Source organism: Cotesia glomerata, linkage group LG6, assembly GCF_020080835.1.
Source record: "Cotesia glomerata isolate CgM1 linkage group LG6, MPM_Cglom_v2.3, whole genome shotgun sequence".
NCBI lineage: Eukaryota > Metazoa > Arthropoda > Insecta > Hymenoptera > Braconidae > Cotesia > Cotesia glomerata.
Window position 1 is genome coordinate 6,806,656 of NC_058163.1, and position 65,597 is coordinate 6,872,252.

The following is a 65,597-nucleotide window of genomic DNA, read 5'->3' on the forward strand; positions in this document are numbered from 1 at the left end:
TATATAGGCGTTTGTGACAAATATTTTTAATTATAATTTATTCTCAAATAAAAACTATAAAATAAATCGATCATTGTATTACCGAAGTTTACCGAGATATTCCAGTTTTAGCTTGTACAGGTAATCATTTTAAAGTCGAACAAAAATAATTTTTTTATGTACCATTTTAAAATTTTCTTTTAATTTAAAATAACTTTCAACCATTAAATGATGTAATTTCAATAAATATGAAATAACATAAATTATATTATTATTATCACAAAAGTTTCTTTATTTAATAGTTACTACTACATATTTATCTGTAAAATTTTATATAGCTTCATATTTAAAGTTAATAACGATATCTTTTGTTTAATTAAATAATATTTTTTATCTTTTAGAGAATATTCGTATTCATATTAATTATTTAAACCATTGCATAAAATAAGTTATGACACAAAATTTATAATCAAATATTTATAAAAAAATTATTTACTATACTTATATTACTCCAAAATTCACTCGCGATAACAAACTATTATTTTGCTTTAAGTTCTTAGAAATTCACTAGATGGCAGCATTTTCGCTTGCTTTATCCGTCATTTAACTAACCGTCATGTGACAGTTCTGTGACCGTCCGATGACCAAAAAAAATGTCAATGACGGGACCGCTCGCATTTCTAACGATGTTACTGTAGTAATATTGAAAAGTCGATATTTTTAATATTTCCTAAATAGCAAAGTAATAACTACAATCGGTGCAGTAGAATTTTTTCCATTACTCAATTTAAAAAGAAAGAATTAGTATATTACACCACAAGGGCAGAAAGTTGAGATTCCTGCACTGCGCACCGAGGCGAAGCTGAGGGCATCATGGCGCGCAGTTCAGGGCTCTCAAATTTCTGCCCATGTAGTGTATACTACTTTTTTTGCTAATCGGTCAAAAGTACGCAAAAAATTGCGTTGAAAAAAATTGATGCCTGTCCCCGACATTTGCGGCACAAGCGAAGAGAGTGCTGCTGGTCGGGGGCAGGGGGGGGCAGGCATCAAATACACCTGTCAATAAAGATACTGATTTATAATCTATCATATTACTACTTTCTTTTGAGAAAAGATCATAATTTAATTAAATAAATTTAAAATTATAAATATATTATAAATTAACTCTGATTTTAAAAATAAAAAAAAGTAGAAAAATGAAATAATAATCGTAAAATGCATATAAAAAAAAATTAAGAAAAAAATCTGTGTATTTTTTCAGATAATTATTTGTTTAATAATGAATTTATTTACTTGAAAATATCTATCAGAATAAAAAATATTTCTCGTTTATTTTTGTAATTTAAATATTTAATAAGTCTCATTTCATTAAAATAAATATTTATTTTCTTTAATTAACTAAGTTTCAACCTAAAATCATCGACACTGAGGCTTTCTGCCGTAAAATCGCAGCGGGAACCCCGTACTTTCGACCGGCGTAGTAAGAAAAATTATTTTAACCATATTTAATATGGTAATTCGCCATTACGTCAAATTTAGGAAAGGGGAAAGAATAGATAAAGACGAAGGAACGAATAGAATAGATAAAAAGTAAATATATTGACACTCTAGTCCTGGATTATGATTTGATAATTGTAATTTTTCCTATAATTTTTTTTCGGAGTTCGAATCTAACAATGTCGAATATTTTCGTTGATTCTACACGCAAAAATAAATTTTGTTGTTACAACATAAGATTTATTGTGGTGGCAATAAATGAATATGTTAGCATATGGATAACAAATCATGTGTTATAATAACAAGATCAAGGTTATATTAAGTAATTAAGTAATTCATATTATTAAATATATTAAGTAATTCATATATTATAACAATAAAACAACTTTGTTATGATCACACAATCTTTTAGTTAATTTAAAAAAATTTTTCAATTGAATGAACAAATCGACTTATGGAAATAAAAAAATTATTTTGCGTTCAAATAACTAATAATTTTGTTAGTATAACAAAAGCAGCTTGAGTGATTTAACAAATTTGATATGTTGGAACAAAAAATAGATTTGTTAAAATAAATTTTATAAGAATATTTGATAGTTATTTACTTTCACGGTCAACACTTGACGTTAGATCTTAAAAAATAAAACATTAACATTTTGCCTTTTTTTTTTTTTCAAACAATTTATTTTACGGTAAATATTTGAAATCAACCATTAAAATAGTCAATAATAAATCTTTTAGCCTGCAGAGTGAACTATATCCATGATTTTTTAATTGTTACAATAATAAAAAAACTGCAAATTAAAACCTTAATATGAAGAGGAGATTCTAAGCATTTTATTTTTGGCAGCAAAATAATTTTGCTAAGACAATAAAATCATATTGTTACGTTGACTAATTTTGTTAACAGAACTAATGAATTTGTTGCTAGAAGCGTGTTTATTTGTTACTACAACATATTTTAAGTTATCCTGTCTTTTGTTTTTTAGCAAAATCGTTTTCATTAGTGTTAGTACTGTATTTTTATAAAATTTCATCACGCTAAAATTCCAATTAAATATAAGATACATTAGCTACTTTAAACAGACAGTAGCATCATAATCGATTTTACCACCCGTCAATAAAATTCTTGCCTTAAAATATGCTTTGCGAACATAAAAAAAATGTAAATATGTATTCAGCCTTCATAAGCAGTCATAAAATCCACCACAAATTCATTCCTGCACATCAATGTTCTACCACACATAACTTCGTGCATTAACATGTAACATTTTCCATTACGAAGCTAAGTAAATTACAAAAATTAATTCAACACTCACGCAATACCTTGTTGAAATCGATATTTTCGCACTAAACTTCACTAGTTGTCAGTCTTCATCGCTCAGCGACAATAAAAACAACTAGCTTTTTACCGTCCTCTAAAAACAATTTAGGATGGCGCAAGGTTTCATCAATCGAAGTGCATTGACTAAAAGTTTATCAAATATGAGCATTGGATTTTTAGGGCTACTGTACTTCATCTTGTTCAAATCTATAGGATTGCTTCCATGGCACTTTAATTACATGAAGATATTTAAATGGAACCCTGCTCTTTACTATTACAATTACGGATTTTCCACATCACTTCTAGGAACCTATTGGAACGTACTCTACAGCCTTGGCTTAGCCTATGTTGATTACTGTTACATGGTTTATTTTCCGGAAATACTGCCGAAGAAGATTGGAGTAATGATAGTACGGGAACAGAAATTATTGCAGTGCGCTTCATTAGGAATAGTGGGCATCATCCTGGTCATCTATGGGTGTAGACAGAGCACATTGATAAACCCTTTGAATGAAGTGCAAGAAATTGATGATAGGCTGATGCAAATCACGGGTCGCAAAGTGAGAAACGGCTGCAGTGCCTATTGTGTGATGATTGCCAACTTGGTAGTTTGTGCCGGTGGGCTAGTAGCAAAGTACATTGAATTGGATGGCAAACCATTTTTCCAATTTTTCATGACAGTCTATCCGTGTGTCTTTTCAAACTTTTTAGTGCTGCAATATGTCATGTCGCTTGATGTTGTCATTAAGCGCTTCATACAGCTCCACTACGCGATTGTCAAGGTCGATAACGACGATATTAGTAACTTAAGGTCCCTAAAAAAAAGGGAACAGACGATCAACAACGCATCACGCCAACGGAAAATTTTGTTTGTCAGTAACATTCTAGAAGACCTAGATGATATACGTTTAGACGTACTCTGGTTCTTTTCACCACAACTGGGAATCGCTATTATCAATATGACTGGCATAGCTGTTATTGTCGGGTATGATATCAACCAGATATGGAAAGGAAATGCGACTCTCCAGCCAATGGAGCTTTTTATGTACGGACTGTGGTATGCTACGGTTATTCTCGTGTTTCTTGTATTGATAATCTATTATTCGATAGCTAAAATAGCGGTATTTAAATTTGATCTTGATGATATTATTTTTGGACAATAGATTAAAAGCGGATTTTTTTTTCAGGAAAAGTGGACGAGGTACAAATTATGGCTGATTACAGATTTGAGTCAGCTAGCATTAGCTGAAGGAGCTAAGGTAAATAGTATTTATTAATTGTGTTTGAAGTTAAAATTGATTATGTGTTCATTAGTAATTTTGTTTCTTCTATGAAATGGTATACTGTTGGGATTTTATTTTCTAAGATGGAAGAGCGTTTTACGAATCAAGCGCAAAAATTTTTAGAAGATGACGGGGACTTACAATCTTTAGATGTTACTTTTCTGTAATTTGTAAGTAATTTTTTTTTTTTTATTTTAAGATTGATACAGTAAATTAATGCTACTCGAGAGAAAATTTTCGAATATAGTCATATATGGCTTGAATGAAAAAATAATTTATAATCATTTTATACTTTCTATTAATTTGAACTTAAATTAACATGTCGTATCAAAAAAAAATTGATTTAGCAGTTTATTGAACTAGACAATTACGAAATTATTACTTTTTTTAACTTCCTGCTAAGAAAATCTAAGATTTTCAAAAATCGGGAAGTTATTGGTTTTACCACGTTTTGCGAAAAGCGAGTTTTCATCAGATCTCGACGTTTAAAGGTTACAGGAAGCTTCCCTGACTATCCTCGCAAGGATGTCACTATGTCTGTATGTGTGTGTTTTTTAACGCCCCTACCCACTAAACCCTAAACCCCTTTTTCTTCTTTCCTCTAATCCCTCATGGAAACCGCCGTCAGGCATTTGCTCTTTTTCATTCGGTGGAACGCAAGTCTTTAAGGACTTCTGTTGCAAACGTGTTGGTAGCGTTCCAGGCAGCTTCTGATGACAACATTGCTTCTACTAGTGAATCTGGTTGCATTCTCTGGTTCAGGATCCTCTCCAGTTCTTCACGCTGTGGATCGAAACGAGGACATACAAAGAAGACGTGCTCCGCGTCTTCAGCAGCTCCTGGGCAGGACGGGCACTCCGAAGAGTCATCGTGCTTAAAGCGGTGTAGATACTCTCGAAAACACCCATGTCCCGACAACATCTGCGTAAGAGAGTAATTGACCTCACCGTGATTCCGGTTAAGCCAAATGTCGATCCGAGGTATGAGACGGTGCGTCCACCTACCCTTCTCTGCAGCATCCCATTGTAGTTGCCATCGGCCTATGCTCTTCTGCCGTTCTTCAATTCTAAGTTCTTCAGGGATCAGTGCAGTTGACCTTTTTCGTTGGTAAAGGGCCCGTCTTTCCTCTGCTAGAACTCTAAGAGGTAGGGTTCCAGCAATGACGCACACTGCTTCTTCTGATATAGTGCGGAAGGCACTAGCTACTCGTAGGGCACTCAGTCGATATACTGGTCCAGCCTTTCTCCATGATTCTTGTGTCTTTAATGCGTCGGCCCAAATGGATATTCCGTAAGTGAGCACCGATATAACTACTGATGACAATAATAACTTCCTGCTCTGTTTTGGGCCTCCGACGTTCGGCATCAGTCGTGCGAGACTAGCCCTCACTACTGACGCTTTGGCACTGACATGTTCCACTTGCTGCTTGAAGTTGAGTCGGGCATCAAGCATCACTCCCAAATATCGGATATAAGGTTGTGATGTGATTTCTTGTTCGCCGATTTTTAGCTTAATGGTCTCTACCACTTTTCTGCTGGTAATAAGCACTGCCTCAGTCTTGTGTTGCGCCAGTTGCAGGTTCACTGCGTCCATCCACCGGTTAACGCGCTCAAAAGTGAGATCGAACATATGGTTTATCTCGTCAAGGTGTTTGGCAACAATCACTACGGCTACGTCATCTGCATATGCTACGAGTTTGACGTTTCTTGGCAGAGTTAGTCTTAATAGACCGTCATACATAATATTCCACAGGAGCGGGCCTAGGACTGAACCTTGTGGTACACCTCCAGTAATATCATACTCCCTCGGACCGTTCTTCGTGTCATACTTCAAGACCCTATTTTCAAAGTAGCTTGTTATGATCTTAAGAAGGTATTCTGGTACATTCTTCTCTTGGAGGGCCTGCATGATGCATTCCCAATTGGCGGAGTTGAATGCGTTTCTGATGTCTAGGGTCGCCACCAGGCAATACTCTTTCGTTCCACCCTTCCATCTGGTTCCTGCGATTGCTTCCTTGGCCGTATCAACAACCAGTTTGATTGCGTCCAGGGTTGATCATCCTTTCCGGAATCCATACTGATTGTCTGCCAGGAGTGGGTTGACTACTGCTTCAATTCTCTGGTGAATTATGCGTTCAAATATCTTACCCGCTGTATCTAGCATGCAAAGTGGGCGGTAAGATGACGGTTCATCCGGTGGTTTCTTCCCTTTAGGTAACAGTACCAATCGTTGCTGTTTCCACTTATGCGGGAAAGTCCCCTCCTTAAGGCATGAATTATTAACGTCTAGGAATAATGTTGGAGCTGCCTTTATGATAGTTTTCAAGGCTATATTAGGGATTCCGTCCAATCCCGGCGCTTTATTATTCCCTACACGGTTACAGGCCTCCAGCAGTTCTTCTTCAGTGACAGGTGGAGTGTCATCCAGTTCGCCTGGCGCCAACTGGTAATCGAAGTTGCGTTGCTGTGGGAATAGTGCATTTTCTGGAGAAGTTGAGGACACGTAGGTGATGGCATTTGTTGTTTTTTTAGGTGGGTCATAACCACCTTATAAGGCCTACCCCACACGTCTTTATCCACCTCGTTGATGAGCTCTTTCCAGCATTGTCTCTTACTATCCTTGATGGCTTTGTTCAATGATCGACGGGCTTTTTTGTATTCTGCGACCAGCTCCGCAGAGTTAGGTCGTCGATAGCCACGCTGGGATATTCTTCTTTTCTTTAGACACTCTTTCCGAAGAACACTGATGTGGTCGTTCCACCAGTGCACTGCCGGGCGTTGGCTTATGCTGTGTTTCCGGACCATACTGGCGTCACAGGCCTGGACAACTCTTTTCATCAGGTCCTTGGTCATTTCTTCTGCGGATCCAGTAGTAATCGGTTCACTATTAAGGGCTATTACCAATGTGCTTGTGTCAAAAGGCTTCACTTTCCATCCAATGGTATTGAATGACTTGATTGGTCTTCTTGTATTCCGGTCATGTGATATTTCCCAGAGAATTGCCTTGTGGTCACTGGCTGTGTAGATATCCATCACCTTCCAGTCGTATTTCCCACTGATGAGGCTGCTGCTGACGAAAGTGAGATCTACGATAGAGCTTGCTTCTCCTTTAGTATAGGTTGGCGTATCACCACTGTTAAGCTGGACTACATCTAGTGTAGAGAAAGCTTCTAGGAGTGCTTTTCCTCGCGCATTTGTCTGCTTGCTGCCCCAGTCTACTGCCCAGGAGTTGAAGTCACCGGCAATCGCGACCGGATAGTACTGCTTGGCGTCCTCGGTCAGTTTGTCCAAGAATTCAGTGAATTCAACAATGGATAGGCTAGGTGGTGCATAACAGCTGTAGAAACGGATGCCGTTAACTGTTGCTGCTACAAAGCCGGCATTATCATTGTTAACTACACTCTGGAAGGGATGCTTACCACAAGACCAGATGACAGCCTTGGTGGTGCTGTCAGATTCCCAAGGCTGGGTATTCAGGTATCTGTATGGCTCTGCTATCATTACTAAGTCTAACTCTAGTTCTCTTGCTGTTTGCATAAGCAGATCATGTGCAGCTTCGCAATGGTTTAGGTTTAGCTGCAATATCTTCATGTCTGTTTGTTTGTTATCTTCTGGAGAGCCTCTTTAAATACTGGGCACCTGGATGCGCCGGCATGATGCGCCGAGTTCTCCGCACTTTGATCCGCGCATAATACACATTTCGCTGGGTTTTTGCATTCAGCAATCTTGTGTCCCTCTTGTCCGCACCTAATACATAGCTTAGACCGATCCACATTGCTCTTGCACTGGGATCCAAGATGTCCAAAGTGCCAGCACTTGAAACATTGGATTGGTCTCCTCGTAGCTCTGATTCGGCAGTTGGCCCAGCCGATCCGGACTTTACCGCTTCCTGTCAATATCTTCCGCGCTGCAGCTGCTGGTAGTGTCACAACAGCTGTCTGAGTACCTCTGTAGGCCTTATGAATCTTAATTGTCCCTAGTGGTATCTCGCAGGTTTCTCCGATTTCCGTTTGCAAGGCAGCCTGAATATCCTCCTTGGTTGTGGTACCGTCAAGATCTCGGATTTCGACGTCTTCCTGTGGCCCTTTGCAGATTACCTTCGCGTCTTCTTGGAGGATGTCTGCGATGGTCTTCTGTAAGGCTTGGCCTCGGTCAGCGCTCTTCATCGAAAGCGTAATCAGCAAGCTCCCGGTCCTAGTTCTTTGGATCTTATCCACTGTAGTACGGACCTGTTCGTCAGGGACGTCCTGCTTTATTCGCTTCAGAATTTCAGCATACTTTGCCGTCTCTGCGGGGCGGATGATCAGTGCGTCCGGCCTGATCCGTTTGCGCGGTTCTTTCCGATTAGGCTCTGGCCTGGACTCCTTCGGCGGTTGCTTCTGGAGCTTTTCTACTCTTTGCTCTCTCTTGGACTTCCTTGACTGGACTTTTTGCCATTCATTCACCTCCTTTTTTCCGCCGTTCTGTGTTACCGCGTTTTTCGGGGGACTTGGTTTAAGGTCCTTCTTCTTCTTAGTACGGCTGGTCATTGAGTCTGGGGAATTTCGTTCTTTCCTTTTCCCGGGCCTGATATCAGTTCCAGTTTCCTCTCCGTCTTCGACAACTGACTCGACGTCACCCTTGCCACCTGTGTCCATCTCCTCGACAAACTTGTCGGCTTTTGCTGGTGAAACCGCTGTCACACTCGTTTTCATCACGATATTACCGTGTTGTTGTTGGATCTCCTGCCATTCTTGATCCAGTTTTTTGAACCTTCTCAGGGCACTGCAGATGTTCGTCGACTTCAACTTGATCTCCTTGTGGACATTTTGCTTGGTTTGGAGAAAGTCCTGCTGTCCACTGACTAGCTTCTCCAGATGTACCAGCGCATCTGTCCTCTTCATCTTTGCACTAAGTAGCAGTGCGTCTTGCTGGGCATGAGGCCCGTTTTCACTCTTGTTTGTTTCCTGTGCATTACTCATACTTTTTAATTTACCAGCGCATCGTACGGAGTGGAGCGGGTTGCCATAACTAGGAACGGGTGTACCCTCGGAGATAGTACTCCTACCCCAGTTCCCTGAGGCCTAGCCGACACTTAGCCAGTCCCGGAATACACGGACGGACTAGACTCGCTCGGAGCGGTGAAGATTCCGATCTCTAACACTCACTGCGTACTTCCTGATCAAGGCCCGAAGTGGCTGGCTCCTGATCCACTGCTGCAACTTACACCTCGGTAGAGCAAGCTCACATCAGCCGTGGCCTGCATCGTCGGAAACTACGATACAGGTTCCGGTCACTCCCAGTGGGTCACAGCAGAGAACGATCGTCTTGTTAGGTCAGTTAGTGTGACCAACCCATTAAAGGGGAGTTTTGTCCACGGGAGCGTATTTTGTTTGGTTATTTTGCTTGGCTCCTACCCGCTGTACCTCATCAACTAAGAGATTAAGTGTCATCCAAGGACAGCGAGCGTTCTCCCATCCGCTCGGGGAGACGCGCCCGGTAGCAGTATCTCTTCTGCCCCGAGTGTGTGTGTGTGTGTGTGTGTGTGTGTGTGTGTGTGTGTGTGTGTGTGTGTGTGTCTGTGTGTCTGTCTGTGTGTCTGTCTGTATGTAAACCTCTTATACCTTTAAACAGCTTGACCGATTTGATCGCAGTTGATGTCATTCGAAAGGGTTTCGTCAAACTTAGATTTCCTGTAAGTTGGAACCGATTCAGACCAGTAGATTTCGAGAAATCGCAAGAAAGTGAAAAAAAAAAAGTTGTTTTTTTTTTTCATTTTTAAAGTGAAACTTTTATTACATCGTCTCAAACTTTTTCGTCTGTGTGTTGCATCGCGTGACGGTCGGCCGCCGAGTAGGGATAAAGTGGAAGGCGCTCGTCAGAACAGCCAAGGCCGATATGGCGGCGCCTATAGTTCGTAGCAGCTGACCGTGTAGTGTATAGACTATTACTCATTTGTGCCAGTTCTCCACGCTATTTTGTTTGTTTTTTATTTAAAATATATTTATCTTATAAAATAGTTCATTACTAATTATATAACATATTGATAATATCTTTTTAATTAATATTTTTTCAAAAAAAATATTAATTACATGAATTAAAATGAACTAATTACATGAAGTAAAAGACTTTTAAATATTGTAGCACAAAACTAGATTTTGTTTTCAATAAAATTCCGAAAAATTATTAAAATGATCTATAAAATAAATTTAAATAAATCTGGATAGAATTACTAGATTTGATAAACAAAATGATTAAGCCTGTATTAAAAAATTATGAACTCAATAAAAAGATACCTAAATGTAATAGGTAAGGTTAGAGCCCCAGTAGCCGCTCATGTACCAGTACATGCTCACTCCATGTATTAGTATAACTATATTTGTGAATACATGGAGTGAGCGTGTACTGGTACATAAGCAGCTACTTAGGGCTTTTCCCTTACTACAATATTTATATTTTATTTTACGTATTTTAAATCATAAAATTGTTATTATTTTTAAAAAAATATTAATTAAAAAGAAATTATTACTAAGTTAAATAAAAAGTAAAATATTTAATTGACCATTTTTAGAATTGATTAATAATATGAATAATATATTTCATATTAAATGGTATTTCTATCGAATTTAAAAATAACAACGTTTCGATGGATACTTTTCGACTACCCTGTATATCCGAACAAAAACAGTTTCACTGTAAAAAAGTCGCGCCAAGTCCACGTTCATAAGACTATTAGGAAAAAAAATTTTTTTTTTTTCTTTACAAAAAGATACAAAATAAAAAAATTAAAAAATCCAAGTAACCGATATGATTGTTTATGATTTTCGGAAATTAAAAAAAATCTTATTGTAAATTTAAAAATTAAAAAAAAAATTTTAGAACGTACTTGGTGTGCGTCATTGTGTATTTCAATTTTTTTAAAGTCCTAGTAAATAGATTTTACGAATTTCATTAAAAGTAAAATATTTTGCAACCACGCACACCAAGTACATAAGTACATAACATAAGTACATAACCAAGTACCAATTGCATAATTTTCAGGGTGGAAAATCATGAAAAATGCTTTTGGTTTTATAATAAAACAATGGATAGAACAAAAGTTATGAGGGTTGAAAATCACAAAACTTTTATAAAAAAAAAACTATTCAATGGATTTCAACGAAACCAACGGCAATCGGAAGAGGAAAAAAAAGTAGAGAATACGTCTTTCGGGGTTTTTCCGAAAAATTAAGTTTAGGGGGTGAACATCCCTTAAGCATATCTACAGTGACCACCAAGAAAATATCGTTTTTTATATTAATTTTGATATGAATTCATCAATAATAATTTTTTCGTACATTTCTAGCATTTAGAAAATAATAATAATATTATATCTTAATATTTTACTTACTTGTTTACTTCGCATCCCAAACTTTATTTTGTGTATCGGGACATCAAATATTAAAAATGTCATTTAATGTGAATCTGCTTTGGAAAAAAAAAAAAAAAAAGAAAAAATGCTTATAATGATTTATTATAATCATAATAATCATTCATCGTTATCTCATACAAAAAAAGAGATAATTATATTTTTAGTATATATGAGTCAGTAATGTGAAAAACAACATAGTATAAATAAATGTATCATTTCGAGATTAGTTTAGTTACTGCGATGTACTTCATCTTTTATAATTCAATATTATAATCGTGTTTTTTTTTTTTTTTTTTTAATAAGTGAATAATTTAAAATTGTACGAAAATCTTTATTTTAGTACATAGAGCAAAATGAAAGTCAATCCTATAAATGTTATAAGACTACTCTTAACAACATTTCAAGTCATGAACATTCCAGAATCGCCAGTAAATGACGAAGAAATACAAATCAAAGAAAGTTTTGAAAATATTTTACTCAATGCTATGAACGAATACTCCGGAGTCGAAATGGTCGAAGAAAGTTCTTTGCATTTTCAAGAACCGTATAAAGATTGGACGATGGAAGTCGTGGAAGATGAAGATTGGGCAAATGCACTAGTTGATCAAGAAACACCTATCGACGAATGCACTAAGGATGTTGAAGATTTATCTTATGAATATAAATTGAAAGCCGTCGAGTACTGGCGTAGTGGCAAAAAAAGAAATTTAAGTTTAGACAGTGTTAGACAAAAATTTAGAAAGGTATAATCTGTGCGACAGTTACGAATATGGGCTCATACTTTAAATCAGGGAGGGACTTATAAGGAAAAATTAGCAAGAATTTGTGAATATACATTACAAAATTTCAAAGCAGCTATAGATGCAGGTTTAATTGTACATGATTGTGACATAAAAAGATGGGCCTTACAAGCTCAAAAAGAAATTGGTGCGGAAGATTTCCGTTTTAAAGCATCAACAAAGTGGATCGCGTCATTCAAAAGAGCACATCGCATCGTATCAAGAAAAATAAATAAGTTTATCACGTCCAAAACCATTGAAGATAGTAAATCATTAAAACAGCAAGCTGAGGAATTCGTCAATAATGTAAAACAAAAAATTAAAATTTATGAATTAGCAAACGTATATAATTCAGATCAAAGTGGTTTTCAGTTGGAAATGCATTCTGGTCGAACTTTAGCTGTTGAAGGAGAGAAGCAAGTAGAATGTCTTGTACAATCTGTTACTTCTACTACCCATAGTTACACAGTTCAACCAACTGTATCCGCTGATGGAAAGCTTTTATCCCCACTTTTTTTGGTTCTAAAAGAACCAAGTGGTAAATTTGGACCAATAGTTGAAACAACACTTTTTAGACCTCATAATGTATACATAGAAGCATCAAAATCAGGAAAACTTACATCAGGTACGAATTATTCTTTATTTTTTTTTTTCTGGTTTGCGCATAAGTTATTGTTGATACAAATAGTTCATATTTTTAAATTTTCAGATCATTTCAAAATTTGGTTGGAGAGGGTGTTTCTTCCAAATGTGGGCCCAAAATCTTTATTACTAATTGACTCATGGACTGGGCATTGTCCTCAAGTTGTACAAAGCGTTAAACCAACAAATAAAGATACTGAAGTAATGATCTTACCAAAAGGTACAACTGGGAAAATTCAACCGCTTGATGTTTTTGGATTCCGAGTATGGAAAAATTTTGTTCGATATTTTTCGGATCGTACAGTTTTGATGAATTTGGACATAAACTTGCATTTACGAAATAACATTATAAAATTACAATCACTTACACATATCCAATTGTCATCTCCTCGGTACATAAATTTATTCAAGTACTCGTGGTACAAAAGTGGCTACACAGAAGTAAAACCAGATGAGTTCGAAAATCCTGTGGATTTTGCATTTCACGGATCATGCAATTCTCATTGTGAGGTTCCTGGTTGTCAAAATATAGCAATTATCCGCTGTTCATGGTGCAAAAAGTCGTTGTGTTTTCAACATTTTTTTCATGAACATCACGATTGCAAAACATATATTGAATAGATCTGCATATGACAAAATGATGAATTTAAGTATTAAATTTCATAAACATCAGAAATATTAAATATTTTTATAAAAAATCATTTGTAAATTATTTTTAAATTTAATTTGATTATAGTAAAGCATATATTGTAAGCATTTTTTCTTTTTTTTTTTTTTTCCAAAACAGATTCACATTACATGACATTTATAATATTTGATGTCCCGATACACAAAATAAAGTTTGGGATGAGAAGTAAACAAGTAAGTAAAATATTAAGATATAATATTATTATTATTTTCTAAATGCTAGAAATGTACGAACAAATTATTATTGATGAATTCATATCGAAATTAATATAAAAAACGATATTTTCTTGGTGGTCACTGTAGATATGCTTAAGGGATGTTCACCCCCTAAACTTAATTTTTCGGAAAAACCCCGAAAGACGTATTCTCTACTTTTTTTTCCTCTTCCGATTGCCGTTGGTTTCATTGAAATCCATCGAATAGTTTTTTTTTTATAAAAGTTTTGTGATTTTCAACCCTCATAACTTTTGTTCTATCCATTGTTTTATTATAAAACCAAAAGCATTTTTCATGATTTTCCACCCTGAAAATTATGCAATTGGTCCCATTCGATTATTTAAACTGCAAGTATGCCAAACTTGAAAAACACCCCTTTGGAGGCTAAACTTTGAGGGGTAGTTTCACCCCCTAGAAATGTTTTTCCGCAGATAAAAAAAAATACGTGTCTCTTAGATTTCGACGGAGAATAACATATCTCAGTTTCATCAAAATCGGAGGGGGACACCGGAGAGAGTTTCCTTGTGAGTCGTGTGCAGAACAATAACCAATCTGGTTTTAATTTTTCCGTGTACGTTTTAAACGCTCGAGACGCTTGAGATACGTTTTAGATGCCTGAGACGCTTGAGATACGTTTTAAATTTTGACTCGAGTAGGTATGGAATTAGCGGGAAGTTGCAGGTATGGCCTTCAGGGTCAACCGTTTTCCTAATTTTTTCGACTGAGGAATGTAAAAATTTAATAGAATTTAATAGAAAACACATTTTTTTATACGCCTTTTTTATTTTGAAAGAAAAAATCTTAAAGCAAAAAAAAAAAGTTTATTTTCATTTTTCAACTTTCTTCCACTCTATTCTCTCTTAAAATGAATCAGTGGAATTTCGCTGGTGAATCAGTGAAATTTACTGATTGAGTGAACAAAATATCTGCCCGCTACTATTTCCACTGGTTAAATCAGTGAAATCCACTGATTCACCAGTGAAATTGTCATTCAATGGTTGGAATCAGTGAAACTCCACTGATTTATTTTAAGAGAGTTGTAAGAAAGATAGTTTTTGAATTTCTGGCTATGAAAATTAAAAATTTTCTGAAATAAACTTACAGGACGTCAAAAGGTCGGGATTTGATTTAAGCTTGATTTTTTTTTAATTTAAGTGAGTTTAATAATTTCTTTACTTTTTAAAAATTTTTAATTTTTATAGCAAGAAGTTAAAAACGTTCAATTTCTGAAGTGGAAAATTAGAAAATGAAAATAAATTTTTTATGCACACTCTTTCAACTTTAAGAATTTTTTTTTCTTAAAGCCAAAAAGGTGTACAGCAAAAAAAATTATATTTTTCTCATAGCATTTTTATTCTGCATAGCCAGAAGAGCGTATAATTAGTGATTTTTGTCTCTAACAGTGTGATGCGGCCGGATATAACTTATTTTCATATTAATTTATATCAGGCCATATCAGAAAATTTTTTCATGGATATTAATTAATCATAAATAGTAATTAATAATTTTTCTTTCAGTGTAAATTTTGACAAATTTTTGCTCAAATGTCATGGACGCTTCAAGTGTGGTGCATTGCTATTGATTAAAAGTTGAATTTTTCAAGAATTTGCACTGGAAAATTGTTTGAAGTCATCAATCGATCAACACTGGAGTTCACAAAATATTGTTGCCGGTTGCTGTTATGTACTTATATATTTGATTGTAATTTTATTGAACTTTTTTGAATTTCATGGGATTCGAAAAAAAAAAAACCTACATAATGTGTTACAAAATTGAATTTAAGTTTTTTAATTTTAGATCTTAATATAAATGGTAATTTTATAAATGTTATAAAATGAGTGAAATTATATAAAATTTAATAAATGTAGGCTAATTGTAGATAAGATCGGTTCCAATGTCGTTTGACTATAAAAAATTGGAAATTAAGATTTAGATGAGCGTCAACTTATATTTGTCACTTTGTTTTACTCGGCGCAGAATTTATTATGGTCTTTATAATCAATAATCATGATGATTGTAGAAACATTCAATGTCACAAAGATTTTCGCGATAAAAAAAGTTAATAAATATAAATTAATAATAGTGTAAGTAAGAAAAAAATTTATTTCATTGTAAAAAATAATAGTTTAAGAAAAACTAAAAAACACGCTTTTTATAGAAAACAAAACTAAAAAATAGAAAATAAATTTTAATAAATATATAAATTAATAATAGTGTAAATAAAAAAAAATGTATGTGATTGTAAAAAAGCGTAGGGTGCATGGTATAAATAGTTATAAATATTTTATTGACAGATATGAGAAGGATTATCATTTCGATAAAGTCTTAAAAAGCACCCCACGCGTTTTTTAAAATCAAATACATTTTTTTCTTATTTATATTATTATTAATTTATATTTATTTTCTATTTTTTAGTTTGGTTTTCTATAAAAAACGTGTTTTTTAGTTTTTTTAAACTATTATTTATTTTTTACTTTTTAGTTTGGTTCGTTTTGAATTAAAATTCTCTTTGGTATTCGAAAATTTGTTAATATTAGATAAATCGGCTAAAGATAATGGTTGGAAATTAAAATTAACATCAATTCCTGCCTTATCGATTATAGATGAAAATTATATAAATTAACAAAAATCTTGTTTTGCAAATTGAAAAATGGAATTATCTTACCAAATTAATGTATTGTGACATTGATATCCACAGATTCGGTAGAATCTGGCGCCAAGTTCCGTTCAAATCCGTTGTAAACGGAGCGCCAGACTACCGAGTATGTTTACCATAAGCAGAACGATATTTTCAGGTTGCAAAATTTTATTCATTCTACAGACTTTTTTTTTCTTCAATGATACTCTATAATAATACGTTATATGTTATATTATCAATATTAATTAATAATGGTCTTTGAAAATAATAAATTCTTTTTAAAATTAATTAAATTCACTGGCACAAACTATAGCGACCCAGATTTTTAGATCCTGACTTTTTTCTTATGGAGAAAGTGACATGTCACAGACTAAATAATTCGAGAATCCATGGTAATCCTTCTATAGATAGGAAACTACAGTTAGAAAAAAATATTTCACAGCTTGAACCTACACCCGCCAGGGTGCGCTGGAATTATTTCTACATAAACTGTAGCTTCAAGAGGATAGTTTGTTATAAAAAAAATTCAGCTAACGCGAGATTTAAGTTGATACCAATTGTCAATTTTTATTATAATTACAAAAAATACTAAAATCCGAACAAAAACAGTTTCACTGTAAAAAATCGCGCCAAGTCCACGTTCATAAGACTTTTAAGAAAAAAATTTTTTTCTTTACAAAAGATATAAAATCAAAATATTAAAAAATCCAAGTAACCGATATGATTGTATATAATTTTCGGAAATTAAAAAACATTTTGTTGTAAATTTAAAAATTAAAGAAATAATTTTGGAACGTACTTGGTATGCGTCATTGTGTATGTCAAATTTTTTTTCAGTCTTAGTAAATAGATTTTACGAATTTTATTAAAAGTAAAATATTTTGCAACCACGCACACTAAATACGTTCCAAAATTATTTCTTTAATTTTTAAATTTACAACAAAATGTTTTTTAATTTCCGAAAATTATATACAATCATATCGGTTACTTGGATTTTTTAATATTTTGATTTTATATCTTTTTGTAAAGAAAAAAAATTTTTTTTTCTTAAAAGTCTTATGAACGTGGACTTGGCGCGATTTTTTACAGTGAAACTGTTTTTGTTCGGATTGAACATACTTGCGTCAACTTGGTCTAATTTATTAATTACTGTCTTTAATAAAAAAAGTACTACACGAAAAAAAGTAAACTGTAATATTCACTCGGATTCCGGTTAATTTTTATAGTTTCAAACAGTAAAGCGGACATCAGGGTAGCCAAAATATAAATATTACAGAACTTAATGTAGAAAGTATAAAAGCCACAATTTATAATTTAATATCCAAAATAAGTGATTAGTAGCTGTCACTATAGTAAATAACGACTCTTTCATCTTTAAAAATTACAGTTTCAAACAGTAAAAATTGCCATTTAATATATAGTCGATATTATGAGGAGAAGGGGAACTCAGATGAAAGAGAAGGGGGTCTCACTCTGGGAGAATTTGACGTTTGAAACAGTAAAAATTATACTTTTAAAATATACATTTTATCAGTCCGAACAAGTCAATAATTACAGTTTGATTTTTAGCGTTGCGTTTAAAATTTACCGTTTTACTTTGTAAATATTGACGATGCTTGTATTAGAAATTTACTAACTTTATTTTATACTTTTTACATATCATAAGATCATTTTTAGGTACGAAATGATAAATATCAAAGTCTGAATTCTTAATTATTATACTTTAACATTTCAAACATTTACATAACGAATATTACTATTTGAAATAGTATTTTTTTCCATGTAAAGAGTAAATTGTAACGTTTAAATGGTAAATATTATATAGTAAATAGTAAAATCATGATTTTATTGTTTGAAATGGTAATTTTTAGCAGTTGATCATTACTTATTATAAATCGACTGTTATTTATTACAGTTTACTTTTTTCCGTGTATGAAAGTTGTTAATTACGTGTTCAATGCCGACTTTCATTAACTTTATCATTAATATTCATGATTTTTTCTTTATGAACGTCACATTGTGAACTGTATAGATAAAAATATAATGGCCTCATCTACACGGAAAGATTAAAACCCGACTGGTTCGTGTTCTGCACCAGACTTAGTCGTGTGCGGGTTACTTTGCACGGATTCTGGTACATCACCCGACTAAGTCTGGGGCAGAACACGACTCACTCTGGTGCGCACACGACTCAGTCGGTTGATGCACCAGAATCCGTGCAAAGTAACCGGCACACGACTGAGTCTGGTGCAGAACACGAACCAGTCGGGTTCTAATCTTTCCGTGTATGGCTTGCTCCCAAAACTCCCAAAGTATAAATATCGACAAAATTATATCTTTACTTCATTGTTTATCTGACGTGACTTATAATTATAATTAAAAAAAAAAATTTATTCTAATTCAAAGTAATCAAAAAGAAGTCGTTTTTGTTACTTGGTCTTCTTTATTTTGCTTACATCAGATGTTCAACTGCATCGAACATCATATGTTGTACGGAAAAGTTACAAGTAAGTCTTATTATTGAATAAGAAAAAGTAACGAGTGCTTAAATTTAATAAAATTGTGCATTTCTGATTTACTAAACTTTTAATTTCTTTAAGGAAAATTATCATCAACATGACAAGTGCTATGGTTACAAGGGAGCTAACTGTATTGATTCATCTGAGTGTCTCTCCACAGCCTACGGGTGCCGATCAGGAATTTGTCAAGAAGCGCGGAATGCTACACTCAAGGGTGTTGAGTGCTCTGCTAAATATGACAGTAAGTTTCATTTCTTTTTTTTTTTTTTTTTTTTTTTTTTTTAATCAAAGCAGCATCTAATTGATGATTTTTTGTTTCATCAGAGACAGTATGTTGGGTTCCGGGTACAATTAGTAACAGACGGTATGCACTTGAAGCTTACAAATTTCCTCTAGGTCCTGTTGAATACGTGTGTCGTGTTAATAAAAATGGTGTGACAGTACTAGGTAAAGTAGTGAAGGCATTGTTCCACTCAAATACTTGCAAGTATATTTGGAAAGGAGAAGCCTCTTCATCATCTGATTTTGAGGTATGTCGTTACATTTTAATTTGAAAAATAAATAAATAATAATGATATTGATTATACATTTTAATACATTAAAAGAAAAATAAACTTTGATCAAAAGAAAAATTCTTGAACCAAGAAAATAATTTTGAAGAGTTTCATTGTATTGAATCAAGTAAAATTTATTTAAACCAAGAAAAATTTTTTAGTTCAAGAAATTTTTTACTCAAATCAAGAAAATGAAGTTGTTCAATATTTTTTTCTTGATTCAAATAAATTTTTTTTCTGTGTAGTTTTGGTCATACTTATAAAGACAATTAATTCAAAAATTTTCTTTTTAAATAATAATATTAATTTTCTATAGCTCCTTGGTGACACTGGCAGTCGCTGGAAAAGTGACGGCTACAAAATGGACAAAGCTGTTTTTGGAGGTTTTTCTGAAGATGGAAAGCCTACTCTACTCTATTTGTCGAGCTTGGGTGAAAAAATACTTCCCAAAGTTTCACGGTAAACGATCCGGACGACTTTCTCCTCCAAGTTATAACAAGTGTAAGTTTGTTAACAAAGGAACGATTCACAAGCGCACTGATTTTGAAGTCTTAGTCAATGAATGATGCATTTAAAAGAACATTATTATTAATTCTCAATTATTGATATTTATTTATTTATAAAATATCTTTTTTGTATTTAACTATGTTTTACAATTTTTAAAGGAAATAAATAAATTATTCCTTCAACTTGCAAATATTTTATCTTGTAGTAAAAAATTTTATTAGTAAAATAAATTAAGAATATTTCTATTCTGACAAAAAAATTAACTTGATTCAAGAGAAACATTCTGGAACTAAGAATGTAATTTTTGATGATTTGATTATTTTGAATCAAGTGGAAAAATTCTTGATCTGGAAAGTTATTGGTCCAAATAAACTTTACTTAATTCAATCATTTTTCTGCTCGATTCAATATGATTAAACTTTTAAAATGATGTCCCCCACGGAAAAATTATGTATCCTTGAATATATGCTGGGAATATATCCTAGTATATATTCTGGAATATATGCTGAGTATAAGAAAATTCGCCGAAAAATATATCTTAGGATATATTCTAGAATATATCTTACCATATATCCTAGAATATATTGTAGGATATATTCTAGAATATATCCTACAATGTATCCTAGAATATATCCTAAGATATATTCTAAGATACAGTACCAACAGAAAATTTCTGGACAACCTTCTTGTTTACTTTTTAATTTAAATATGATATATAAACAAATTAACTTGATCTATGAAGAAAATGCTATTTTATTTTACAAAGAGTGTACGATCGTGTCATTGACTTTCTTCTTGATTTATTTTACTTTTAATAATCTTTTTAATGAATTTTCATCTTGTCCGAAAACTTTCTGTCGGTAGTGTATATGCATGTGTTACGTGCATTGATTATGAAACAGACTGTAGATTCAACGACAAACCAGACTATAGATCTCAAGAAAATTTTACGTACAACGGGACACATATGAGCGCAAATATATATCCATGGATATATCCGGGATATATACTGGGATATATACTAGCACATATATCCTAGCATATATTTTTTCGGCGAATTTTCGTAAACTCCAGCATATATTCTAGGATATATAATTTTTCCGTAGGGGACGTTATTAATTGAAAAATTTTTTTCATGAATTAACTTAATTTTTATATATCAGTGTGTCATGTCCGAATTATTATTATTATTATATCTCTATAAGTTTTTTATTATACCGTACACACGGAAAAAAGAAAAAGAAAAAAATTACATTATAAATAGTAATAAGCGTCGCTTCATATATATGAAAGACTAGAAAAATTGCAGTTCGAAATAACATTTTTATTAATTCAAATTTTGTACATTAATTTTCAGAGCTTTCAATGTAATATTTACATCCCGAGTCAAAATTAAAAAACTAATTTCAGCCTCCAAATTCTACTCGAGGGTAAGGAGGCTGAAATCAGTTTTTTAGATTAACTCAAGCTGTACAGCAAAACCTTAATTTCAGCCTAAACTTGGTATTTTTGTCCACTTTTACTAAGTTTAGGTTGAAATTAGTATTACAGAACCCTAAAATGACCCTCCAAAGTCTACAGTTCGATCGAGAAGAAGATCCTCATTGGTTTATATGAAATAGGTGAGAGGAAAGAAGGGAAGGAAGAAGGAATTTAAATAAAAATAGCTGCTGGGAGCGGGAAAAGTTTTAAATTTAAATTTTTTTATTTATTCATTATCCTCTTTAAATAGATGAAATATAAATAAGTGTGAAGTTAATTAAGTATCGAATTAACGCAAAAATATGGTCCCTGATTCCTTATTGATTGAAAAGTTAAGACGCGTGAAGCGCGAAATTTAAAATCCTAGTAATTTATAATTCTCATATAATTTATAAAATTCGCTATGTGAATTAACAAAAAAATTAGCATTAAAAAAAACATTTGATAAAAATGTTTTCTTTGTTTATTTTTTTTTGTTTTTTATAATTTTTCTTTTTTATTTTGATTTTTACTTTTTTTTTTGGAGTTTTTTAAAGGAGGTAGAGGGGGAGGGGATAAGGTATCACATCACATTTACATTCATTCATCTTAATTAAGTTTAACGCTTGCCTTATAAATAATTTTCTAAAAACGCCTATCGCTCTAACCGAGATTCGAACAGTACACCCAACGCACGCGAGACTACAACTTATCCGCAACGCCATACGAACGTTGGAGAAATTTTAATATCAGGAGTTTTATTAACCAAATGTATAGGGGTCATTCCATGTCAAATCGACCAATAGTTGGAATCGACCCCTTTCGATTTGGATGAATTTTGGTCAGAAGTTTTCTTTTATTATAAAACGAAGTTCTGCCAAAGGAAAAAAAATAAAAAAATTTTTTTCGAAAGATATGCAAATTCAAAATTTCGCGATTTTTCCAGTTTTTCAATTTTGTTTTTGCAATATCTCGAATGCTATTATAGATACAGGAATGGTCTTTCGTTTGTTTAAAAGGGGACACTTTGGGCTATTGAAAAAAAAATATTTTGGAAAAAAATTTAAAAAAATGCAAAATTTGTCAAATTTTGAATTTTTGAAAGTCGTCGAAAATGAAGACCGCCATTAAAATTTTGGCTCAATTTTTTTTGTATGATACCTTGTAATGATCTTAAAAGATCCTGAAATTTTTGGATAGGGGTTTTTTCAAAAATATGAATTTTAATCTCAAAAAAAAATTTTTGAATTTCAAAAAAAAATTTTTTTTTGTTTTTTGCAACTTCTATACAAGTTAAAGTTATGCAGATATATAATATTGTAATTTTGAGTATTTCGAAATCAAATGCACGACGTGAAAATATTAAATAATAAATTAATTTCAACTTTTATTCATTTTTTAGACATAATCTAAAAGTCAGGCTTTACGCATGATATAATTATTTATTTTCTCAACGCATGATATATTTTGTCCGTTTCTTCACTTCAATTACAGTTTTTAACCTCAAATAACTCAAACAGATATTAATTTTCTATAAAAATTAGAAATGATTTCATGAGAATATCAATTTTTTTTCGTTCTTTCGAATACTTATTTACTTACGAATTTCTGCACATTCATAGTTCTCAATCTTAAATTACAAATTATTCACATGTTAATAAGACGACAAGTGGCATCAACAACTTTAAATGAAGTAAAAAAAGGACAATTAACAAATTCTATCATGCGTTAAGGATGACTTATTTTAAGGATGCAAGATTATGTCTAAAAAATAAAAAAAAGTTGAAATTAATTTATTATTTAATATTTTCACGTCGTGCATTTTATTTCTAAATACTCAAAATTACAATATTATGTATCTGCATAACTTTAACTTGTACAGAAGTTGCAAAAAACAAAAAAAAAATTTTTTCTGAAATTCAAAAATTCATATTTTTGAAAAAAAAAAACCCCTATCCAAAAATTTCAAGATCTTTTAAGATCATTACAAGGTATCATACAAAAAAAATTGAGCCAAAATTTTAATGGCGGTCTTCATTTTTGACGATTTTCAAAAATTCAAAATTTGACAAATTTGGCATTTTTAAAAATTTTTTTCCAAAATATATTTTTTTAAATATTCTCAAGTGCCCCCTTTTAAACAAACGAAAGACTATTCCTGTATCTATAATAGCATTCGAGATATTGCAAAAACAAAATTGAAAAACTGGAAAAATCGCGAAATTTTGAATTTGCATATCTTTCGAAAAAAATTTTTTTATTTTTTTTCCTTTGGCAGAACTTCGTTTTATGATAAAAGAAAATTTCTGACCAAAATTCATCCAAATCGAAAGGGTTCAATTTCAACTATTGGTCGATTTGACATGGAATGACCCATAGATCTAAAAAACTGATTTCGGCCTCCTTGCCCTCGAGTAGAATTTGGAGGCTGAAATTAGTTTTTTAACTTTGACTCGGGTGAGCATTAGCTTCACAAATAAGGAGAAGAAAGAGTCCCACACATCATGCGATCATTTTTTAAGTACGAAATGATAAATATCGAAGTCTAAATTTTTAATTATCATCTTTTAACATTTCGACATTCATATAGCGAATATTACTGTTTGAAATAATATTTTCGCCACGTAAATAATAAATTCTAGCATTTAAATGATAAATATCATAAGGTGATCATTTAAATTACGATTTTACTGTTTAAAATAACAATTTTTTTCAGTAGATCATTACTTATTATAAATCGACTAAAGTAAAAGCCCCAATTATTGACAGGGGTCTAAATATTGACACCCTGAATTATTTTTAAATATATTTAATTATCTGTAATAAGAATAACTATCATATAAATTTTTTATTAATTAAAAAATTGAAAAAAAATTACTGTCAGTTCAAACCAGTTTACGAGCATCTATTTTCTTAACAACTTTGGTTAGAAAAGCATTTTATTTCAATAATGGGTGTCAATAACTAGTTGATAATTTTTAAGTTGTATCTCATATTGACAGCCAGTAGACAGCGTTATATGACGCTTTTTTTTACTTTGACCTAAAAAATTTACTTTAAGAGTTTGAACTTTTCTGATTCAATGAATTATTTTTAAATTAATTTTTACATTTTTAATAGTAATTAATCACTTTTATGGAAATTATTATTAATAAACTTTAATAGTATTGATTACTTAATAATGAGTTTCGATAAATAAAAATAAGCAGATAATTTGACACATACACAGTATAGGTGTCATTAATTGGGGCTTAGATATGTCAATAATTATTAGATCAATCAGTTTTTTAATCTGTCAATAATTGGTGTATCCGGATAATCTATTTAATTATTTAAAATTAATTAGTAAATATCACTGATTATCATTTTAAAAAAAGAAATTGATTAGTAAAAACATTACTTGAGACATTACCACAAATAAAATTCAACGATATTAACATTTTATGCTTAAAAAAATCAAATCATAACTTTGTGTCTTATAGTGTCAATAATTGGGGCTTTTACTTTATTATTTATTACAGTTTACTTTTTTCCGTGTTAAAAAAAATGAGTACTGTTTATTTGTGGTATTGAAATTACTATTACTTTTTTTAACTTTCTCTACTAATAAACTTTCGAGTTTGAAACAGTGTAATAAATTTATCATATGTGTGTTTATATTACCCTATGTCCATATACTTATTGCTACTAATATATAATATTTTAACCAAATTTTTGAACTTTAATTTTTCATATTCAAAGTTAAAGTGAAAACTTTGAAAATTTTACTGAGAGCATAAAGTAGAAAAATTCTAAGTCCAAAATTGGGCTTAGTTAATGTATTCAACTGTAAACTTACGAAATTTTATGTTCTATGAAATCGTAAAATTAACCTACTTATGCTCTTAGTAGGCTGAAGTACTGCAAAAAAGGTGTTCTAAGCGATCCTAGGTTTTGGAGGTTGAAAATATTATTCTACAACTTTAATTTTGGCATCCATACCCTATTTTCAGTACATTAAGGGTCAAAATAATATTTTACATTCAGCAGTAGGCACAACATTAAAAGAAAGTAGGCTTTTGAGGCTCGAATTAGTATTTTAATTTTGGCTCGGGATTTTACAATGTAATTCTTACAAAATCTGTAATAATTACAATCCGAAACTATAATTTTTTCAGTTTCTTATATGAAGCGCTACGTTACATTATAATGTAATTTTTATTTATTTATTCCAACGCCAATCGGCTTTATACATTAGATTTACATCAATTAAATTTAGTTTTAGGTAAAAAAAAAAAAAAAAATGAAAATAAAGAAAGAAATTATTAACATTTAATTAGAAATTAATTAAAATTAAATTTGAATTAAATTAAATTAAATCAATTTCATTTATTTTATAAGTTTAAATTATTAGCATTATAGAAAAATATCTCTAAGGGTAACTATTACCAGATAAAATGAAATTGCACTTTTTAAGAGGCTAGTGGTTATTAGAAGCAGTCGTTTAACTGATGATACAAACGATGTGATTGAAGTGTCAAATATTTCGAGGTTTGAGCAATTGTCATTTACTATAGATTAGCGATCCGATTCCTCGGGCTATTATGTATAGGGCATTCCACGCCAAATCGGCCACTTTTGACCCCGACCCCTTTTGATTTGGCTGAAAGTTTACCATTCTTTTCTACCCTATCAAAAACGTCTCTCATAATTTTTTCAAATTTTTTTTAGCCAACCAAAAAAAAAGTTATGAATTTTTCCAAAAAACCGTTTTTTTATTTTTAAATTGCCATAATTTTTTCAAAAATTGACTTATCGAAACGTTTTTTTTTTTTTAATTTTTGTTATTAAATGTTCTTTTTGAAAAAAAATAGAAAAAAAAATATTCAAACCTATCTTCATCGTTATTTTTTAGATTTTCCAAAAAAACTCCGAATTTCTCGATGATTACCATTTTTAATTTCTTTTTTCTTTCTTTCATATGAAACTTTGACATTTTCTATAGGTCTAGGTATATTATGATCTTTCAGCCATATTAAAGCAAATTTTAAGGGAGTTGGGAAAGAACAGATAGGGGAAAGGGGGGACCTACTCAGTGGGAATTTTTCCGTAATTGAAAAAATAATCAGACAGCCCAGACTGGGAATCGAACCCAGATCTCTCGGTTACGCGCCAAGGGCTCTACCATATAATTAATAGAAAAAAATATCGATGGTTCTTAACAAAAAATAGGTGTGCAGTTCTAAATAAATCGATACTTTTTTATTTTTAATAATTAACTTATTATTATCATTTATTAGTGAAATAATCAAAAATAATAAACATATAATAGTAAAAAATAATTGAAAGTTCATTGAGCATTATAAGTCGTGCACCTTTGAATTTTTCAAGCCTTTTTCTTTATTCATTTTTATCATTTTTAGGAGCTCAAAAACCTATCATATAGAGCGCAGTATGAGTTGTAGTATCATCTCTATTTTAATTTCGTTATGTAATATACTATCTGATATCTATATTTTTTGCATATTTATGTCAATTGGAATTCCCGTGAAACTAAATTTTGTCAACCATATTTACGAAAAAATATCATTAAATCTTACATTTACTAATAAAAAATTCTTATCATTTCAAGAACCTCATTAATTCGTTAGCATTTCCCAAAAAATAGTTTAATTATCATAAATTAATTAATTGATTATTCCTGATCTAAATACTGAAGGTTACACGATAATTATCGTGTCCGAAGTTTTTTTCGTTAAAAAAAACTCTTAAAGATGAAGTGAGAGCGACTACGTGGCCGAGCGGTTTAAGTCTTAAACTGCCCGTACAACAGTCGCTCAGGCGTAGGTTCGAGCCCTGGTAGTCGCAATTTTTCTACGATTTCCAAGGCTTGCTCCCTTGCCGATTGTACCTGAGCCAGGTTTCTGTGGTTTCCTTGGTCACTGTGCTAAGGGGCGGGGCACAGGCAAATGCGGGTACAGATTGTAAGTCGGCCACAGCCGCGGAAAAGAGGTAAAGATGTGTATTTAGACACATCAAAGACAATAAATAGTAGAAAGGGACTTAAAAATCCCACGTGTCTAGGCCAGAAGGCTGACGCGTAAGATTCAAAAAAAAAAAAAAAAAAAAGATGAGGTGAATTAATTTTAATAATTTTTCCGGATCTATTTTTTCCAAAATCTAATCAAGCAAAAAAAATTTAATCAGAGCAACTTATTAACAACAAGTGTAACATCACAAATAGATTATGTTGTGTGAATAATGACCGTGGTAACTGATGGTGATGGTCAATGCTGAACGAGTCAATTCCAGCTTTACAGAGGTCTACTGATTAGACCCTCTTTGTCGGCGACCAAGTCGATCTGTTAAAATAACAGATTAATTTACTGCCGTAACATCGTAACAAACTGTTTTGCTATTACAATTTGTCTAATTTTATTAACGAAACTAATAGATTTGTTGCTATAAGTACATACTTATTTGTTACAACATGTTTTCCAGTTATTCCATCTATTGTGTTATTTGTGCCTATATTATTAATAATTTAATTGTAAATAGAAAATTTTTATTTTCTCACTACAATGATTATAAGTCTAAGAAATTTCATAACTTCTTTATAAATTTTATATAATTCTATGAATTCTTATAAAATTTCGTAGAATCCAATTAAATTTTACAAAAATATTTTTTTCCAGGTTTTTTATAAAAAAAAAAAGAAAACTTATTCAACGATACTTATGTAAATACATACTTTCTTTATTCATATATGAGCTTCACGTAACCAACACATGAAAGCCAGCCCGTCCATCAATATTATACATTATGTATATTGTTTTCCCGGACAAACAGGCGTAAATAGCAAAAACCAATCAACAATCACGCAAAAAACACCACCAGACAATTTTGAAATCGATATACTTGCACTAGTCCGCTTTCAATGTCAGTATTCATTACCAACCAGCAATATAAACCAGTGGCTTTTGTTCTTCTCTCAATACGCGTAAAAAACTATCAAAATGCAGCTACGTGATTCGGCTAATCCTTCGGTTTCCACTCTGAGTTCTCGAGCGTTTGCATTTTTGTATTACGGTGTATTTAAAGTATTAGGACTGTCAACATGGTGGTGCGACTTGAACAAACTGATGGAATTGGAACTGGACGTGAACTTCTACAACCTGGAATACGAGATAACATTCAACCAAATGTACTACAACGTTATTTTAGGCGTTTACATGACTTACCTTAACTACAATTACTTCGTCTACGAAAGGGGGTACTTCCCAAAAAACATTGGTCTGATGGCAGACGGCGCGGTTAAATACTGCCAGGGTATAGCCCTCGAATCATACTGGATTGTGCTGATGATCTACATGTTCAAACAACATGTCCACGTGAATATCCTCAACAGAATGACAGGAATTGACACCAAATTGCTTGAAGTCTCGGGTCAAAAAGTAAAAAACGGCTTCATGATTTATTTTATATTTCTCTTCCACTTTTCCATGACCATTGCGTTGATAGTTCTGAAAGCAATTGATTTGAACGATAAGCCATACGAGCAATGGTTCGTTACTGTCATGCCGAGTATTTTCTACAGTTGGATGGTACTGCACTACATTCTATCGCTTGATTTCCTTCTCAGTCGAATTCGAATGACCAATAAGATAGCAAAAAATGCCAATTACGGTCACAAGTTGTGCTTCGGAACGGTCATCAAACTATCAGACCAGAATAAAACAATTAATGATGAAATTGAGAGTGTTACTGAAGTGTTTGATGAGTTAGCTGACATGGTAGCCGGCTTAGCTAAGTTCTATGAGCTACCACTGTTTCTTGCAGCTTTGAATGCTTTGGGAATTGCTACCTTCATTATCTATTATATTCATTCGTGGCATCAGGGAGACATAACTATTAAATCATCAGAGCTCATCATTAGTCAAATATGCCTCTCGACGATAATCATCGAGGTTCTTTTATTGGCATTTTACTATTTTACTGTCCAGAAAAAGGTAACTCATTTTTTTAATATAATTTTTTGAATCTATTAGTTTTGCACGCCTCATAGCGCGAAGCGCGTAAGTTTTGCTTTATACTTGACTCGTCAAGGTCAAGCAATTTTATGATCTTTAAATGTCTCTATCACAACCATTTTACACTTATACAATAATATAAGTAGATGTACACCGAGAAAACACTTAAATTAAACCATCTTTTACTTTCTAAAATCATTTCATGTAGCTATTTTGAAAAAAAAAAAACGTTTTGAAAAAAATTTACGTGGACGTCCGGATGTCACCCCATTTTGAATGTACCAACGATTACTCCCGAATAAATTGATATTTAAAGACCGGATCTTTTTTTATTAGTTTAAGAATGCGATGAACTGGGTCCGTATTTCATATCAGTAGCCTAGTTTAGGTATTTTTTTTTAAATTGAATTTTTATTAAAATTCACTACGATACAACCATATAAAGACAAACGAATTTTTCTTGTGAACTTTTCATAGTGAAAACTATGGCACCACTTAATCAAGCTAGATTTCTTTAGACTGTATGCACATATGATAAGAAAAAAGGGCGCTAATATTTAAAAAAAAAATAATCTGTAAGAAATTACTTAGGGGAGGGGAGGGGGGCAAAATGGGGTACTTAAGAAATCGTTATGATTTTAAGGACTTAAATACGCTGATTTTTCTCGTTTTCAGTCGTAATTGAAGGAAAATAATCAAATTTCAGGTTGCCGTAGAAAAAAAATTTTTTTTTTTGCGGGCAAAATGGGGTACCCCCTGAAAAAGTAAGAAAAAAAATTTCATCATCCGAAAATGAAATATCGTTAAAAAAATAACATTTTTTATCGATAAGTCTACAAAAGAACCCAGAGAGAGGAAAAAATCTCCTAAAAAAGAGACATTGTTAGTTGGAGCAATATACTCCTAACAAAAATTGAGGTAGCAAAAAAAATTTTAAAACTTTGTAGTAATTTTTGACGGGTTTCGCTTGATTAAAAATAATATCAAGATAAAAAAAAGAGTTCTCTTGAGAAAATTCTAGTTTTTGAATCTCCCGGTGAAAAATTTTTTAGACTCATAGTTCTCACGCAATTCAAAGTAACAGCACGAAAAAAAAGATTCGTAATTTTTTTGCACTCTCTTGGTTTAGAGATTCAGTAAAATTTTTTCAAGTTGAATAATCTTGTAGGCCTAAAGATTTTACTTTTTAAATTAAATATCTCACAAGCGCACTAAATCATTTAGAAGAAATTGGCGGCCTCTGACTCAGTTTTCTGAGCATTGATAGTTAAATTATGACATTAAAAATAATCCGAGAATAAATTCGATGTTATTTGAAAGAGACACTTTTTTAAAATAGTTAGTGTACGATTTCTCTTCAACACATCACCCGATTTTGATGCGGTTTGCAGCAATCAACGTCGTTTTTTAAATTAAAGAGCTGATTAGATTTTGGAATTGTTCGTTACATCTGTTTAAAATCTGTTAAAAGAAAAAAGTTATTTTAAATTTATGAGGAAGTCTAAGTTTCGCTGAACCTTATCAAATAACGCGAGTGTCGTTCAAATCAGTGGAGTCGCTCAAAAGTTATGAGAGGTTTACACTCACTCACACACACACACACACACACACACACACACACACACACACGCTGATAAAAATCCTCGTAGGAATATTAAGAGATACTTCCTAGGAAATTAAAAATGTAGAGATCAGATTAGAACTTGATTTTCGAAAACTGGCATGAAACCAATGATTTCCCGATTTTTATTTTTTTTTAAATCATTTATTTGTAAAGTGAGAACTTAAAAATTTAGAAAAAAAAATCTTAGATGTGAAAAAAAGTTTATTATGATGCTCAATGACGATAAAAATTACTGCACAGTAAAATTTTTCTGCCCTCCAGGCGGAAAGTGGCAACTTTCGGCCCGCTGCGCTAAACGAAATTGCCGCTTTCCGCCTCTGTCGGACAGAAAAATAGTATACAAACCTATGGCAGGAAAATAATAAATATCTCAGATCACATATGTCGACCTCGGCTTCGCCTCGGGCAACATATATGTGTTCTGAGACATTTCTCATTTTCTTGCCACAGGTGTGTAATATACTATTTCGTCAATGTGTAAAGTGTAAAAATTTTTGTGTAGAAAATTACACTCTAGAGTATGGAGAATTAACATCAGTTTGTGTAAAAACAGTCAGTAACACAAATATTTGTGTTAAATTTGACGAAAATTTTTTTACTGTGTAAAAAAAATTTTTTTTTGTTTTTTAATTAAAAAAATTTTTTTTTTCTCTGAAATCGTAGGAAATGACGTTAGAATATATTTTAGAAAGCTGAAAGAGCTTTTTGGAAAAAAAAAATTTTTTTACAAAATTTTGGGGGTACCCCATTTATCACCCCTATCCCATTTTGCCCCCCCCCTTCCCTAATTATAACTTTTTTTTTAATCAATTACACAATTCATTTTTTGTTAAAAAATGAATGAGCGTTATGAGGCGTGCACTTTTGAATTTTTCAAACTTTTTATTACTTCATTTAAATAAATATTTTTTTTCTCTAGATCTGAAAAAAAAATTTTTACACAGACGTTGTTTATCTGTGAAATAATATTTATTGTTTTTTTCCGTATTTGAATAAAAAAATAATTATTTTTCAGGTGAAACAAACAAGAAATAATCTGAATCTGCTGATGAGAAGATTCTATACTAAAACAAAAGTCGAAGTTACGGTAAACTATTTCAATTTTTTATTTAAATTTTGGTGCTAATCGGAGTAATTTGGAATCATGATGCTAGATTTTTACTAAGCTTGCTTTCCTCTTTTTTTTAGCAACTGGAGAACTTGGATGAGGATTCAGAATATCATCAAGTGAAAGTACATCGAGACGACTTATCGTTGTTATACAACGGTATTAACATGTGAGGTAAGTTATTGATTCATAAGAAAATTATTTGGATCAGTTATAAGTTAAATTTCAAAATAAGTGTTTTATCAGTGTAATTTTTTTACTTGAACAAAAACATTATTTGGAGAAAAAAAACTTTTTTTTTTTTTTCGGTGTAAAAGTATGCATTTAATCTTCTAAAACTCAAGTATTTTCCATTCAAACATGCCACAATAAATATAAATTTCACATTGCTTCGCTAAATTAATAAATTTAACATCTTCGTCGTATTTATTTTACAGATCAGCTTTCAACAGCGTCGTCGAAACAAATTTCAAACATCAAAACTAACACTCTAGCAATTCGCCAACTAGACGGCGCAAAAAGTACCATAAGAATACGTGTCGCTATTCTTAATATATGCTGTATAGCTATATAGTGTTTCCTTTCTTTTCTAGCGATGGATCGTCAATATGACGGCTGTCCAATTTTAAAATACAGTGACTACAAAATTTTTATAACTGATTTTTTTTAGTATTGGTGCATTTCTTATGACTTTTAGACCTTAATTTCAAGTATTTTTTCTTAAAAATGTTAATATTCAAGTATTTTCTATTCATAAATCAAATTTTTTATCAATTTGGCGCGCAAACTCGTTTTAATAAGAAAAAATCTTAAAATTATCAGTTACTGTGTTTTGAAATTGGGCAGCCGTCATTGATACGATTGTATGATTATTTTACTCGTAAAATTTAATTGAATTCAACTGTACAGATCATGACAAAACAGCTGCCTATTTTAACGAAACTGGGCATGTTTACGAGAGCTACTAGCTGAACTGATAAAAAAGTTAATTTTATTTAAGGAAAACAATCTTAAATTAAGGATAGCATTAAAAAAAATGATTTTCTTAAGTTAAGAAAATAAATTTTTCAGCTAATAAATTAGTCTTGAGCTAAGAATTTATTCTCTTATCTCAAGAAAATTATTTTCTTCAAAATGGTATTCTTGCGGTTCAAGATTGTTTCTCTTGAATCAAGTTAACTTTTTTTATCAGTGTGAATTTTCGAGTTAGACAAACGAAATTTTGAATCAGATAAACAGATTGTTATTTTGATGAAATGCCATTTGTGGTTACTTTGAAGAGTCTATGTTGTCAAGACAATATTTCTTCTCCAAGTAAGCTCAAATAATAGAATTAAAAGCCAATCCTTATTAAAAAAAAAAAAATTTCAATGATTTTACTTTTTAAACGCCTACTAAAGACATTATTTGAAATGATTTATACAATTTGACAGGATTAAAGATGATTTAAAAATTAATCATAAATCAAATCATTTTGTTTAATAAGGAAAAACTTTCCACTAAAAGTTAGCATTAGTTTACTATAAAGATTGTAATGTTCCTAGCGATTTTGTGATTACTAATGAATTTACTTACTCGAATATCTTGAATTTTACTGAAGTTATTAATACATTAATTTCTGAAATTTATAATGTTTGATATTAATTAATAGTTAGCATTTTGCAGTGAAATATAAATCAAAAATTTTTTTTCTTATATACTAACTGTTATATTATTAACCCTGTTAATGGCCCCTAGGCTGTTGGGTTTGTTTGTTTAAATAAAATAAAATAAATGTGTGATAATTACCGTCCGATAATATTGAAATCAGCATATATATAAAATGAAAATGGTCTTCGTTTGAGGCTCAATCACGCCTAAACCACTGATCGTATCGACATGAAACTGCGACCATTCGATGCGAAATTTTTCCTAGATGGTTTATGGCTATTTATTTTTCGAATTCCAACGTTCCTTCATTTTTTTATTGCTGTTTTACTTTTATGAACATTTATCCCGCTAATAAAAACAAAAGACAAGCATTTTCTCTTAATTCTTTTGTTTTCATGGATTTCAACGGAGTATATTAAACGGATTATGTTCTTTTACATTCAGCTAAGAATCTACTCACACACTCCCACGCACCCACCCACCTACTCCCCCTCATACCCAATGGAATAACTGATGAAAAACAAATTTTCTTATGAACTCCGCCGTCCATCTTACAGCATTAAATAAATATTTTTATTCTTAGCTTAGAAATTTTATCAATTTTTTTTTAATTACTTGAGAACGGCTGGACTGATTAGGCTATTTTTTTTTTTCGTTATCTTCAGAATTGTCAGGAGAAAGTTTTATAGGTAAGAAAATTTTTAAAAAATCCGCTAAAAAATTAAAAATTTCGGTGGTAATCGAAGGATTCCCATCTATAGAGTCACTCATCATGAAATATCGGGAACCATAAGACATAGAAACGTGAAACTTGGTAGGAATATTACTTTTGCTATGTAGAGGTCAGCTAAGACCGGATTTTAAGAAATTCATCCCCCAAAGAGGATTGCGGGGGCGTTAACAATGAACAATTCCTGTTTTTAAACTATAGCTCCTATAGACTTCAAATTTGGTAGAACTTTTCTGTCAGAGATGTAGAAATAGTTTATGAACGATTTTCACGATAGCTCTTCCCACAGGGGGTTGCGGAGGTGGGTATTAACAATTAAAATTTTTCATTTTCCAGCTAAAGCCCCTACAGGCTCCAAATTTTGTAGGAATTTTCTATAAGTGATGTAAAAATGATCTATGAACAAATTTTACGATATCCCACCCCAAAGACGATTGCGGGGGCGTTAACAATGAAAATTTTTAATTTCCGAGCTATAGCTCCTATAGACTCCAAATTTAGTGAAAGTCTTCTATATGTAATATAAAAATGATCTAAGAGCGGATTTTACAATGAATCACCTCCAATAAGGTTCGCGGGGGTGGGTGTTAACAATAAAAAATTTTAATTTCGAAATATAGCTTCTAAAAATTCTAAATATGGTAGGAATCTTTTATTATTCATGTAAATATTATCTCAAAATGGATTTCAATAAAGTCTACTTCCGACAAGAATTGCGGGGGTGGGTGTTAAAATCTAAAATTTTAATTTCCAACCTGTAACTTCTATAGACTCCAAATTTGGTGGGGATCTTCGTGTATGTGGGGATATTCGTGTATTCCTTTCAACAATCGTCTCTTCGGCAGCGGAGAAAAAGTCATTGAGAGGTTTCCAAAGCTTAACTTTACATGTAGCTATCCAATCAATGGACTAAGAATTATACATTCATTTTACTTTTGCAGATCACATAAACGATGAATTCTTTTATTGCGGGATCGCGGAAATATAACAGATTAAAATGAATGCATTTTCCAAGCACTTGAGATGTGGAAAAGAAATTTAGTTACTTATTCCAATAGAATTTATAAAAAAACATGAACAATTAATTTACTATAAAAATTGATGTCACCGAGAAAATTTTAGTTAACAGAAAATTCGTCGCACTTGAACCTAGACAAATTTCAACTTCACATATGAGACTTGCAATGACTTTAACTAAAACTTTCAATGCTCATTTCAAATTTTTTTCTTCGTGTCAATTATTATCAATTTTTGGAAGAAAGCCACAGAAATATTATAATGATTCCACATTAAAAGTTACAAGGCGCTCTCAGAGTTGCCTGCGCCTACCGCACGGTTTCCGAAGTGGCTGTATTGGTCATTGCGGGAGCTGCGCCCGGCGAAAACATGAAGGAGGCAAGAACGAGGATAAAAACTGAAACGCAGCAAAAGTGGCAGGACCGATGGACGTCGAGAGAGACAGGCAGATGGACAGCGCGACTGATCCCAAACATCAACGTCTGGCTTTCTCGGAAGCACGGGGACACGTACTTCTTTCTGATCCAGCTACTGACGGGACATGGGCAGTTCAATGCCTATCTATTCAAGATAGGTTTGCACAGCACACCAACGTGCAAATACTGTCCAGACAAAATTGACAACGCCGATCACACGTTTTTCGAGTGTGATCGATGGAAAGACGATAGAATCTGCACCGAAGAAACAATGGGCACCGCGCTCTCCCCTTAGAGCTTGGTTACCTGCATGATCAAAAAAGAAGAAAACTGGACAACTGTAGTAGCCTACGCGCAGCGTCTCTTGAAAGAAAAAACCGCAGAAAGGGATTAGAAACCAGTAATAACAAGAAGTAGGTGTCGTGAGGCACAACATGGACTGGATTGAAGTAATGCTAACGCGGTCCTGATCCAGTCTTCCCTGTAATATCTATAGAGAAACGAGAGAGGAGGATGTTTAGTCGGTATTGTTGCAAAATAATATTGTCTTCTGAGTCCGACATACCCGGGCACCAACACCTAGTCCTGGCAACAACACCAAGTCCTGGCATACGTAAACGTATTTTACCTCCTCTATAAAAAAAAATAAACACACACACACACACACACACACACACACACACACACACACACACACACACACACACACACACACACACATACAGACGCCATCGCAGCAATAGTCAGAGAAGCTTCCTAGGACCTCAAAACGTCGAGATCTGATGAAAACTCGATTTTCGAAAAACGGGGTAAGAACAAAAACTTTCCGATTTTTAAATATTTTCAATTTTCTTAGCGGGAAGTTAAAAATAATAATGAAACATAAAATTTTATTTATTTTCTATTTTAATTCGCCCAGCGAAGCGGGCAGGAAACGGCTAGTATATATATATATATATATATATATATATATATATATATATATATATATATATACTAGCTGTTACCCGCCCGCTTCGCTGGGCGCTTTATAGAATTGCATTTTTAGATCTAGACTTGAAATTTAATTAGAGTATTGTTTTGACTTGCACAGATTCCAAATGAGTATTGAAAGTTTTAGTTAATGTCATTGCAAGTCTCATAAGTAAAGTTGAAGTCTGTCTAGCTTCAAGTCCGAAGAATTTTTTTGTCATTTAAAATTTTCTCAGCGACATCAATTTTTCATAGAAAATAAACTTAACATGTTTTTTACATACCCAGTGTTTGGAAAATGCATTCATTTTAATCAGTAACATTCGGGGCAGAAGAGATACTGCTACCGGGCGCGTCTCCCCGAGCGGATGGGAGAACGCTCGCTGTCCTTGGATGACACTTAATCTCTTAGTTGATGAGGTACAGCGGGTAGGAGCCAAGCAAAATAACCAAACAAAATACGCTCCCGTGGACAAAACTCCCCTTTAATGGGTTGGTCGCACTAACTGACCTAACAAGACGATCGTTCTCTGCTGTGACCCACTGGGAGTGACCGGAACCTGTATCGTAGTTTCCGACGATGCAGGCCACGGCTGATGTGAGCTTGCTCTACCGAGGTGTAAGTTGCAGCAGTGGATCAGGAGCTAGCTAGAGAGCAACTCTCAAAACAGCCGCCGAAGGAGCCCAGGCCAGAGCCTAAGCAGAAAAAACCACGCAAATGGATCAGACCCGACGCATTGATCATCCGCCCGGCCGAGAAAACAAAGTATGCCGAGATTCTGCGTCGTATAAAGCAGGACGTCCCAGATGAGCAGGTTCGTTCAACTGTGGATAAGATCAACAAGACCAGAAGTGGGGACTTGTTGATCACGATTTCGAGGAAGAGCACTGACAAAGGCCAAGGTCTGCAAAAGACGATCGCGGACATCCTTAAGGAGGAGGCCAAAGTGATTTGCAAAGGGCCACAGGAGACCATCGAGATCCGAGATGTCGATGACGACACGACGAAAGAGCATATTCAGACCGCTCTAAAGAGGGAAGCTGGAGAAAGTTGTGAAATCCCACTAGAGGCAATCAAGATCCGTAAAGCCTTTAGGGGTACACAGACAGCCACAGTGTCACTACCAGCAGCTGCAGCACAAAAGTTACTGGAGGGAAACTGCAAAATAAGGATAGGCTGGTCTAATTGCCGAATGAGAGCAACGAAGAGACCCATACAATGCTTCAAATGCTGGCACTTTGGGCACTTCGGATCGCAGTGCAAAAGCGAAGTCGACCGGTCTAAACTCTGCATAAGGTGCGGAAAAGAAGGACACAAAATTGCTGATTGTAAAAATCCAGCTAAATGTGCACTGTGCTTTGAACGGCACGGCGTAGAAAAGGCGGCTCACCATGCAGGCACGAACAGATGCCCCATCTTCCAAGAAGCGCTCCAGAAGATAACGAAGCCAAGAACATGAAGATAGTGCAGCTCAACCTCAATCATTATGAGGCTGCGCATGACCTGCTCATGCAAACTGTGCGCGAATTAGAGGCAGATGTAGCACTTATAAGTGAGCCTTATAGACATCTGAGTAACCAACCCTGGGAATCTGACAGCACTAACAAAGCCGTCATCTGGTCCTGCGGTAAATGTCCTTTTCAGAGAACAGTCAACAATAAAGAAGCTGGCTTCGTAGCAGCATGGGTAGATGGCATCCGCTTCTACGGTTGCTATGCACCACCTAGTCTCTCTAATGACCATTTTGAAGACTTCCTTGATCGGCTAACTGAGGACGCAAGAAAACACTTTCCCGTGGCAATAGCTGGTGACTTCAATTCCTGGGCAACAGACTGGGGCAGCAAGTTCACTAATACACGTGGAAAAGCACTTCTCGAGGCAATGGCCACTCTGGACGTGATCCTTCTTAATACCGGTGACACGCCAACGTATACTAAGGGAGAGGCAAACTCAACTGTCGACCTTACATTTGTCAGCAGTTGCTTAGCTCGAAGAGGTTTTCCTTGGAAAGTATTGAACATCTATACAGCCAGCGACCATAGTGCGATACTATGGGAAATATCAACTGGCCAGAAACTAACAAGAGACAACAGGAGCGCTAGCGCGGTTGGGTGGAAAGTTAAGTCTCTCGACCCCACTGCTTTAGTAGTAGCCTTAGACTGCAATCCGATCATCGTAGAAACTGCTGAGGAGAAGACCAAGGACCTAATGAGAAGAGTCACCCAGGCTTGCGACGCTAGTATGTCTCGGAAACGTCGCATAAATTCAAGACCTTCAATGCACTGGTGGAACGATCACATTAGCATTCTACGCTCAAAGTGTCTTAAAAAAAGAAGAAAGTCTCAGCGTGGCTACAGACGATCTAACTCCGCAGAGCTGTTGGCAGAGTATAAAAAGGCCCGTCGAGAACTGAACAGAGCCATCAAAGAAAGCAAAAGACGTTGCTGGAAGGAACTGGTCGCAGAAGTCGAGAAAGATCCATGGGGCAGACCGTATAAGGTGGTTATGACCCACTTGAAATTCCAACCAATGCCATCACCTACGTGTCCACAACTCCTAGAGAAGATTGTTACTACGTTGTTTCCCCAACAGCTGGTATTCACCTGCAAGTTGGAGCAGCTCAATTCTGAAGACATCCCAACTATCACGTTGGACGAGTTGATAGAGGCAGGAAATCGAGTAGGGAATAATAAGGCGCCGGGATTGGACGGAATTCCTAATATTGCCCTGAAATCAATCCTTAGGGCAGCACCAACATTATTCCTGGACGTTTACGATACATGCCTGAAGGAAGGGACTTTTCCCCAGAAGTGGAAACAGCAACGGCTAGTGTTACTTCCGAAGGGGAAAAAGCCGCCGGAAGAACCGTCATCCTACCGACCACTCTGCATGTTAGACACGGCCGGCAAGATATTCGAGCGCATAATTCATCAGAGAATAGAGGCTTTAGTCGATCCACCCTAGCAGAGAACCAGTTTGGTTTCCGAAAAGGACGGTCAACTCTGGATGCTATCAAATTGGTTGTTGATATAGCCAAGGATGCAATCGCCGGAACGAGATGGAAAGGTGGAAAGAAGAAATACTGCTTGGTGGCTGCTTTGGACATCAAGAATGCCTTCAACTCCGCTAACTGGGACTGCGTTATGCGGGCTCTAGAAGAAAAAAACATACCAGGATACCTTCGCAGAATAGTAGCGAGCTACTTCACGAACAGGCTCCTGAAATATGACACGACGAATGGTACGGAAGTGTACGAAATCTCCGGAGGAGTGCCACAGGGATCAGTCTTAGGTCCTCTGCTATGGAACATCATGTATGATGGCCTCCTGAGAATAGCATTGCCTACGGGAGTCAAACTTGTAGCATATGCGGATGACGTAGCTGTCGTGATTGTCGCAAAGCACCTCGAAGAGATAGAAATGGCATTTGATATTACATTCAGACGAGTCAATTTGTGGATGGACATGATGAACTTGCAACTAGCCAAGCATAAAACCGAGGCAGTGCTCATCACCAGCAGAAAAACGGTAGAAACCATCAAGTTGAGAGTCGGAGAACAAGAAATCACATCACAACCATTTATCCGTTATCTGGGAGTGATGCTGGATGCACGACTCAACTTCAAACAGCAGGTGGAACATGTCAGTGCCAAAGCGTCAGTAGTGAGGGCTAGTCTCGCACGGCTGATGCCTAACATCGGAGGCCCAATGCAGAGCAGGAGGCTACTATTGTCATCAGTAGTCACATCAGTGCTCACTTACGGAATATCCATTTGGGCTGATGCACTGAAAACCCAAGAATCATGGAGAAAAGCTGGACCAATATACCGACTGAGTGCCCTACGAGTAGCTAGTGCCTTCCGCACTATATCAGAAGAAGCAGTGTGCGTCATTGCTGGAACCCTACCTCTTAGAGTTCTAGCAGAAGAAAGACGGGCCCTTTACCAACGAAAAAGGTCAACTGCACTGAGCCCGGAAGAACTTAGAATTGAAGAACGGCAGAAGAGCATAGGCCGATGGCAACTACAATGGGATGCTGCAGAGAAGGGTAGGTGGACGCACCGTCTCATACCTCGGATCGACATTTGGCTTAACCGGAATCACGGTGAGGTCAATTACTATCTTACGCAGATGTTGTCGGGACATGGGTGTTTTCGAGAGTATCTACACCGCTTTAAGCACGATGACTCTTCGGAGTGCCCGTCCTGCCCAGGAGCTGCTGAAGACGCGGAGCACGTCTTCTTTGTATGTCCTCGTTTCGATCCACAGCGTGAAGAACTGGAGAGGATCCTGAACCAGAGAATGCAACCAGATTCACTAGTAGAAGCAATGTTGTCATCAGAAGCTGCCTGAAACGCTACCAACACGTTTGCAACAGAAGTCCTTAAAGACTTGCGTTCCACCGAAAGAAAAAGAGCAAATAGCAGAAGATAGAAGGAAGATAGTTAACACCTTAGCCACCAGAAGGAAGAGCAGTAGCTAGATCCTCCCTTCACGAAGTAATGCCTGACGGCGGTTTCCATGAGGGATTAGAGGAAAGAAGGAAAAGGGGTTTAGAGTTTAGTGGGTAGGGGCGTTAGTGTCGAGTTAGTATGACGCTGCGTCGAGTCGCCACATATCCAGGCCAAACAGCTATGCCTAGAATCCGTAAAAAGGATTCCCCCCCCCTACAAAAAAAAAAAAAAAAAAAAAACACACACACACACACACACACACACACGGGAGGAATAACGCTAACGTCAACAAGGACCCTGCGCTATCTGGGGGTAATGATAGACGAGAAACTATCTTTCCGCGAACACCTCGATAGTGCATGCCAGAAAGCCAGCAAGACGGTGTCTAGCCTAGCAAGAATTATGACGAATACTATGGGACCAAGAACCAAAAAGAGGAGAGTCCTTCTGGAAGCAGTCCATTCGGTACTGCTTTATGGAGCGGAAATATGGGCAGATATATTAAAGCAGAAAACCTATCGGCGGAAAATGGCAGCAGTGCAGCGGCAAGGCGCTCTCAGAGTTGCCTGCGCCTACCGCACGGTTTCCGAAGTGGCTGTATTGGTCATTGCGGGAGCTGCGCCCATCGACCTATTAGCGTTCGAGAGAGCAAGACTCTACGACACTAAAATCGGTGGCGAAAACATGAAGGAGGCAAGAACGAGGATAAAAACTGAAACGCAGCAAAAGTGGCAGGACCGATGGACGTCGAGAGAGACAGGCAGATGGACAGCGCGACTGATCCCAAACATCAACGTCTGGCTTTCTCGGAAGCACGGGGACACGTACTTCTTTCTGATCCAGCTACTGACGGGACATGGGCAGTTCAATGCCTATCTATTCAAGATAGGTTTGCACAGCACACCAACGTGCAAATACTGTCCAGATAAAATTGACAACGCCGATCACACGTTTTTCGAGTGTGATCGATGGAAGGACGATAGAATCTGCACCGAAGAAACAATGGGCACCGCGCTCTCCCCTTAGAGCTTGGTAACCTGCATGATCAAAAAAGAAGAAAACTGGACAACTGTAGTAGCCTACGCGCAGCGTCTCTTGAAAGAAAAAACCACAGAAAGGGATTAGAAACCAGTAATAACAAGAAGTAGGTGTTGTGAGGCACAACATAGACTGGATTGAAGTAATGCTAACGCGGTCCTGATCCAGTCTTCCCTGTAATATCTATAGGGAAATGAGAGAGGAGGATGTTTAGTCGGTATTGTTGCAAAATAATATTGTCTTCTGAGTCCGACATACCCAGGCACCAACACCTAGTCCTGGCAACAACACCAAGTCCTGGCATACGTAAACGTATTTTACCTCCTCTATAAAAAAAAAAAAAAAACACACACACACACACACACACACACACACACACACACACACACACACACACACACACACACACCCATACAGACGCCATCGCGGCAATAGTCAGGGAAGCTTCCTAGGACCTCAAAACGTCGAGATCTGATGAAAACTCGATTTTCGAAAAATAGGGTAAAAACAAAAACTTTCCGATTTTTAAATATTTTCAATTTTCTTAGCGGGAAGTTAAAAATAATAATGAAACATAAAATTTTATTTATTTTCTATTTTAATTCGCCCAGCGAAGCGGGCAGGAAACGGCTAGTATATATATATATATATATATATATATATATATATATATATATATATATATATATATATATACTGTTACCCGCCCGCTTCGCTGGGCGCTTTATAGAATTGCATTTTTAGATCTAGACTTGAAATTTAATTAGAGTATTGTTTTGACTTGCACAGATTCCAAATGAGTATTGAAAGTTTTAGTTAATGTCATTGCAAGTCTCATAAGTAAAGTTGAAGTCTGTCTAGCTTCGAGTCCGAAGAATTTTTTTTGTCATTTAAAATTTTCTCAGCGACATCAATTTTTCATAGAAAATAAACTTAACATGTTTTTACATACCCAGTGTTTGGAAAATGCATTCATTTTAATCAGTAACATTCCCTCGATCCCGTAATAAGAACAATTTATAAGTTATGTAATCAGCAAAAATAACATGTATGTAAAATTCTAAGTTCGTTGACCGAATTACTACATATAATGTTAAGTTTTGGAAACCTTACAATGACTTTTTCCCGCTGGTAAAGAGACGTTTGTTGCAAGGAAATTTTTAGCAAATGTTATTGAAACTCAATAGACAGGGTCTAAATTTTATGTTTCAAAAAGTCCTAGTTGATAAACAACAACATTTTCAGTAGATTTCATAGATATCTAACTATTTTAATTCTTGAAACCAATTTTACCATAACCAAACATACGATCAGCATATAAATATAAATTTTCAACACTTAGTTCACCAGACATAATTAGCTTCTTTCTTTTAACTTTTTTTAAATGACGTGAAATCAATCAAATATTAAGGTTATGTAATAAAAACAAAAGAAAATCGTATTAAAAACAAATGATTGAAAAATGAGTCTTTTGTTTTTATTAGCGGGAAAAAATGTATATAAAAATTAATCGTAAAAAAAATGAGAAAGGGTTGATAAAATCCAAAAATAAGTAGCCTATAACCATATATGAAAAATTCTGCGTCGAAAGGTAGCAGTCCCATCCCGATAGCTTCAGTAGTTTTGACGTCAACTTTTATCAAAGGAACCCTATTTCGTTATATATGTATATTTTCCACCCACGCATTCGCCCACGCGTAGGTATATATGGAACTAAATTCTCAAAAAAGTAACGTAATAAAAATTATTTCCTTTTATGCCGATAAAAAAAACAAATAAATTGAAGAAAAATGCTCGTCTTTTGTTTTTATCGGCGGGAAAAAATGTTTATTAAAGTTAAATAAAAATAAAATGGTGAAGGATTGATGGAATTCGAAAAATAAGTAGCCTATAACCATCTACAATTCATTCCGCATCGAATGGTCCTAGTCCCATATCAATACGTTCAGTAGTTTTTGCGTGATTGACGGTCTACAAAACCCACTTTCATTATATATGTATAGATATATATATATATACTAGCCGTCCCCGCCCGCTTCGCTGGGCGAATTGTACATAATTGTAATTGTAATTAGTTTAATTTATAATTTTTTTTTTAATTTTTGATTTTTTTTCTCTAATTTTTTTTACATTTATTTTATTTATTTCAATTCTACAAAAAAATCAAATTAAATTAATTTAATTTATTATTATTTTTATTGATTTTTTTATTTTTATTAATTTTTTATTTTTTATTTTTCAATAATTCTTTATTTTTTATTGATTTTTTTTATTTTTTATTTATTTTTAATTTTTAATTTTTTATTAATTTTTTTTATTTTTTATTTATTTTTAATTTTTTATTTTTTATTAATTTTTTAAATTTTTTATTTATTTTTAATTTTTTATTTATTTTTATTTTTTAATTTTTTATTGATTTTTTATTTTTTTTTTTTATTTTTTTATTTATTTTTTATTTTTTATTTTTTATTTATTTTTTTCTGAAATTTTTTTAATTTTCTAAAAACATAATTCAGGGATAATTTTTATTGAAATCTAAGAATATCCACTTAAACCGTTGAGCATAAATAAATAAATTAATTATAATTTATCATCAAATTAGTCATCGACGTCCATTTCAGCCTCTACTCGTCTCTCCATTGTCCTGCTTCTTGAATTATAGAATAAATGCGTGGGATTGAAGCCGGCAAAACTAAACACGCGAAATTCAAATGGCGAGTAGTCCTGACTGACGTTGAAAGATCGTCCATACAGACAAACTCCTGACACCTTGACAACCTGTAAAAAAAAAATTAAATTATTAATTTATTATTTTAAATTTTTTATTTTTTTTTTTTAAATGGATAATTGTACGACAATATATTAATTGAAACGTACGTCACCATACATCAAGTCATTAACCTTTTTTTTTTAAATTTACCTAATTAATATCGATTGAATGTCGCAGGTCGTGATTGACGTCAACTACTATGATGACGTGAGAATGACCCACGTCATCATAGATGCCGAAAAAAAAGTGATCAGTATATAAAAATTCACGGTAGCCGAATATTTCGCGCACACATCCGATGAATCTGAAAAAAAAAAAAAAAATTAGTTCATTTTGATAATAAGAGAAAGAATTTAAATTTTAAATGATAAAAAAGACTTACTCATAAAATCGGCCTTGCCGGAAAAATGGTCTAGCGTTTACATTCATGTTTCTTCTTCCGTTGATACGAGATTAATGATACAAATGTTAGTTTATTTACTTATTTATTTATTCATATGTTTAAAAAAAAAAAACTCACTAACACTTGAAAGTTTTATACAATTTTTGTTTATTGACTAACTTTACATGTATATGTATAAGTAATCTAAATTTAAAATCTCGCGCAATTATTTTTATATTTACAAAATTTTTTAATGAATCCTAAGCAATAATTTTTTTTACATTTATTTTATTTATTTTTTTTTATCTCAATTCTATAAAAAAATTAAATTAAATTAATTAAATTTATTATTATTTTTATTTATTTTTTATTATTTATTGATTTTTTATTTATTATTGATTTTTTTTTTTTATTGATTTTTTCTTTTTTATTATTGATTTTTTATTTTTTATCGATTTTTTATTATTTATAGATTTTTTATTTATTATTGATTTTTTATTTTTTATTGATTTTTTCTTTTTTATTATTGATTTTTTATTTTTTATCGATTTTTTATTATTTATAGATTTTTTATTTATTATTGATTTTTTATTTTTTATCGATTTTTTATTTTCTATAGATTTTTTATTTTTTATTGATTTTTTATTTCTTATTGATTTTTTATTTATTCTTCTTTCTGAAATTTTTTTTACATTCATTTTAATTAAAAAAAAAAAAAAAAAAAAAAACAATTCAAGAACAATTTTTATTGGAATCAAAGAGTATCCACTTAAACAGAGAAACATAAATAAATTAATTAAATTAATCTATATTATTATAAGAGATTCCTATCTATATAGTCACTTATCACGATATCTCGGAAACCATCAGACTTAGAAAATTTAAATTTAGTACGAACATTACTTTAGCCATTTTGAATTTTTGATTTTCTTTTTTATTTTTTTATTTACTAATTATTTTTTAATTTTGAAACTAACAAATCACAATTTTCAAAATAAAAATAAATTTCAAACATAAAACAGGAATTGTATGTCCACTATTATTTTCTCAATTTTCTTGGACGGCCCATTTTCTTAATTGTCACATTTATTTCTTCGCTTCCTATGGATTCTTCTTCTTCACCTCGTGACTTTATATCCTCTTCTCCTCCACCTCGTGTCTTCATCTCCTCATCTCCTGCTTCTGTTTTCTGTTCAGCTTCTCCTAATTAAAATATAATAATTTTCATCTTAACAACCTTTTTCAAAAATAAAAAAATGCGACAAGTAAATGATTAAAAAAAATTAACTTTTTAATTTCCATTGTCTTTGTTTTTCCTCTTGTTTACTTAAACGAATCATTCTTTCATTATTTTTTCTCTCTAAATAATCTCTTATCTCTTTAAAATGGAACAAAGCGTTGAAAATTCCATCAATTAATGATTTCTACATAAATTATAAAAAATTATTGATTTTATATTAATGTCAAATAATTTTAAAAGAATAGTTTTTATTATCATATAATAATATATGCATTTTAAATTTACCTTTCTAATTTCTGCAAAACCATTTTTGTCTTTATTATCATCATATTCGTAGCAGCCAATCCCTTCGTGAAATCTTCCATCTCGTAAAGAAATTCTAACTACTGTAACGCATTCGGGAACACAGTTTTTTGATTTATTATCTGTAATGAAATGATTAATTTATTAGTAATAACAATTACAAAATTAAAATTTTATCCAAAAATTTAAAAAGATTATTTTTATTTTAATGTTCAAAAAAATATAACTTACCTATAGTTTGAGATTTGATCTCATGTGACCAATTCTCATTCCCAAGTACATAGTCAGCACACAAAATTAAACTTTCGATACTTTCTTTATTTGACATCTTTAGTCCTTTTTGAAGCTATTTGAAGCGTTTAATCAATCAAATACTTCGGTTGTATGAAAAAGTAGGTTAGGATCAACCGTTTTCCTAATTATTTTTTAAACAAATGACAGTCAATTCATTGACAGATAGATTTTACTTTTGTTTTTAAACAAAAGATAATCGATCAATGAAAAATTTACATAACCTATAAAATATGAATAACCAAAACAATATTATGAATCTTCTAAGAGAAATGTTTAATATTTTACCAAGTCGAGGATACTTTTATCAAAAAAACAACAGGTAAGATGTAAAATAATGAAACAATTAAAATATAGAGATTTAAAAATAATTTAATCTCTTGATACAGTTTTTATGGCTACGTATGCGAAACATATGGACATCAAAGATATGGGGAGAAAAATTATCATATTTTTACAGTAACCGGATGGGATTCTTTCAATTATCTTTTTGCAATCGAAAATGCATCGTTCACCGAATGTTTAAAAATCAATAAAAATCAAGTAGGTTAATTATTATTTTAAGTTCATACCATCATGCGTTAGATAATTTATTGATAGAAATTAATTGATAGTACTTTCCATATAGATTTTACACATTTCAAATGCAGCAGATTTTATTTGTCACTTTCCATCAATTAATGATGAAAATTTATCCACTTCTAAATTTCTTACAACGTTTAACCAAATTACTTTTTTCAATGAATTTGTAGTAGAAAAATTACCAATCCTTGCGACACAAAAGATGACTATCGAAGACGAATACGAATGAATAATAAATATACCAGATTATTAAATTTACAATTAAATATTATGTGTATTAATAAATCATGGTGGTTTTCTTCATAAAAAAAGAACTCAGAAATTTATTCATACTTTTAAAAATTATAAAATAGTCTTGAATTTTTTACAATTATAATAAGGTTAATACTTAGTTAGATTTATAAAAATGAATTGATAAAACCGTTTCCATAGACAATTCATATCACAATGTTTTGGATGCGTGGGTGGATGCTTAGGGGTGCGTAGGTGGATGCGTGCACTGATAAAAAAATTGGCTTGACTCAAGAGCCAAACTCTTGAACCAAGGATTCCATTTTGAAGAAAATGATTTTCTCGAGTCAAGAGAAAATGATAATAATAATAATAATAATAATAATAATAATAATAATAATAATAATAATAATAATAAAAGAATTTTTTATTCAATACAATGAATTTTAAATTACTTATAACGACTTATGACTTATAATGTAGAATAACAAAACGTATTTTGGTTATGTTGAATAGAATTATATTAATATTTCTTTGTATACTATATTTCTTGTTTTTTCTTCTTCTGCTAAAATAAATAAATTCTCTGCTTTTCCAATTCTTGAAAATGCAACATATAGTTGACCATGAGAAAAACATTTAGTTGACAAGTCCACACCTGATATTTTCAATGTTTGACCTTGAGACTTATTAATTGTCATTGCAAAACATACACGAACCGGAAATTGAATGCGTTTGAATTGAAATTCGTAATCAGTACAAATAATAGGAATACGAGGTATAAAAACAATATCGTTTGTCCCAGTAATAATTTTTGCTTCTATAACATTTTTCTTCAATGATATCACTTGTAGTCGAGTTCCATTACACAATTTAGGGGGATTCAGATTTCTCATAAGCATAATTGGTGCAGCAACTTTTAGTTTCAAATTATGATGTGGCATGCCAGCTGGATTCAGAGAATTTAAAAATTCTACAGGAAAATTAGTTACATCATCTTGCTCTACTACATTATCAACAGAGGTATAAATAATCTCTTCACCTTCATATAAATTTAAACATATATTATTTAATCTAGTCGCATGATCATTCATAGATGTAAAAATTGATCTTTCACTTAACCAAATCGTTGATTTTGTTTTTAAATTTTTTATGTCGGGATAAACATTATTTAATAAATCATCTAAATTATTTACTATAATTCCGACACCAGTAGGTATTTTAATTTGACCATTTTCTTCTTCAATTTCTTCATTACCAATTTTTAAAAGAAGTCTCGAAAATTCTTCAGCGTTCACATCACTATATAAGTGAGCTCTCATATTTTTTGACAATGATAATAAATTCAACTTTGGCCATAAAAAAGACGACTTTAAACATGCATTAACTTCATCAGCTCTGGTACCACGTTTGACAACAGGTAATGTCTGACGGAAATCACCCGCTAAAACCAATGTCATACCACCCATATCATGTTTATCATTCCTTATATCTATCATAGTTCGATTTACTGTCTCCAAAGCTCGTTTATGTGACATTGTACATTCATCCCATATGATAACAGAACATTCTTTAAAAACTTTCGCGGCTTCACTTTGTTTGCTTATATTGCAGATCGGAGAATCATCAATATTTAAGTTTAATGGTAATTTAAATAAAGAATGAGCAGTTCTTCCACCGGTTAATAAAGTAGCAGCAATTCCTGAACTTGCAACAGCCAATGCAATCTTTCCACTGCTCCGCACTTTGGCTAACAATAAATTTAATAGAAAAGTTTTTTCAGTTCCTCCAGGGGCATCTATGAAAAATAATTTACCTTGATTCTCATTTACGCTTTCTAAAATTTTTTCATAAACATTTCGTTGCTGATTAGTTAATTTAGGTTCATTTTCAGTAATAAAATTTGATAAACTTTCAATATTGTAATTAGTTTTTTTATGATAATTTCCCCGCAAATAGGTTCTGTTTGTTCTTACAGGAGATGTGAAGTTAAATTCATTTAATGTTTTTCCTGATATTGAAAATAATTGATCTTCAATTAGTATTAACGCTTCATTGTAAATTTCATTATTAAAATCAAGTTGATTGTTATCATTATGTCTTCTGAAACGATGTAATATATCTTCTGACATTGCATTTCTGTATTTCAACCATAATTGGATAGGCTCCGTAACATGGCAAAATCCTAAGATGATAACGAATAAATTTCTTAGATGAAAAGGCATTTTATATATAGTGGCTTCTTCTATTGCTTGATCCCAATGGTCATCATTTTCTAATAATCCGAGTGCTGCACAGGCAGCTTGAAAAGATTCATGAATTTGATTATTAACCGTTTTTAATGATTGGAAAGATGTAGGTCCACGTATTTTATGAAGTAACATTCTTAAACTATAACATTCAAAATTGTTAGGGTGTACTGTATAAACTCTACCCAAAGCATTACTTTTTTTAATTTCAGGATAATTAGGAACATTTTGACCTATTTTTCTACGTTTAAATACATGAAGACGCCAAGTGTAATAAGCAGGTACTTCACTATATAATAAAGTTTTAGCAAAGTCATCTTCAGAACATAATTTAAAAAACTCTGTCAACGTAGTTTTTGGAGGCGATACCGCAAAATGTTGTATATTTGTGTTATTATTGAAATAAACTCTTTGACCGTTTTCCAGATGAACTGCTAAATGAACGACTGTTGGGTCTCTCTCATGAATCGGAAAACCTAATATCCTCCAAACAGCTTCTGAGGAACTAATGTATCGACCCGATTGAAAAATTTCGATTTCGTTATTTTCATCGTTAACCGAATAAGTGGCTTGGTCACTTCCTTTGTTCATGTATTTACAGATATATTTAACAGATTTCGCAGAATTACAATACTCGACGTTAACGTGAGCTTTACATAATCTTGATAGTAAAGGGTTATCCGGTACTATCCATCGATTATCCACCTCAAATTCACCTAATTAAGTAGGTATCTTTACAGTAAAACCACCATCAGATGGACTTCTTCGTCTATATTTTGGATAATTATCATCACCGGTTTGAGTTTCCTGAAGTAATTGCTTAGGAAAATTTTTTGTACATTTTCCATCACTCATACATTGACACCGAGGATTTATTTGTCCACATGGACCATGTATCATATTATTCTTAACAACTTCAAATAAAATTGGATCTGTTTTTGGATTAGGGATTTCTGCACTAATGACAGTATCTATCTGTTCTGGTTTAATTTTATCTTTCAGCCATAGTAGAATATGAATGTGGGGAAGACCACTCAACAGTATACATATAGGCTAATGTTTCTCCAAATATACGTTCTTTCGTTATTAAATTAATTAATTTTTTTACTTTTATCCGGAATACCCTAGCTATTATATCATGACGATCTTGAGATTTTTGTCCTGTAATAAGTTCACTTACTATTTCACTCCATTTTGGATTGCAGGTAAAAGTTATAAATAGATCTGGTTTCCCAAATGATCTAATATAGACCATACCATCTTGAGTGCGTTCGTGCATATAACGATATCCTCCCGTGAATGATGATGGAAGTATTACCAACTTCCCAATTTCATTAATGTTTTCGTCTTTTCTTAAAGCATCTTGCAAATGAATATAATTTTCAGCGCGTAATTTCGATTGATTATTTCGTATAAAAGATAGTCTTTCTGATTCAATTTTAGCATACATATCGACTAAAAATTGATTAAACAATGATCTGAAGTGATGTAAATGATTATGGTTATTATGCCTAAGCACAATTCTATAAGCGTAGAAAGACATAGCTGATACGTTTTTATTTCCATATGGCTGCCCAGAAATAGGATTTATTTGAGGAATATTTATCGAATATCCATCTTCTCCGTAACAAAAAATTAAAGGATATTGTAAACAATCATAGGACCGATGTATTTCCTTTATACGTTGAATTTTATTGTTACGAAGATTAAGAACAATGTCTCTTGTATTAAATTCTTGTCCAACAATCAAAACAGCAACTTCACTTGAAGTGGGTTCATTATATCTTCGTATATGCTGATCAACAGGTTTTTTATCTGATCGTATGATAATTTTTAAATTAACACAATCGCGCGGAACATGTTCCATAGCTGATTTGAAATCTTTTATATAAACATTATTTCGATGAAGCATGGATTGAGGCTCGGTGATCAAATCCTTGTCAATATTATTCTCAAATATATTACATCTAGATTGAGCTTGAAAATTCAAATCTTCAATGAAATAAATTTGTAAAAATTTTTCTTGGTTTTCGTCAACAGGATAGATACTACCAATGGTATGATAAACTTGTCCTTGAACTTTGAATGTCGGTAAATATACATCATTGAAAACTTTAGATGTTCTGAAAGATGTCATTTGAAAAGCAGCATTATATTTTCTGATATTTTCAAGAAAATGTTTTGACTTGCTGTGTACTCCTTTTATTAAATTATAGAGTGGTTGGGGAGATTGAAGAATCGGTGGTAAAGAAACTTTTCCTTCGGAACAACAAATTGAATGACATTCATCCTTCCACCGTAGTGCAGAACAATATGCGCAAATAAACGACATTTTTCCAATTTTAAATACTGGATCATCATCATACTTAATTCTTATATCATAGTTAAATGCACTATATTCTTTTTGCTTTCCCCATGGAGACATATTGTATAGTCCAGTAGTATTATTAACGTTATCATTATTATTATTATTATTATTACGAATGTCACTTGTATCAATATTAGCATCGTTAGGATTGATACCATTGATTTCGATATTGTCTTGATTATGGAGATTATTTTCTACTATTGTCTCATCAACGGATCCTCGCAATCGTATTAGCCTCATTCTTTTTGCAATAGTTGTAGATCGGCCTAGTTGCAACTTTTTTTTTGGCATGATGGGATTCTGTGAATGCATATAAAAAATTTTTAATAAATTAAAAAATCCATGAAGTCACCAATAACAAATATATTTTATTAAAATAAAATATATAATCAACGTGAATATATTAATTATACTAACTTTTATAAGTTGGAGGCCCTCTTCTTCATTCAACTAACTAACAAATACTAAACGTATCATAACCAATAAATACTAAACAAAACACAATCGATTAAATGACACACAGAATCTTTTTTGTTTTGAAACAAAAGATAGCGTAAATAAATGACATCTTTACATAACCTTTGAAAGATGAATAATTTTTAAACAAAAGATAGTAGCATAAATGAATGCCATATTTACATAACCTAGAAATGAATTAACAAAACCGTTGCTATAGACAACGGTCTAATAATTCATGTCACAACCTTGTGGATGCGTGGGTAGATGCGTGGGAGTGCGTAGGTGGATGCGTGGGTGGATGTGTGGGAGTGCGTGGGTGAATGCGTGGGAGGGTGTGTGGAAACGCATTTATAAGCATTGAAGTGAAGTTAGACATTTTGCCGGTCCTTGTGCGCTCGAATATGAAGAAGAAGTGATGTTCATTTGTTTTCGTAGCAGAAACAAATGACTATCCACATAAATTTGAAAAAAAATGGTAAAGGGTTGATGGAATTCAAAAAATGAATAGCCTAAAACCTTCTACAATTCATTCCGCGTCGAATGGTCATAGTCTCATGCCGATCGGTCCAGTAGTTTTCAAGTTTATCGATAACAAAGAAAAAAAAAGTTGCTTATATATATATATAGATATAATATCTCAAAATTTTTAGGATTCAGTTCAAATAAGCACAAAAAATGATTTTAAATTGACATTTATATTTCTTAATATTTCCTAGATATGGATGTTTTCTAATTTTTACGATAATATAAGGTAAAGACACCAATTAGTGACACGGGTCCAACTATTGACACCCTATTTTACTTAAAATCTTATTTTATTATCTACAATATTAATAACAATCATTTATTTTTTTATACAATCACTATAATTTAAGAATTAAAAAAATAATAGTTGAAAAAAATATCCACAGATTCGGTAGAATCTAGCGCCAAGTTCCGTTCAAATCCGTTGTAAACGGAGCGCGAGACTACCGACTGTGTTTACTGTAAGCAGAACGGTATTTTGAGGTTGCAAAATTTTATTTAATTCTACAGTGCTTTTTGTTCTTAATTTTATATTATAACAGTAATTCATGCTTTATTTTACTGATATTAATTAATTATATTCAATTATAAGAATTAATCTACATGAAATTATTAAATTTTATCAGCACAAACTATAGCAAGCTCAAAAATTTCGATCCTGACTTTTTTTCTATGTAAAAAGTGACATGCCACAGACTAAATAATTCGAGAATTCATGGTAATTTTCCAATAGATGGGAAACTACAGTTAAAAAAATACATTTCACAGCTTGCATATACGTCCGCTAGACTTGTTTAAATTTATTCTTCTCCATTTTTTTAAATATCTGTCATTTCACTTGTTTGTTTTATGATTTGTCTAATTTCATAGACATCTTATTTTTAAATTTTATAATTTTATGCTTATCTTTTTTAAAATAATTCCAATTTTTTTGGTAACTAAATTTTTACATTACTACCTTTATTATTATCGAAATTTTAAATTATCTTTATTTAGACAAATAATTTTTTTATTATTTCTAATATAATATTTATATAAATTTTTTACTTAGTGATTTCGTCATTTAGAGTTGGCCAAATTTTGATGTTTGTATTTTCCGTAAAATTCTTGACCGGTACGAATCATTGAAAGGCATTGTATATTCATTAATTAAAATAATAAAGTTGACTATAGTATTCTGAAACAACTCATCAGCGTAAAATATGTTAACTATTTTGGTTAGGTAAGAACTCAAACTAAGAGCTGATTTTTAATTATTTTTTAAACTAATAAAATTAAAAATTCTTTTTTAATAAATAATTTAAGTATGAAAAATTAACAATATTTACATTCAACTGAATGGTTATAAATTAGAAAATAATTGGTGTAATAATTAGTACACATAATTTATGTGCACAATTTAGGCTGCATTCCATATTGACAGGTGAGTTTATATTACGGCGCTGTAATCTAAAGTCAAGGGCCCAGTTTCTGACACTCTAAGAGTGGCGGCAGGGGTTATAATACAATAATAAACATAATATTTAATTGGAGTAAATAATTTTTACATCATAAAAAAATTCAGAATTTCTTAAAAGATCATGAACGCGAAAGAATGATATGGAACCAGTTTATGTTGTTGTTTATGTTTTTATTTTTTTTTTTCACGGTTGGAATCATAATTAATTACGTACGTAATTAATTAATTTTAATTAAAAAAAAAATGTAATGACCTATTGAATAGAATGTATTTTTTTTATTTAAAATAACGTTAGAAGTGTCAGTAACTGGATCAGTGTCAATAATTGGTGCAACAGCATGTCACTATTAGTTGGATCTATCGATATATCAGCCTATTAATAATTGATGTAACTGGATAATTAACTTTGTCTATCAAAATAAATTAATAAACTTGAAAAACTATTATTAAAAAGCATTATTTGGTTTTTCTAAAGATTAATTAATATAGTGTAAAATAAAAAAATTGGACAATCTTAATTTAAAATATGTTAGAAAAAATTAAATCTTAACCATGTCTCTCATAGTGTCATTAATAAGTGCTTTTACCTTATAACGATGTTTCCATAGTAGTTTTAAATAATTTTTTTTTCTCGTGGATAAACTTCAAAACGAAAATAACAATAATTGAATAAAGATGTATAAGTCGACATAGATTATATATATTCTATGGGCTAACCTATGCCCATTTAAAACTGGAGAACTCGTCGTCCATAGAAGATATTTTTAAAACAGTATTACTAATTTATAAATTAAAATTAATTATTTGATGTATTAATAAGAAACTTAAAATAAATTAAAGTTAGACTAAAAAAAAAGAAAAAAAAAAAACAGTGTAATTTTAACAAATTTTTATTAAGTTGTTCAACATAATTTTCATCTAAATAACAAGAGATATTCCTTACAAAAATGTCTGGAAGTATGCTCCAAAATACATCATCAAAAAATAAATTAACATTTCTTAACCTATCCTGTCTAATTAAAACTTGTTTCAAACGGTAATCGATTATGTTCGCATATAAAGGGAATTTTTCACGATAGTTTACAATATTCTCTTCTTTTACACATTTGAATTTTAAAGCTGCACTTTGTGCGCTAGTATTCAACAAATCATGAAAAAAAAACTCGGGTATGCGCAATTCTGAACTTCTTCATTAATTCAACTTCCTTTGAACAAGAATCTAAAACTTTATCAAACTCTTGATGATTAATTACTTCCAAATTGCGTTCACTCAAATGTAAACCAGCGGCTTTCATCTTCACTAAATGCTCCTTGATAGTTGGAATTAATCGGTAATTTGTATGTCTTCCCAAGTCCACCACAGTCTTGTAACTTGAATCCACAATATTGAGATCAACACCAGCACTCAGAAGACATTCGACGACTTCTTGACTAGCCAACGGAATCGCTCCATGGAGTACGGATTGATTCCTGTTTGCCGTTATAGCCTGTACATTAGCGTTTCTGCTCAACAAGACCTTGACTGTTTCAAGTTGATTCTGCTTCGCTGCCATATACAGAGGAGTCACTTTATCACCAAAGTAATTGCACGATAAATTAACATCTGCATCGAACTTTAGCAGAACTTTCTTGCTGATGGTCTTGGATAGCTTTTATTAACGGTGTGTAGCACCTGTCGCAGGATTTATTGACATCAGCTCCATTATTCAGCAGGAAATCAATCATCTCCAAATTTTCCGGGTGATTGTTGATGGCAATGTTCAGGGTTAAACAATTTCCGTGGCATCTTCCTTGATAATCAGCGTTCACGTTCACTCCTGTTTGTATCAACAACTTGACCGCATGAAATTGATTTTCAGAGACAGCTCTTTGGAGTGGTGTAAAACAATTCTCTTCTTCTGCTCCAATCTTGTTGACATCCACGCAGCTCCGGCGTGGATGTATTCTTTCAGGATATTAATGTTTCCCAGGTGAGCAGCAACGTGAAGAACTTGGTCCTTTAAGCTGCTGTGGGTTTTTATCAGTTTAGACACTAACTTTTTATCAGAGTTGTAAATGGCCTTGCGAAACATAGATTGTTCGTAGCTGTTTGCATTCAGGAACTCCAATAAGTCGATTGAAAGAGCCATGGCTAAGTCTTGCACTATTTGAAAATAGAGATGTAAAAAGAATTATACAAAGTACGAATTAATACACAGGACTGTTTACTTTTAGTTATGAATTTAACTCTGTAAAGGCTTGAGCGACTTTGAATGTTGTCAGGCGAAAGTGCTCAATATATATTCTCACCCCTACTCTTAGTGCAGTTGGGGACTTCTATGATTTTTCAGGCATGCCGGTGAAAGATAGAGATTGGCTGGAAGTAAGAGGGGGAAGAATGATCGCAGGCTTACTTATACCCGCCTTTACCCTGAAAACATTATAATGAATAAAGCTTATTTAAACTTATTAAATATGAAAATTAAAAATTGAAAAAATTCAGGTGCCTGCAGAATAGATCAATGAACAATATAATTTTGATAACATAATATTTGATGATAATTATAATTAAAAAAAAAAATCGTTTCTTCAAAAAAATTTTTTATTGCTTGAAAACGCATTTGTTAAATAACAATTTTTTTTACCACTTGTTATGAGAATTATGAAACCATTTTTTTTTTTAAATCATTATTTATCTTGGGTCTTTGATATTAAAAAAAAATTCGATTATTATTTAAATTTTCATTGTTTATTTAATAAACAGTTTGTAATAAGTTATAAGCAAATAAATTATTTTTTTGTATTTTTTTTCTTTTTCTACTTAAAAAAACAAAAATAACCATGTATTATTAAAAAAAAATTCATTTTTCTTTTTTATTGAACTTTCAATTTTCTTTTCTCTTTCATTTCACCACTCTGACCTGATTTTTTATGTTAAACTTTATTATAACTTTTCAACTAATGGAGATACAAGGAAAAGATTGCAGACTTATTTATTCTTTATTAATTAAACAACAAACTAAGCCAAAATTTGAAGCTCTCACTCAATTATTTATTTAATTTATACCATTTGTTTATAAAAATAATCTTTCAGAAAATTTTTTTAACTTCCCGCTAAGAAAATTGAAAATTTTCAAAAATCGGGAAGTTATTGGTTTCACCCCGTTTTTCGAAAATCGAGTTTTTACTCCAAGTGGATCGGGTAAGTTGGCTTGAAAAATTAATAAATCTTCTTTAACAAATAATAATATTATTATTTTTATTATTTTTTTTGTTTGTAACAAAAAATGGAGCGATCATACCAGGGGTGCTTGTTTTTCAAGAAAATTGCGGTTGTGACGTCAAAAAAATTATTTTAAATATGAGTACATGAAGAGAAAAGAATAGAACTTATTCCTATGTTCGAATGGTAACCATTACCATGATACATAGTAACGGAAATTTTTGTGAGAACCCTGTGTAAATTTGCTAATAAAAATCTTAGAAATTGTGATAAAAATATGAACAATCACTCATTCGATGCGGAATTAAATTCTGAAAATAATGTTGTTGTTTTTTTTATTTTTTTGATGAAAATTTCAATTTGTTATTAACAAAAAACATAAACAAAATAAAAAATCTAAGTTTTTCGTAAATAACTCAATAACTATTGGTGATCCCGAGTAAAAACATAAAATAGCCGCAACAGCGCCGTACGGAGTCTAAGTGCCCGCAACAGCGCCGCATCACAGCCGCAACAAATCTGTGATAAAAAAATTAGGAAAACGGTTGACCCTGAAGGCCATCCCTGCAACTTCCCGCTAATTCCATACTTAGGCGCTTAAAATTGCACCAATGACGTTTTTGAGCTCTTCGAGCTCAAAAATACAATTTATGGGTTATTTTGAGCTCTCCGAGCTCAAAGAGATTGCTTTCTTATGCTTTAAAGCTCTTCGAGCTCAAAAGTCTGATAGAGATTTGATGACACTATTTTTTGAATTTTTAAACCGCAATAACTTTTGAATGAATAAACCGATTTTTACGCGGTTAGAAACATTCGACGCAGTTTTTTAAGCCTCACAAAGAATCTCAAATTTTGAATTGATCGCGCTAGGAATTTTGGAGTTATTCCGAAAAAACACTTTTTTCGGTTTTCTTTCGTTCACGATATCTCTCGAATGAATCAACCGATTTTGACCGGACTGGTGGCGATCGACGTTGTTTTTTGAGGTTAAGAGCTGATTAGTTTTCAGAATTGAACCTTTAAGCCGTTTAAAAGTTATTCCAAAAAAACCACATTTGAAAAAAAGTTATTTTTCAGTTTTTTTAAGATTTCTCAAAATCTATTGATCTGAATCGGTCCAAATAGTTTTCAAAATCTAAGTTTAGTCAAGCCCTTTCGAATGGCACCAACCGCGATGAAATCGGTCAAGCTGTTCAAAAGTTATAAGCGGTTCACATACTTTCACACACACACACACACACACACACACACACACACACACACACACACACACACACACACACACACACACACACACACACACACACACACACACACACACACACACACACACACACACACACACACACACACACACACACACACACACACACACACACACACACACACACACACACACACACACACACACACACACACACACACACACACACACACACACACACACACACACACACACACACACACACACACACACACACACACACACACACACATACATACAGACACCGTGACAACCTCGCGGGGATAGTCAGGGAAGCTTCCTGTGACCTTCAAACGTCGAGATCTGATGAAAACTCGATTTTTGCAAAACGGGGTGAAAACAATAACTTCCCGATTTTTGAAAATCTTCGATTTTCTTAGCGGGAAGTTAAAAAAACAAAAGAAAAAAATATAGAAATTTTCAATAAAATAAAAAAAAAAAATTTCGTAGTTGCAAAACCATACATTAATTATTACTTCTGCTCAGTGCTTTGTAAGCAACTAAGTACTTAAATAATATTAAATTTTATTTTCATAATTCAAAGTTGTTAAAATACAAATAGTATCAATGCGAAAATATTTTCTACTTTAGCAAGAAATTTTTTGCTTTTAATAATATTCAAAACTTTTTTTTGTAACAATTGATGTATAGTTTATTATTTACAATATTTTTTTTTTTTTTTTTATTAATTTAATTGGAAAATTTGAAATTATAAAGCACTGAGCATAAACATACGTTTCAAGACATATATTCCTTAGATAATTTCAAATTTTCGAATTAAATTAAAAAAAAAAAAAAAAAATTAGGAAAACGGTTGACCCTAAAGGCCATCCCTGCAACTTCCCGCTAATTCCGTTAATACCTGGCCGCTTTTTTGAGCTCTTCGAGCTCAAAAGTACAATCTGTGTGTTGTTTTAAGCTCTCCGAGCTCAAAAAGATACCTTTTCTATGCTTTTGAGCTCTTTGAGCTCAAAAGTCTGATAGAAGTTTCATGGAACACTATTTTTTGAATGTTCATACCGCAATAACTTTTGAATGAATGAACCGATTTTTACGCGGTTGGCGGCATTCTACGTAGTTTTTTAAGCCTTATAAATAATTTCTAAGTTTCAATTGGTCAAACTAGAAATTTCGGAGTAACTCTGAAAAAAAACTTTTTTCGGTTTTCTTTCGTTCACGATATCTCTCGAACGAATCAACCGATTTTGACCAGCTTGGTGGCAATCGACGTGGTTTTATGATGTTAAGAGCTGATTAGTTTTTGGAATCGATCGGTAGAGCTGTTTGAAAGTTATTCCAAAAAATGTCGAAGTTATGTTGAAAAAATCCTTATTTCCAAATATTTCGTCGAGGATATCTCTCGAACTAATCAACCGATTTCCACGTTTTTGGCGGCAATCGACGCTGTTTTTTAACCTCTGGAATTATTCTATATCATCAAAAACGATCCGAGAAGAAATGACGAAGTTATGTGAAAAAAACAGTTTTTTCGGTTTTTTTCGGTTTTATTTCGTTCACGCTATCTCTCGAACGAATCAACCGATTTTGACCGGATTAGCGCCGATCGGCGTGGTTTTTTGACGTTAAGAGCTGATTAGTTTTTGAAATTGATCGATCGACCCGTTTAAAAGATATTCCAAAAAAACCACTTTCAAAAATGATTTTTTTCTAATTTTTTTTGAGATTTTTCAAAATTTCTCAAAATCTATCGGTCCGAATCGGTTCAAATTCTCAGGAAATCTAGGTTTGGCGAAGCCCTTTCGAATGGCACCAACCGCGATGAAATCGGTCAAGCTGTTCAAAAGTTATAAGCGGTTCACATACTTTCACATACTTTCACACACACACACACACACACACACACACACACACACACACACACACACACACACACACACACACACACACACACACACACACACACACACACACACACACACACACACACACACACATACATACAGACATAGTGACAACCTCGCGGGGATAGTCAGGGAAGCTTCCTGTGACCTTCAAACGTCGAGATCTGATGAAAACTCGATTTTTGCAAAACGGGGTGAAAACAATAACTTCCCGATTTTTGAAAATCTGAGATTTTTAGCGGGAAGTTAATAAAAAAATTATAATTGCAACACAGCTTCACTGTAATAAATATTTCTAAAATACTTCTTCAATCCCGCAACATCACCGCAACCCGGCTACACTGTCCCGAGTAAAAATTAAATTATTATTTTCTACTAAAAAATAATAAATTTCGATCGACCGCCGCAACACCGCTGCACCACCACTGCAACACCGCCGTAACACCGCCGCAACACAGCTGCACTACCTTCGTTTGGTGGTATACATTAAGGTGTTTCAAAAAAAAAAAAAAAAATTTTATTTTTTAATGGTGTTGAAAAGTTGAAAGTACATTTAAAAACAAAAATTTTGGCGCCTATTAGAGCCCTTAATATTAATATTAAGGTTTGCCTCAATTCATTTGTAATTTTTCTATTTAAATAACACGAGAAAACTTTTTTTTTATTTTTGAATTTTAATTAATTCGGAATGACTTGTTTACGCAATATCCCAGAGAGAGGCCTTATAGAAAATTTCACGCTCTACAAAAAACGTTTGAAGGTCAAAGTTACTCAGATCAACCGTTTCAAAGATATTTGCAATCAAAAATAACACCAATCAAAAATTTCAAATATTTTCCAATAAAATTGCAAAAAAAAATCATACTTTATATTGATATTGTTTTTTTTTCGTAAAATCAATTGAATTCTGTTAATTTGAGATTTTAATTTTTTTTTTGCTTATTTACTCCATACGTAACTCACAAAAAGTACAAATACATAAATATAAAGATTAAAATTATCAAACAAATGATTTTTGGGTCTCTTTTATAACAAATTTATTTTATTTTCTACCAAATACTAATTAATTCTATTAAACAATCAATTCTTTATAACAAAAAACAATATTTAACAACAATTCATAAAATTTTTTCTAACTTTAAAATATTACAATTTTATAAAATTATTTTTATTGCAATTAGGATATCGTTTTCTGTGTTCTGTCACTACTTGCAATAAATACTGAAGCTGATCTTGATTTTTCATTAAGCATCGATTATACTGCTCTATCAATGCCACGCCGCGTTCTGCTACATCATTTACAACTTGGTTTCTCAAAATACTCCAAGTTTCTTTTGTAATTTAGATTCTGAGGCCACAAAGTTACATCCTCATCAATGAAATCATACGACAAATCAAACGATTTGAACAGATTTATCGATCTCATAGATACAAATTAACTAAGATCTTTATTTAATAATGACTCTAAATTTTTCTTATCGATTATAAAACGACTCGTTGTAGTTTCATTGGTTTCACAGTTTTTTAAAGCATGAACTATTCTTCTTTTTGTTTCAACTGAAACAGTTTCGTCAAAGAGAGATAAAACAGATAACTCGTTATTTAAATACCACAAGTGATCGGCTAATTTTTCTGAGCATGCCCGTGAAATAGTATTATTAAATTTTTTATATGAAATTAATTCTTTAATTAAAGTTAAATCATTATTAGGTGCTGCTATAGCGCACGGCGCAGTATACCAAGCTTTTAAATAGAATATTATGATAAATAAACTAAGTTCTCGTAATCCAGCTATTTCTGATTTAGTAAGATGAAATTCATTTCTAAATAAAAAAATTTTTAAACTATATATTGCTTTAGCCATCCACCTTGCATGATGGACGGCTCCAGGACGCTTAAATGTAATATTTGTGGTAGTAGCACTCAAAAATATCGATGATAATTGCAGAAGTTCACGGTAATCGTCACAACAATGATCCATCTACAAAAAAAGTTCAAAGTCAAAATAAAATTAATTAAATTGCAACCTCAAAGTAAAGAACATTAATTATTATCAACTGATGTGAAGTAAAAGTTACAAAATATTTTACAAATGCAATTGTAATCGTTAATGATGATTAAGAGTGTAATAATCATGTGAAATTGATTTCCAATATTTTTATTTACAACGGGGTTAATTATTAAGTGTAAAATGGATGATTATACGGAACTTCATAAATTTTCATGTTTCACTTTAACATCAGTTGATAATTCTTTAGCGCTGGATTAAAAAATTTTACTTCTATTTGATTATTAACGAATTTCAAAATTTCATCTTTGATTGGTGTTATAACTTCCAAAATACTACAGCGTATTTGACGCTGTAGTATCAGAACACAATGCTTTGATGTTATCAGTATTAATATTCCATTGTTTTACTGTTGTAATAATAGCTGAAGCTTGATTTTGTCCAGTTCCAGATTCTAGTTTGGGGACTCCTAACAGTTGAAATTTACCTGATGATGATAAAATAATAGGAAGCCAGTCAACTTGTTCTATACCTATAATATCTGACAACAGTTTTCCATCAAAATGTAGCACATAATTATCAATTTCCAAATTAGTTTTCAGATTTAACGTCGCTTCTTTGCGAAATTTTTCCCGTGCTCGGTGAATAGTCAAATGACTGAAGTTTACGCTTGCACAATCAATATTTAGGCTAGATAATAAAGCAGCAAAAATGTAAGTCGCCGACCTACTACTCAAATTAGCTCTATCCAAAGCCGCAGCAAGTTCTGGTGTCATTAGATCAATTTTTGGAACTTGTTGTTTTGGAATTTCATCTTCATAATCAGAGATTATGAGAGATTATACGAGAAGTATTACTTTTCAAAGATTTCTGGGATAACTTAGATGTTTGACTTGATATTTCATGATTAACAACATTATCAGTCTCAACTGTACAAGAATAGTCAACATTGTCATTACCGAACTCTCCGACATCAAATGTACCACTATCATTATTGTTATTATAATTGATATCAATGTTCTCTTCATTATTGTTATCACTATTACTGTAGTTATTATTTTCATCGCTTACATCAACATCCATATCTTTGTTACATCCCGGTTACCTCACGGGTTTGTAAGTAACCAGTAGAACAACTAGAGCTGGAGATAAAGATGTTACGACCTCCAGAGTCGTAAGTAGAGGTTCTCGAATTAACTCCGAAATAACTAACTTCGGTGAATTTAATTAACAAATGAATTTATTTAACTATTTAAAATACACTTTGAATTTATATGATTTGACAACTGCCGTAAAGTACGTAATGGTATTTCGTAATTGGAATTAATAGTCTTACGACGAGTGTTAACTATGAAGAGTCTTAAGTTCGTAACTTTAAGATCAAGAAGAGCCTTAGAAGAAGAGAGCCTCGAACTACCCGTGCACCCTGCTTATATCTCCTCGTCCAAGGGTTGCGTATCGGGCCCCGAATGTCCTGTTGTCCTGAGTTGATGCGCGTGGCATTTCCGAGGTCCACTCGGGTGACCCGCGCTGACTCAACTCCAAAGTCCAGGACACGCAAGCGTTCGTTATCGTTTGTTTATTTAGAACATTCCTCGAATGTTCTCGAATATACCTTTGTACTCAACGCTAGTTGTCTTACAATGAGTCATATTTGTCTATGTAGATTTTCCATTAACATTCTTCGAGAGAACATGTTAATGTAAACTTAAAAATATTCTGTTTACTCAGGTGTTGGCTGAGTTTCACTTTTTCTTATCATTTTCTATTTCTAATATTTTATGTTTAATATTTAACATTTGGAATTCTTTACTTATCATTTTACATTATTATTTATAAAAAATGAATATTTATGGAATTATTGTATAATTATTAGAGTTTTAAATTAGCGCGCGTATTTGCTATCAGA

At 32.5% G+C, this 65,597-nt stretch overlaps 4 protein-coding genes and 1 long non-coding RNA gene across 5 annotated transcripts; 3 read left to right on the forward strand and 2 right to left on the reverse strand.

Moving 5' to 3' along the window:
* The first annotated feature begins 2,481 nt into the window (after positions 1-2,481).
* LOC123266629 lies at positions 2,482-15,536 on the forward strand. The gene is made up of 4 exons (XM_044730956.1): positions 2,482-3,921; positions 3,988-4,059; positions 4,167-4,253; positions 15,314-15,536. Exons 1-3 carry the CDS (start codon positions 2,911-2,913, stop codon positions 4,248-4,250), a joined length of 1,167 nt encoding a protein of 388 aa, XP_044586891.1. The 5' UTR covers positions 2,482-2,910; the 3' UTR covers positions 4,251-4,253; positions 15,314-15,536.
* On the forward strand, positions 12,345-13,575 carry LOC123266632. Its single transcript, XM_044730958.1, has 2 exons — positions 12,345-12,876; positions 12,961-13,575. Exons 1-2 carry the CDS (start codon positions 12,630-12,632, stop codon positions 13,512-13,514), a joined length of 801 nt encoding a protein of 266 aa, XP_044586893.1. The 5' UTR covers positions 12,345-12,629; the 3' UTR covers positions 13,515-13,575.
* Positions 15,537-28,240: 12,704 nt separating the features above from the next.
* LOC123266631 lies at positions 28,241-32,887 on the forward strand. Its single transcript, XM_044730957.1, has 4 exons — positions 28,241-29,463; positions 32,124-32,195; positions 32,297-32,390; positions 32,654-32,887. Exons 1-3 carry the CDS (start codon positions 28,471-28,473, stop codon positions 32,387-32,389), a joined length of 1,158 nt encoding a protein of 385 aa, XP_044586892.1. The 5' UTR covers positions 28,241-28,470; the 3' UTR covers position 32,390; positions 32,654-32,887.
* Positions 32,888-46,646: 13,759 nt separating this feature from the next.
* LOC123266633 lies at positions 46,647-47,330 on the reverse strand. Its single transcript, XR_006509821.1, has 3 exons — positions 47,171-47,330; positions 46,934-47,069; positions 46,647-46,848 (listed from the first exon to the last, which is right to left on the reverse strand). It is a non-coding gene; the product is annotated as an uncharacterized LOC123266633 (long non-coding RNA).
* Positions 47,331-47,694: 364 nt separating this feature from the next.
* LOC123267312 lies at positions 47,695-51,132 on the reverse strand. Its single transcript, XM_044731877.1, has 4 exons — positions 50,269-51,132; positions 49,524-50,157; positions 49,012-49,334; positions 47,695-47,703 (listed from the first exon to the last, which is right to left on the reverse strand). The coding sequence occupies exons 1-4, from the start codon at positions 51,130-51,132 to the stop codon at positions 47,695-47,697; spliced, it is 1,830 nt and encodes a 609-aa protein (XP_044587812.1).
* Positions 51,133-65,597: the final 14,465 nt, after the last annotated feature.

What these genes read in the sequence shown, in the direction of transcription:
- LOC123267312 (XM_044731877.1), bottom strand. Translation starts at nt 51,132, where the DNA reads ATGAACAAAGGAAGTGACCAAGCCACTTATTCGGTTAACGATGAAAAT. An exon ending in AATTTAACTTCACATCTCCT is followed by an intron (nt 50,158 to 50,268) that starts GTAAGAACAAAC and finishes TTAACTAATCAG; the next exon opens with CAACGAAATGTTTATGAAAA. An exon ending in AGAAATTGAAGAAGAAAATG is followed by an intron (nt 49,335 to 49,523) that starts GTCAAATTAAAA and finishes ATTTATATGAAG; the next exon opens with GTGAAGAGATTATTTATACC.
- LOC123266629 (XM_044730956.1), top strand. Translation starts at nt 2,911, where the DNA reads ATGGCGCAAGGTTTCATCAATCGAAGTGCATTGACTAAAAGTTTATCA. An exon ending in ATTCGATAGCTAAAATAGCG is followed by an intron (nt 3,922 to 3,987) that starts GTATTTAAATTT and finishes TTTTTTTTTCAG; the next exon opens with GAAAAGTGGACGAGGTACAA. An exon ending in CATTAGCTGAAGGAGCTAAG is followed by an intron (nt 4,060 to 4,166) that starts GTAAATAGTATT and finishes TTATTTTCTAAG; the next exon opens with ATGGAAGAGCGTTTTACGAA.
- LOC123266631 (XM_044730957.1), top strand. Translation starts at nt 28,471, where the DNA reads ATGCAGCTACGTGATTCGGCTAATCCTTCGGTTTCCACTCTGAGTTCT. An exon ending in ATTTTACTGTCCAGAAAAAG is followed by an intron (nt 29,464 to 32,123) that starts GTAACTCATTTT and finishes ATTATTTTTCAG; the next exon opens with GTGAAACAAACAAGAAATAA. An exon ending in AAACAAAAGTCGAAGTTACG is followed by an intron (nt 32,196 to 32,296) that starts GTAAACTATTTC and finishes TCTTTTTTTTAG; the next exon opens with CAACTGGAGAACTTGGATGA.
- LOC123266632 (XM_044730958.1), top strand. Translation starts at nt 12,630, where the DNA reads ATGCATTCTGGTCGAACTTTAGCTGTTGAAGGAGAGAAGCAAGTAGAA. An exon ending in ATCAGGAAAACTTACATCAG is followed by an intron (nt 12,877 to 12,960) that starts GTACGAATTATT and finishes TTAAATTTTCAG; the next exon opens with ATCATTTCAAAATTTGGTTG.